At 39.9% G+C, this 72089-nt stretch overlaps 1 protein-coding gene across 1 annotated transcript; it reads right to left on the bottom strand.

Annotated features, from left to right (window-relative positions):
* Positions 1-26978: 26978 nt before the first annotated feature.
* On the bottom strand, positions 26979-63563 carry GCM1 (glial cells missing transcription factor 1). The gene is made up of 5 exons (XM_020993936.2): positions 63363-63563; positions 38514-38766; positions 33693-33805; positions 30723-30860; positions 26979-28332 (listed from the first exon to the last, which is right to left on the bottom strand). Exons 1-5 carry the CDS (start codon positions 63441-63443, stop codon positions 27589-27591), a joined length of 1329 nt encoding a protein of 442 aa, XP_020849595.1. The 5' UTR covers positions 63444-63563; the 3' UTR covers positions 26979-27588.
* Positions 63564-72089: the final 8526 nt, after the last annotated feature.

Here is a 72089-nt window from a genome sequence, read left to right as displayed (position 1 = left end):
ATATGTATAGAGAAACAAAAGAAATTCCTACGTTAGCCCAGTCAAAAGAAAGAAAGAAGGGAGGGAAAATAGTCTTTAATCAGTACCCTAAGTCCATTAGCTCTCTGTCTGGAGATATAGAATGGTTCGTCATGAGTCCTTTAGAACTGTGGTTGGTTATTGTATTGATCAGTTTCTAAGTCTTTCAGAGTTGATTTTAAACTTTATTTAGTAGGATAGAAAAGCCACTGAAGATTTTGTATGTGTAGGTTTTGGTTTTGGTTTTTTTCCCCCCAGAAGGAAGTGATATAATCAGAGCAGTGCATTAGGAAACTGTCTGCTGGTATATAAGATGAATTTGAGGAGTGAGAAACTGGAAGCAGTAGATGCTTGATAAATCCTTGTTGAGTTATTGATTGATTGATTGATGGTGGTGTGATCAGTAAGGATGGTTAAGGAATAGGTGGGGATCTCAGGCTCTCTAAGTTTTATAGAAACAGGCTAGAAGGCAAGGCTGTAGTGGAAAGAACACTGGAATGAGCCAGAAAACCTGGCTTCAAGTCCAGAGTCTGATACTTAAAGTCTAGGTAACCTTGGTCAACTCTTGTAACTTCTGAATCTCAACTTCCTCATCTCTGAATTGGTGATGATAATATATACTCTTCCTATCTTACTCAGCTGTCATGAATGAAGTGTTCTAAGCAGAACGGAAGTGACAATGGTAGCTAGCACTTACTTAGGCTTTAAGGCTTACAAAGTTTGAACTCCTTACCGTTCATTCTTCCAGTCCATTCCCAAGTCAAGATATCACACTTGTGATGTCATTGGTCCTCTTTGAGAATGAAGGATGAATAATAATTCTGTAATCTAGGCTAGAAATAATGAGGTCTTGACCTTGCCTGTGCTTTTTTAAAAAATTAATTTATTTTGATTTATTAACAATCACTTCCATAAACTTTTGAGTTTTAAATTTTTCTTGCCCTCCCTCCCCACCTCTCTCCTGAAGATGGCATGCAATCTGATATAGGCTATACATATACATTCCTGTTAAACATATTTTCACATTAGTGATGTTCTAAGTAAGAGTTAGAACCAATAGGAGGAACTACCAGAAAGAGGAAACAAAACACAACAGAAGAAAAAAAAATAGCAAATAGTATGCTTCAATCTGTATTCAAACTCCATAGTTCTTTCTTTGGATAAGCATAGCATTTTCTATCATGAGGCCTTTGGAGATGTCTTAGATTCTTGCATTGCTGAGAAGGGCTAAATCTATCAATATTAGTCATTGCACAACATGGCTATTACTGTGTACAACATTCTCCTGGTTCTGCTCACTTCACTCAGCATCAGACCGTACAAGTCTTTCCAGATTTTTCTAAAGTCTTCCTGCTCATCATTTCTTATAGCACAATAGTATTCCATTACATTTATATACCACAGCTTGTTCATCCATTCCCCAGTTGATGGGCATGCTCTCAATTTCCAATTCTTTGCCACCACAGAAAGAGCTGCTATCAATATTTTTTGTACATGTGGATCTTTTTCCCATTTGTAAGATCTCTTTGGGATATAGCCCTAGAAGCGCTATTGCTGGGTTAAAGGGTATGCACGTTTTTATAGCCCTTTGGGCATACATAGTTCCAAAGTGCTCTCCAAAATGGTTGGATCATTTCACAACTCCATCAACAATGCATTAGCGTTCCAACTTTCCCACATCTTCTTCAACATTTACCATTTTCCTGTTTTGTCATGTTGGCCAATCTGATAGGTGTGATGTGGTACCTCAGAGTTGTTTTGCTTTGCATTTTTCTAATCAATAGTGATTTAGAGCATTTTTTCATATGACTATAGATGGCTTTAATTTCTTCATCTGAGAACTGCCTGTTCATATCCTTTGACCATTTATCAATTGGAGAATGACGTATTCTTATAAATTTGACTTAATTCTCTATATATTTTAGAAATGAGGCCCTTATCAGAAACACTGGTTTAAAAATTCTTTCCCAATTTTCTACTTTCCTTCTGATCTTGGTTGCATTGGCTTTGTTGCTGCAAAAACTTTTCAATTTAATGTAATCAAAGTTATGCATTTTGCATTTCATAATGTTCTCTATCTCCTGTTTGGTCATGAATTCTTCTGTTCTCCATAGATCTGATAGGTAAACTATTCCTTTCTCTCCCAGTTTGCATACAGTATCAGCCTTTATATCTAAATCATGAACCCATTTTGACTTTATTTTGGTATATGGTGTGAGATTTTGGTCTGTGCCTAGTTTCTGCCATACTCTTTTCCAGTTTTCCCAGTTGTTTTTGTCAAATAGTAAGTTCTTATCCCAGAAGCTGAGGTCTTTGGGTTCATCAAGTAGTAGGTTACTGTAGTCATGGACTACTGTGTCTTGCATACTTAACTTATTCCACTGATCCACCACTCTGTTTCTTAGCCAGCACCAAGCAGTTTTGATGATTGCTGCTTTATAATACAATTTAAGATCCGGAATGGCTAAGCCACCTTCCCCTGCATTTCTTTTTATTAGTTCCCTTGATATTCTGGACCTTTTGTTCTTCCAAATGAATCTTGTTATTATTTTTTCCAACTCTATAAAATAATTTTTGGTAGTTTGATTGGTATGGCACTGAATAAGTAAATTAGCTTAGGTAGAATTGTCATTTTTATTATATTAGCTCAGCCTACCATGAGCAACTGATGTTTTTCCAATTATTTAGATCTGACTTTAGTTGTGTGAAAAGTGTTTTGTAATTGTGTTCATAGAGTTCCTGGGTTTGTTTCAGTAGGTAGACTGCTAAATATTTTATAATGTCTACAGTAACTTTAAATGGAATTTCTCTTTCTATCTCTTGCTATTGGGCTTTACTGGTAACATATAGAAATGCTAATGATTTATGTGGGTTTATTTTATAGCCTGCAATTTTGCTAAAGTTGTTTATTATTTCAACTAGTTTTTTACTTGATTCTCTAAGTATATCATCATGTCATCTGCAAAGAATGTTGCCTGTGCTTCTTACGGACAGTTTCATTTTTGTGTTTCTATCCCTCTGCCTAGCTCTGTGCTTGATAAATGTTTAAATAATTGATGGTAGTGTGGCCAATTGGCAGCTAGATGGCGCAGCAGATAGAGCACTGGGCTTGGAATCAGGAAGACTAATATTCCTGAGTTCAAATCCAGCCTTGTTGGTATTAGCTGTGTGACCCTGGGCAAGTCACTTCACTTTGCCTCAGTTCCTTGTCTATAAAATGAGCCAGAGCAGGAAATGGAAAACCCCTTTAGTACCTTTGACAAAACCCCAAATGAGGTCACAGAGTCAGACATGACTGAAATGACTGAATAACAACAAAAAGTGGGGCCAATAAGGATGGTTATGGAATAGCCCTTCTAGACCTCAATATGTAGGATTCACATTGATATCTTTTTTAGAAGTTCTATATGGTAGATATGATCACTGGAATCACTAGAGACTTTTTAGCAATGAGTATCATCACAGTATTAAAATTTAGATATCTCTAGAATTTCTCAGTTACTTTACAAAATTAATATTCTTTGCTTTGAAATGAAGTATAAGTAGGGAATGAGGAGTGGGGAATGTCCTCATTTCCAGGACAGGTAAGTCACATGATTTTTTTGTAATTTTTATCTTAGGTGCCTCCAGTTCTCCAGCTCATTTAGTCTTGTAACTAACAAAGAAACAACAACCTATTATTTGTTAAATTCTTTCAGGACTTCCAAATCACATCTTCCTTCCCTGGTTATTTGATAAACATGAGGGGCAGAATTTCAAAAGCAGAGGCCCCCTAGACCAACCCTAACCTGAAAAGCAATCCCATCTAAAACATGCTCAACAAATGGTCATCTAGACTTTGCTCAAAGAACTCCAATGGGGGGGGGGGGAATTCCCCCTACTATCTCCCCAGGCAGCCTATTTCCCTTTGAGATAGTTTTAATGTTTAGAAGAGGTAGAATGGTTTGATAGATAATAGTCCTAGTCTTGGAGTCAGGAAGACCTGAATTTAAATCCTGCTTCAGATACTTAGTCACTGTGTGACCCTGGGCAAATCTCTTTACCACTATCTGCCTCAGTTTCCTCCTCTGTAAAACTGGGATGATAATAGCACCTACCTCCCAGAGTTGTCTTAAGGATTGAATGAGATGATATTTGTAGAGCACTTTGCAAACTTTGAATCACTCTGTTAATGCTAGCTACTGTTATGGGAGACCCTAGGTAAGTCACTTAACTTAGTGGCCCAGACAATTCTCCAAGATCATCAGTTGTAGAGAAAGTGCAGATCTGAATTGGTAGAGGAAGTTTCCTCATTGGGAATTCTCTATATCAATGAAATCATGGACAAAATCTTGGGAAGTTTTTCTTTACCTCAAGGATTAAATTTATATTTCTGTGATTTCTCCTTATCACTCTGGGGTCAAGCAGAATGTATCTTCCTCTTGACAGCCCATGATCAATAAAGAACATTGATCCAGAATTGCAAAAAAACCAGAAGATGATACTACTGCAAACGTGCTGAGACATTGCTGTTGGGATGCTAGATAGAAGTCGGGCTTTTTCCCTGATGAGCTGGCTTTTCTGCACAGATTAACTTCTCCTTAGCGATGGAAATTTTAGCCAGCCATAGTTTGTTCAGGCTCAAGGGAGCAAGGAAGCTGAAAGTTGCCACATTTGGTACTTCACAATGCCTTGGAAGCAAATTTTATACAGATTAACTTAGAGTGAAGGTTAAGTACTGTTTTCTCTAGCTCTTTTCCCCTGGTCCTAATCACAGGGAAGAAAATGATTAAGGGGTACAGAAACAGGTGGAATGAAGTTTGGAATGTTTGCCTGTTGAACAGTAGATGATTTCTAAGAGAAATGGAAGAGGTTTTTTACCTTAACACACTCCTGTAGGGATGGATGGAGAAGGAAGGGAAGGTGTCCACGAAGTGGGGTTGGAGTATGTTGGTTTAAATCCTTGCTTTGCTGATTACTACCTGTGTACCTTGGATAACTCAGTTAATCTCCTGGGGCCTCAGTTTCCTCATTTGTAAAACAAAAGGATAGGATTAGCTAGCCACAACACTACTAAGGCCTTTTCCAGCTCTCAGATCTATGATCCTATGATTTCTCTTTCCAGCTCAAAATCCTATGATCCCATAAATGATTTCTTTTTTACCTTTTCCCTGCTTTTTTTTTTTAACAAATAAGTCATTTATTTTCCCTCCTACCCACTCCCCTCCTCAAAAAAAAAAAAAGGAAATTGAAAGAAGATCTTATAAATGATGATGTATTTTGCCAGCCCATCATGTTCTTACTAACTTCTTCCACACTTATCTGGGCCATATTGACGACACCAATGAGAACCAATAAATATCAACAACCCAAAGAATGTCATGTTGGTGCTGTGAGTCCATTTCTCCTCAAATTGAGCTCAGCTTGACTGATTTCTTTACGACCTGGCCAGTTTCACCAATGCCTGGGTGGGTAACCCCTGGCTATCTTGAACAGCTGTTATGTTCCTTGTCCTCCTTGCTCCTTGCTCTCCCTACCATCCCATGCCCCCGACCTCATTTTCAAAGTGCCAGGAAAAGATTACCCTCCTGATAACAACCAGCAGAGCGGTTAGCTTGCTGGACAAGTCAGGAAGACTTGGGTTCAAATTCTGACCTGGACACTAGCTGTGTGACCATGGACAAATCACCTAATCTTTCTGAACCTCAGGTTCCTACTCTGTGAAGTGGTGATAATAACACCTGTAGGACCTCCCTCTGTGGGTTGTGTAGAGGCTCAAATGAGATAATGGAAGCACTATATAGATGTCAATTATTATTTTAAAAAATTTCTTCTTCAAATTTTATTTGGAATTTGTGGTTCCATATTGGCATGGCTCCTTCAGATTTGTGATGGCCACTTGAGGAGGAACATCTTTCTTGGGACCCAAAGGCCACAGGGGAGAAGAGGGAAGGAAGGGAAAGGAAGGGAAGGAAGAAGAGAAAGGAAGGAAGAAAGGAAGGGAAGGAAGAAGGGATAGAAGAAGGAGAAGGGAATGAAGAAGGGAAGAGAAGAAGGGAAGGGAAGGAAGAAGGGAAAGGAAGGAAGAAGGGAAGGGAAGAGGAAGGGAAGGGAAAGGAAAGAAGAAGGGAAAGTAAGGAAGAAATGTAAGGGAAGGAAGAAGGGGAAGGAAGAAGGGAAGGGAAAGGATATGGAGGGAAGAGAAGAGACGGAAATCTTACTGTTTTAGGGCAGAGGGGTCAAATAGGCCAAAACAGTCCTGAGTACAACTTGAACCGGATTAAAATGTAACTGGGAAATATTTACCAAAATTAATAGAAATACGATAGAACATAGATAATGTTAATATGTGATTTCGTAAGACAATTTGCAGTGTGTGGGGGCCTTTGGTACAGTTTAGTGGCCCTTGTTTCTATTCGGGTTTTACACCGCTGCTCTAAAGATTCAAACTGGTTCAACATAAAGAGCTACCTAGTACAGTACTGTCAGGTGGAAGTGGATTGGATTACCCCAAAGAACATAGAAGGAAAGGGAGAGCTCAGAAAACAAGCTAGCACATGAGTCTTAGTCTCCTGCTGGTTACCTGGGAAGGACAGTCCCACAGAGATTCTATGTGGAGGATTACAGTAAGAGCCTAGAGATGCCATGAGAGTTACAAAACGCGTGGCATGCGTGGCATCGGATGTGAAGAGAAGAAAATGGTTCATATTTAAAAGTTAGAAGGACTCTGAGCTTAAATTAGTTCTCTCAAAATAACCACTGACACTTACATAGTACCCTCAAAGTTTATAAAAATGATTTCCCTGCAAAAAAACTTAGTGAGCTCAACCTGACTAATATGGAAATATGTTTTACATGATTGCACATGTATAATATATCAAATTGCTTACCATGTCAGGGAGGGGGAAGGTAAGGAAGGGAGGTAGAAACTTTGGAAAGAAATTTTTTTAAAAAAATGAATATTGGAAATTATCTTTACATGTAATTGAGAAAATAATAAAGTATTATTTTTATTTATTTGTTTATTTATTTGAAGGCAATTGGGGTTAAGTGACTTGCCCACGGTAACACAGCTAGTGAGTGTCTGGGGCCAGATTTGAACTCAGGTCCTCCTGAGTCTAAGGCTGGTGCTCTATCTACTATGCCACCTAGTTGCCCTAAAGTATTATTTTTAAAAAACCTTAGTGAGGTGGGTTGTAAAGCATTATTTTTTCATTTTATAGATGAGGGTTATAGAGACTGAAGTGACTTGCCCATAGAGATACAGCCAGAGCCAAATCTCAACCTCCAGATCCAGAGAGCTTTCCAACATACCATCCAGTCAGTTTAAATGGAGCTTCCTCTCCTGGGCAATGGCACGGTTAACATAGTCAAACAGAAACATTATGGGGGGGGCGCAGCTAGGTGGCACAGTGGACAGAGCACACTCCCTGAAGTCAGGAGGACCTGAGTTCAAATTCAGCCTCAGACCAAACACTTTACACTTACTAGCTGTGTGACCCTGGGCAAGTCACTTAACCCCAATTGCCTAAAAAAAAAAAAAAGGAAGAAGAAGCAATATGGGATAGGGAATGTAGTGTTAGAAATAAAGTAACGATCAATCAACAAACATTTATTATGTCCCAGGCCCTGCCCTAAAAGCTGAGGATACAAAGACAAAAATGAAACAGTCTCTGCCCTCCAATTACTTACATTCTATGACCTGAGTTCAAATTCAGCCTCTGATTATTATTAGCTAGGTGACCATGGACAAGTAATTTAATTTCTCTGGGTCTTAGTTTCTTTAGGTATAAAATATAATATTACCTGTAACAGCTACCTAGGGGCAGCTAGGTGGCACAGTGGATAGACTGCCAGGTCCAGAGTCAGGAAGACCTGAGTTCAAATCTGGCCTCGGACCCTTAGTAGCTGTGTGACCCTGGGCAAGTCACTTAACTCTGCCTCAGTTTCCTCATCTGTCAAATGAGCTGGAGAAAAACATGGCAAACCACTCCAGTATTTTTGCCAAGAAAAAAACAAATCGGGTCATGAAAGTTGGACGTGACTGAAACAACCAAAGAACAACACCAACCTACCCAGGGTTGTTGTAATTCTCCGAAATGCAATAATACACGTAAGGTGCTTTGCAAACCTAAACACTATACCAACACATTCATTATTAAGGAACTGGCTGAATATCCCTAAATGTGTATGCACATGTGTGTATATTTTATATTAGAGGAAAGAGTGCAAAATATCCCTAGATCTAATACGATAAATTCCTCTTGTGCATCTCATGGCTTTGACCTTGATGACTTGCCTGAAAAGGCTTCAGATTCTGGGGAATTTGGTCTAGAGGCAAAATGCAAGAATATCTTGATTCTTCCTTAATGACAGAGGACAGAAGGTAATCTTTCTAGAAGGTCCGTGGAAGCTATAAATAGCACATCTCTCACCTTTCACCTCTCACCTCACCTCCCACCTCTCTCTTCAGCTGTCTCACTCCCATTCCTCACTCCCCACGTTAGCCGTACAAGAATTAGAGACATCCACATCAGCAGCAAGATGGGTCCTTTCTGCCTCCTGTTAAGGAAAGAAAAATCCCCGGAGAACCTGAAGAACAGGTGGAACCACAAAAAGCAGAAGATTTTGCATTGGGAAGGAATCTACTCAGGAACAGGTTTTTCTTCTTCCTTCTCTCAGACAGGCTTTTAGGAGGCAGTCGGATCAACCACCAGAGTGCATTTTACTTACACTTTGGTCCTTTCTGTCAAACAGGGATAGCAATCCTTGCGCTTCCCTTGTTCATAGGGGTGTCCTGAGGAGAGCCCTTCATGAACCTTAAAACCCTCCCAACAGTGGGTGTTGTTGGAATTTTTGCCTTCTCTTGCCTTCATTGCTAGGGTATATTTCTTTAATCCCTTTCTCTGGCCCAGCTATCCTCTTTGGACCCGGGATTCTTCTTCTGGTCCTGGATTTACGAGCAGCTTTTCATTCTTCAATTCTCTTGAATTGTCCTAACACATCTAAAATCATTGCTGAGGAGTAATGTGGAATCATGACTAGAGAGTCTGGTCCAGGGTTCCTGGATCATAGGATGGTAACCCTACCTAGAGCAGGAAGGGACCTTAGAGGTCAGCTGGCCCAGCACCCTCATTTACAAATGAGAAAATGAGCCCAGAGAGATGAAATGAAATTTTGTGCTCATGGTCATGTAGGTAGAAAATGGCAAAGCTCAGATTCAAACCTTGATTGTCTGACTCTAAACCCAGCACACTCTTTCCACTACATCCCACTGCTGGCACCTTCTGGTCTCTTTTTTGTATCTGTTCCCCATGAGAATAACCTTAACATATCTCAGGGTCCTGGCTTTCTTCATTCCCTTTTGCTGAATTTTGCTGAGGGTGTGGAACATCATTAGATGGCAGTCATTGTCCAGGATGGAGAGGCAGAGAGATAGTGTGCTAGTGGTGGGAGGTGCAGAATGCACAGAAGATTGGACTGGCCAGTCAGTCAGTCAATAAGCATGTATTAAGCACCAACTATGAGTCAGTTACTTTGCTAAGTGTTGAGGATACAAAGAAAGGTAAAAGATGCTCTACTCTCAAGAAGCTCACAGTCTAATTAATGAGAGAATGCAATAACATGAGGGACAGCTAGGTGGACCAGTGGATAGAGGACCAGTCCTGGAGTCAGGAGGACTTGGGTTCAAATTTGGCCTCAGACCCTTGATATTAGCTGTGTGACCCTGGGCAAGTCACTTAACCCTATTTCCTAGTCCCCCCACCAAAAAATGACCTGGAGAAGGAAATGGCAAACCACTCTGGTGTCTTTTCCTAGAAAACCCCAAATGGGGTCAATAAAGAGTTAAACACAAACTGAAAAACAACTGAACAAATAATACCATGCAAACAACTATGTACAAATAATTAGAGTAGCTAATATTTATATAGCACTTACTATGCGCCAGGCAGTTTTCTAAGCCTTTTACAATTATCTCATTTGATCCTTGCAACAACCCTGGGAGAGAGGTGCTATTATTATCCCTAGTTTACAAATGAGGAAACTGAGGCAAATATGGGTTAAGTGACATGCCCAGGGTCCCCCAGCTAGTGTCTGAACCCAATTTGAACTCGAATCATCCTGACTCTAGGCTGAGGGCTCTATCTACTGTACCACCTCACAGTGGAAATAATCAATAGAGGCTAGGCACTAACATTAAGGGGGGATCAGGAAAGCCTTCCCATATAGGTGGGATTTTAGCTAGGACCTGAAGGAAGCCAGGGAAGCTTGGAGGTGGACATGAGGAGGGAGAATAGTCTACAGATGAGGAAATGAGGCAAACAAGGGTAAAGTGACTTGTCCAGGGTCACATAGCTAGTAAGTGTCTGAGGCCAGATTTGAACTCAGGAAGGTAAGTCTTACTAATTCCAAGCCCAGTGCCTTATCCCCTGTGCCACCTAGCTGCCATCAGGGATCACACAGGAGTCCAATTAGACTGGGCCTAAGAGTGGTTCTGGTATGTCTTGATGACCTTAAAAGAATGGAAAGAGAAGGGAAGAGGATTTTGGGAAAAGGTTACAAAAAATGATTTTACATAGAGTGTGTAAGTAGACATTTACACAAATAAAGAGAAGGGAAATGGGGAGGGTAGTGGATAACACTTAAACCTCACTTTTACCTGAACTGGTCAAAAGAAGGCAAAACACACACACACACACACACACACACACACACACACACACACAAACAGACAAACATACACACAAGGTTAGGTCCAGAAATACATTTTACTCAAGAGAGAAATAGAAGGAAAAGGGGAAAAGAGACAAGGGGAGAAAGAATTAGAGAAAGAGTAGATTAAGGGAGGGAATAATCCTATTCAAAATAAACTCTAAAGATGTACAAAACCAGAATTCTTTTTGAATGGCAAAGAATGGGGAATCTGAGGGGATACCTATCAATTTGGCAATGGGTGAACAAGTTATGGCAGATAATTGTGATGGAATATGATTGTGCTGAAAGCTCATCAGAATACTGACCAACCAGGATTCCCAAGGACTAATGATGAAACATGCTACCCATCTTCTGATAGAAGGGTAAAGGACCCAATGCAGAATGAGGCAAATTTTTATTTGAATATGGCCATTGTGGAAAGTTGCTTTGTTTAATTATATATGTTTGTAATAGGTTTAGTTTTTCTTGTATTCTCAACTAGGGTAGGGAGGGTAAGAAGGCAGATAGATTTTGGCTGATTAAAACAAATAAAAAGTGTTTTTTAAAATCAGCAAATGCTATAAATTAGAGCCTGATTTATTGTTTTGTTTATTATCTAGACTTAAGAAAGTGATAGAGAAAATGTTAATAATTCATATTTAACTTCAAAATGTGTTATGCATCAATTTTTTTTTTCTCCTTAGAGAACTAGCTGTTAAACATTTGCCAGCATACTTCTGGTATCATCTCTAGTAGCAAAGGAACTCAGAGAGACATGTCTCAGTGAGTGCTACTATTTAGAACTTCATGTTCTGCTGTGCATGGGGCAATGCTTTTTTCTCTTATTTTGTATTTAAGTTTTAATATTTAACCTTATAACATGTATCTTTTTCCTTTCTTATTGTATATTTAAATTTTTGCATTTAAGTTTAAAATAAATTAATTTTTAAAATGAAAAAAAAAGAACTTTACCTGGATCTGCCCATTCCATAACATTCCCTCTGCCCCAAGCCCCTTTCCTCTCCTTAACCTCCCACTGACACTTTCTCTTCAACAGGACTGTTCTAAGCATTTGTCCATAATGCTGGCCTCTTGAGAAATCCAGGATCAGCTCCATTCTTCTGTCTTCCTCTACCTACCACCCTTAAGTGACCTGGAAAAAATTTTCTCTCTTTACCTTTTGATCTCTTCCTTTGCCTCATTTCCACAAATAGGAAGAAGCTAGATATTTAGACCATGAAGTAAGACTGCGTAGCTTTTAGGATACGTTGGCTGTCATGGGTCCTCAAGATCTATCCTCTATTCCCCTAGGAGATGGGAAGCCTCCACCCTAGATAGGTGACCATTGTTAGCTCCAGGGCTGGTATTAAGTATAAAGAATGAATTTCTAATAGTGGAATTCTAGTCATTAGCAAGCTAATGGGAGAAGTTTTTTGGGGGGATTGGAGGCAGGAGCATTCTTGGTTTCCTGAAATCTCAAACAACCTAATTTATTTGTTCCTAAAGGTGTCCCTGATTATGCTAATTATGTCAAAGTGAGGAGTAACTCCATTTAGGGCTGGTTTCTCCTTTATTCCATGGCTCTAACCTGATCTCCTAAACCTAGTTGGCTACCTTGCAATAATTAGGGAGACTTAGTAGTTGTTTTTGAGTATCTGTGTAGGTTTTTGTATCTTGCACTTTTGACTACTGCAATTCCAGTAGCCCTGACTACTGCCACCATTCAGCTCTGTCAATGAGACTTCTGACGGAACCTCTGTATCTTTCTAACTCACAAGATGCTACCTGAAAATATCTACCTTAAGGTTGTTGCCTGGTCACCTACTGAGGGGGTGCAAACACAAAAGAGTCGGAGACGGTCATGTGCTCATGGCCACAGTTGGCTGAGTGGGAGACAGGGCAGCCATTTCCTCCACCCCGCCCCCCTCCCCACCTGGCTCTTTGGGAGGCAGGTCAAAGCAGGCTTCAAATTCAAGAGAGTAGAATGGAGAAAGTAGGGGTATGGGGTGGGAGAGACAGACAGAGAGAGATACAGAGAAAGACAGAGACAAAAAGAAAGACAGACACACAGAGAGACATAGAGGCACAGAGAGAGAGGCACAGAGATAGAGACAGAGAGACACAGAGAGATAGAGATGGAGAGAGACAGAAAGAAGAGAGACAGAGAGAGAAACACAGAGAGACATAGACAGAATCCCAGAAGAAGACAGAGGCCCAGAGATAGAGACAGAGACAGAAAGACAGATACAGAGTGATAGAGAGACAGAGAGACAAAGAGACAGAGACAGACAGACAGAGACAGATAAGCAGATCACCACCTTTGTATACACACTGAGTTTAAGCTTAGTAACTGCTGAGTCGTTAGTTGGGGCTCTCCATGTTTCCACGTTGTCATTTGTTTCAAGGGCTGGTTCTCATTGACCAGTCCACCCCTACTGAATTGTGACGAAGTGAAATGTGCCTCTCAGAGAGGTGATGGATCTCTTCTCACTTAAGGACTTCAAGCCAAGCCAGAATAGGTTGGGTAGGGGGAGGACAAGGCAGGAATTCTTGTTCGGGGGTAGGTTGAGCTAGACAGTGTCTAATGTCCCTTCTGATCTTGAGATTCTTTGATTCTGCCTTTGGTGACTCTTATTGGATCAATCAAAACCCACTCATTGTCTTCCTCATACTGGTGGAAGGTATTCCCATCTTCATACATTGGAAAAGCAAACCCTGTTTATCTATCATGTTGGTATAGAAGATGGAGCAATGGACCTGAGTTCAGTCTTGCCTCCAAAGGTTTACTTAGCTATGTGATCATGGGCAAGTCACTTAACCTCATTTTCCTTGTGTATAAAATGGGGTTAATTATGGCACCTACCTTATAGGGTTGTTATGAGGATCAGATGATATCATGTATGTAAAATGCTTTGTAAACCTTAATGAGTTATAAATAAACCCATTATCATAATTTCCACCAAGGTACATACCTAACTGTGTTATGTGCAGTGATCTCTGTAAGTGAAAGAATGTATCAGTATCACAGGGAGGCCTAGAAATGCTCTAGGGTTTCCTGCTAATTGAAAAATTAGCATTCAGTTAATTGTAATTATGGTCCTTGAAGGTATTTTGGAAAGAAACACTTTTCACTGGAGCACTTCCTTGTAAAAAGCTGGTCGAGGCAGGCAAGAAATATCCTATGTGTGGGTGGTTAACCGAGATCTAATCTTGAATTAGCCCCAATGGCTTGTTTAATGTGAGTCCTATCACATTTCACCTCCTGGGAATTTAAAATCAAAGAAATTAAGTAAGTAGTCCACTGTATTCAATTTTATATTTTTTTATTCTAAACTAAACACCAAAGAAAATAAATGTTTCTATCTACAAATTAGAATGAAAAAAAAAAAACCAAACAAACCACAATTATATAAGAAACTTCAAATCTCTCACTCTCACTCTCTCTCTTTTTTTTTTAAAGGCAATTGGGGTTAAGTGACTTGCCCAGGGTCACACAGCTGGAACTTCAAATCTCTTACTATGTACAGCTTTCTTCTCCTTTTAAGTAGATAATGAATTCAACATGAAACTTTCAAAGCTGTCCTGACTGTCTGAAACTAGTCCAGTGTATGGACAAAGATATAGGCCTAATTAAATGGGAGGGTCCTGAACTGTGCCTTTTCTTTTTTCTTTTTAATGTTACACTGATGCTTTGCAGATGAATTTAGTTTTTGTTTGTTTTTGCTTAACTACTATTTCCCAATATTTCCCTCTTTTGAAAGAAAGAATCTCTTACAAAATATCAGATAAGATATTTAGCTTTCTACACCTGCAGCACCACCTTTCTAGTGAGAGAAGATTCTGTTTTTCCCAACAGAATTTAGAAGAGGCTACTTACTTTTCAATTTTTTTTCCTAAACCTAAATGCATTCTATTTCTTCAAAAGTAAACACATTTGTAGAAAGCAGTTTCATGCTGTTGTAAAACGTTTTTGCTGGGCTCAGATTATTCACATAATAATTATAACCGACAATTATGTTTTACTTTAACTTTTGCACATTTCAGACACTATCAGCTCATTTGCTCCAAAGAATGACCATAGGTATTATCTTCACTTTAGAGATGAAGAAAGTGAGGCACTGAAAAGTTACTTGACTTACCTGTGATCATATATCTACTAGGTGTCAAAAGTGGGATTAGCACTCAGGTCTTTCTGAACATTAGAGCTAGAAAGCACATTATATATAGGCAATTTAGGCCAAACTCCTGATTTTGCAGGTAAGGAGGCTGGGGCCTAGATTTGTCCAAAGTTGTATACCACTAATTAGCAACAGTCAGAACTCAAACCCTGGTCTTTTGACTCACAGTCCTTTGATCTTTCTACTGTACCACAGAACGGCCGTTGCCATTTGAAATGTTCTGATATCAAAATATCAAAAGCAAAAAATATCAAAGCTATATTTTTCAAATGCTTCACTTTGTTGCTAAGCTAAAATGGGACTTGTCATTCCTGTCTTTATTGATGCAACTTTTGGCATGAAACAGTTGCCACTGGCATAGTTTCTCACTGAAAAGCCTTCTAGTTTGCACACATATACATCAGAGAATGCACTACGCACACATACATATACACTCTGGGTGTTGTGCTTAATTGGTATGCTTGTTTGAATCTGAAGCCTATTTAGTGAGAGAGAGGTAGCCAGGCATAGTCTTGGAGGTGAGAAGAAAAACTTGGATTCAAATACTTGTGTCTGATGGTGTTCAGTCATGTCCAACACTTCATGACCCCATTTAGGGTTTTCTTTTAATAACTTTTTTTTTAGGCAATTGGGGTTAAGTGACTTGCCCAGGGTCACACAGCTAGTAAGTGTCAAGTGTCTGATCTGAGGCCGAATTTGAACTCAGGTCCTCCTGACTTCAGGGCCGGTGCTCTATCCACTGCGCCACCTCTCTGCCCCATTTAGGGTTTTCTTGACGAAGATGCTGGAGTGGTTTGCCATTTCCTTCTCCAGCTCGTTTTACAGATAAGAAAACTGAGGAGAACAGGGTAAAGTGACTTGCCCAAGGTTATACAACTATAGTGTCTGAGGCCGGGTTTGAACTCAGATCTTTCTGACTTCAGATCTGGTGGTCTATTCACTGTGTCACGTAGCTGCCTTGTCTCTGACATACACTAGTTGTATAACCACAGGAAATACACTTAACCTTTCAGTACCCCGGTGTCCTCATGTAGTTTGAAGTTTGGGTTTCTAAGATTCAGTAAAAGGAAGGACAGAGAACCGCAGGACAGGAGACTGAAGTTAGCAGAGAGAAAGTGAGGCAAGCCAGCTTTATCAGGAAATATTCCCACCAAATGGGCAGTCTAGTGAAGTCTTAATCCTCAGTATTTTAGACATTGAAGACTATCAGTTAATAAGAGTTCACTGATGAGCATAGATAGAGGCAGTTACCACATGGGGATCTCCCTATATAATGAAATCATAAGACCAGACCAAAGGTAATCAATCAATTGATTGAATAAACTGAATAAACAAACTGATGAACGAATAAGTAAGTGAATGAAAACTCAAGGCTACTTAATGTATTGACAAACAAGTAGGACAAATAGTCAGTTCTATAGTCTTGGTTTAGAGTATGTAGTGAGTGTCTGAAGTAGGCACTCAGAAACTTTGTAAGAGATTCCATTTGGGCTGCCTTGATTTTTCTAAGAGGTATCCTTGGTGGGATGAATTTATTAAGCTTTTACTATGTACCATGTGGAATGGCTAGGTGGTGCAGTGGCTAGAGTGCTGGGGCTGGAGTCAGGAAGACTCACCTTTTCTGAGCTCAAATCCAGCCTTAGACACTTACTAGCTCTATGAACCCTGGGCAAGTCACTTCACCCTGTTTGCCTCATTTTCCCCATCTATAAAATGAGCTGGAGAAGGAAATGGCAAACACTCTACTATCTCTGTCAAGAAAACCCCAAATGGGGTCACAGAGTCAGGCACAAGTGAAACACCTGAACAACAACAATTTTTATTAACTATGTTAACAATAGCGCTATGTTAATAGTATATAGGCTTGGGGAGGTAAGAAAGAAGGGCCCTGTATCCTCTCTCTCTTGGCACAAGAGATTTCATCTTAAAATTATCCTCTATTGGACCTGAGTTCGAATGCAGCCTCTGACCAAACACTTGACACTTACTAGCTGTGTGACCCTGGGCAAGTCACTTAACCCCAAATGCCTTAAAAAACAAACAAAAAACCTATCCTCTAATTCAATGTAAAATGAGTGGTCACATCCACCTCTCCATGGTTATATGTACTGCTCTTCCCTTGTACCAGTCACTGAACAAAACAGAGTGGCCTTGCTCTTCTCTCTCTGAATAATAATAATAACTAACATCTATATAGTACTTCCTATGTGCCAGGTACTGTTCCAAGCACTTTACAATTTCTATCTCATTTGGTCCTCACAACACGCCTGGGAGGTAGCTGCTATTATTATCTCCATTTTACAGAGGAGGAAACTGAGGTAAACAGAGGCTAAGTGACTTGCCCAGGGTTCATACAGCTAGTAAGTGTCTGAGGCTGGATTTGAACTCGGGACTTCCTGGCTTCAGGCGCCCTGCCCTACCTCCAAACTGACAGCTTCATACACTTCACGTATCGTATTCAGAGCTCTCTTTGTGGACAGAGGAAAGCCCTCTCCCTGTCACGGTTTGTAATAGCAATAAAGCTTCTTTATCTGATCTGTACCCCAAATTTGTGGGCCATGACAGGTTTAAAGTTCTCTCATTTGGCCTTCACAGTCACCCCCTGAGGGAAGCATGATGATCATATATTCACAGACCGTCAGACCTGGAAGGGACCTTGGTGATCACCTAGGCCAACCCTCTCATCTTCCAGTTAGAGTCAATGAGGCTCAGAGGAATCAGGTGATTCTGTAAGTCAGTGTGCTCCCTCAGGGCAGGGGTGTCCTTCCATCCTCCATCCTGGGCTCCTTCCACTCCATGACTTTGCCAGCCTGCTGACATCTACTCCTCCAGCAGGCTACTGACCACCAGCACCAATTGCTCAATTCTCAACCCTTGCTCTAGCAAGGCCTGACCTTGCCTCTCGACATCACTTAGTTGACGAGATTGGGGCTAGAGATATTGAGCTTCATTAATATAGCCTCCGGCAAAGTTACGTAATCATTTGCTGGGAATATTTTTCTTTCCAGAAAAAAAAAAAGACAAAACCCAAACTTTTAGTTACATATCTCAACTTTGCCAGAGTGATCAGACAGACCAGGGAAACCCAAGGCCAGGGTGAGCAGTAGGTTCAAAGGGTTGTTTTGCTTACGATGCAATTACCCAGTGATGCAAACAACACCAGGCTTTGATGTGGGGGTAACTGGTTTTTGAGAGATGTGAAGAATTTGTAAGGAAGCTAACATTTACAGGTGCCCTTCTGACCTTTCATGATACAAACCTGCTTCCTCAGCCAGATTTAAGAGAAAGGATGTGCTGGTAGCATGGATTCAGTTCTCTTCTCTGCCCCTACACTGTGACCCGGGGCAAGTTACAACCTCCCTGGGACTCAGTTTCCTTATCTCTGAAATCAAGAGACTGGATCAGAATGGGCTCTGAGGTACCTTCTGCTTCAAAAATCTATGATCTAAGAGTTCTTTGTTATTGTTGTTTAGGAACTTTTCATGACCCCATGGAACCATATCTTGATAAAAAAAACTGGAATGGTTTGCCATTTCCCTCTTCAGTGGATTAAGGCAAAGAGATGAAGTGACTTGCCCAGGGTCACACAACTAGGCAGTGTCTGAATTCACATTTGAACTCAGGTCTTCCTGACTCCAATTTTAACACTCTATCCACTGAGCCACTCAGCTGAAGTAAAGAGTACTTTATTTCAATCCAATTTGTTACATGCTTTGTTACATGGCAGAGAAAGTATGGGGAATCTATAAAGAGTGCTAAATTCAGAGTTAGAAACCCAAGGTTCAAGGCCTGGCTGTGGTATTTAGTGTGTTGATAAGCCACTTAAACTCTGTGAAGCTCACTTATCTCATCTATATAATAGGGATAATAATATTTGGGCACTGGTGGTGAATTATGTGGACCTCTTAGGAATGGCAAACCTGTGAGCCCTCATTCAGATGGCTGTGGGTCAAAGAGAGGAGACCAGACTGAAGGGAAAGGCTGATTAGCATGCTAAGCAAATCTGATCTTGCTAAAGACAAATTCACATTCCTGAGGTACAAATTTGGTTTTTATAACCTCACAGGCCTGCTGTAAGTACACAGCCAGTCAGTAGCATTCTGTAGCAATTTAGGATGGATAAGTAAAACATTTCATAGGAGAGGGAACGGGAAAGAGACAGAGATAGGGACACACACAGAGACAGAAAGAAACAGAGACAGAAGGTAGATAAAGAGAGAGATTGAGAGAAAAGGAGAGACAGAGACCGCAAGAGAAGGAAAGACAAAGACAGAAATAGAGACAGAAAGAGAGGAGGGAAAGATGGAGACAGATAAAAACAGAAAGAGAAAAAGGCAGGCAGAGACAGAGAGATTGAAAGTGAGGAAAAGACAGAGACAGAGAAAGAAACAGAGAGAGGCAGAGAAAGATAGAGATAGAAACAGAGAGACAGAAATGGGGGCAGGCAGAGAGAGAGAGAGAATCAGGGGACAGAAAGACAGAGACAGAGAGACAAACAGAGAGACAGAGACAGAGAGACACAGAGAGATAAGCCAGGGGAGAAAACAGGAATACCTGGAATAGAAGTGATAGAATTTATTATCAGAATAAGAAAACATTCTCCCTTCATGGGCAGCAGACAAGAGGAAGAGGCCAAACTCTTTTACAATTGTAGAAGCAGGTTATTTTTAGACAGAACTGCAGGGTCTCTTTATCCAAGAAGAGTGAAAATAACAGTGAATGAGGCCATCTGCTTTTTCCCATGACTTTCTCCTATTGGGCATCAAGTGTTGTGTGGAGGGTGTGGGGATTTCTATATTATCAGTCCATCAAGATGTAGTGAAATGCTTGGGGTTCCTATTCTGTCTTCTTCCCCTCAATTCCCACATGCAGGATAAAAGAGCAACAGGATTTGGAATCAAGAGAATGGGTCCAAATCCCGAGACCTTTAACAACTCATTTAACTTTTCTTGACCTTTCTCTGGTCCTCACCTATAAAATGAGGAAGCTGGAGCAGTTGACCTCTAAGGTCCTTTCCAGCTCCACATACAGTCATCCTATCTTGCAAGGTTGTTGAGAGGAAAGCACTTTGGGGACCCAAAAAGGTCTCTATCAATATGAGCTATTATCCAATGGTAGAGAAATTCTTCTTGGGGCCTTTCATAGTCCTTGATTTCTCCAGCAGAAACTAGCTAAGGTAAACATGGCTCTAACAATATTACCTTATAGCTAGGAAACAGATACTTCTCCTTTTCCCTCCCAAAGAAGTACAGCTATCCCTTCTACGTCACAGGCATTAGGGGTGTGGTGCACTTGTGATCTGGAAAATCCACATAAAATTTTCTTTTGGCCTTCCTTTTGCACCAGAAGTCTGAATTATTATGGTATTAAAAGATAAAATATGTTGGTAATATACGATACTACACATGTATTTTATATATTCCTGAGTTTCTAAACTTTTTCTGTGTTGTCTGCTGGCCTTCTGATGCCATCTGAGGCTTCTGCAAAACTCTCCCCCAAATTCCCATTTAATTTCTTATGCTAACCTGCTATATATTGAAACTATGATGGGGGAAGTCGTGATGTGGAAGTGATAACTGTATAGTTGAGAAGCAAAGTGGTTTGTGTGTTTCGGAGTTAGGCTGGAGTCTTGTAGCAGGTTTAGTCGTAGTATGATAAGCTTATGACTGGAAGAGACCTCAAAAGACACCAAATTCAACCCTATCATTTTAGGGTCAAAGCGGTTAAATGACTTGCCCAAAGTCATACAGCTGCCACATATAAAAGTACTTGTTTGGAGAAGGGCAGGATCCTCTATGTGTCAGAGATGGTGCAGCGGCTGAAACCTAAGCCTAAGACCCACGGTGCCCTCATTTGCTCAGAGCTTCATGGCTGATTTACTGTGTGACTGTGAGCAAGTCTCTGTGCCTTAAATTTTCCTCCAAAGAGATTGTAGACAATATTTACATTTGGAGCTCATTTTTCTTAATAGAAGTATTTCCAAAAAGTTGAAAGAATAAGAAGGATCAGGGGCAGCAAGATGGCACAGTAGATAGAGCACCAGTCCTGGATTCAGGAAGATCTGAGTTCAAATCTGGCCTCAGACATTTGACTCGTGTGTCCCTGGGCAAGTCCCTTCACCCCATTGCCTCACAAAAAGAATGTAGATCACTCGATCTGGTGACCTAATCCCATTTTGTTCTCACCATTATTTACAGACTAGGTTGTCCATTTTCCACTTCTATGCATTTGTACTGGTTATCTCCTATGCCTAGAATGTCCTCTTTTGACCTCTACCCCATAGAATCCTTGCTTTCTTTAAAACTCAGCTTTATTCAACTCAAACTCACTTTTTAATTAAGCTTTTCCTGGTTCCCCAGTGCCCTCTCTCCTCCACCTCACCCCACTCAAATAACCTTGAGTTTATTTCTTCTATTTTTAAAATTAGTTCTTTTGTTATATTTTAAGTTCTGAACTATCTCCTTCCCTCCCTCCCCCCCCCCCACTGCTCGCTAGAGAAGGCCCTCATTTGACACCAATTTATAAATATATGTAAAACCATACTATGCATACTTCTATTCATCAGTTCTTTCTCTGGAGATGGATAGCATCTTCCTTCATAGGTCCTTTGTAGTTGATTTGAGTATTTATAATACTAAAAATAACTTCATTGTTCACAATTTGTCTTCAAACAATATTGCTGTTACTGTATACAATGTTCTCTTGGTTCTGCTCCTTTCACTTTTCATTAGTTCATGCAAGTCTTTCCATGTTTTCCTAAAATCAATCTGCTCGTTATTTCTTACAGCAGAAACTTAAGTTTATTTTGTCTCTTTCTCTCTCTATATATATGTATGTATGTATGCATGTATGTATGTATATACGTATGTATATATGTATGTATATATGTATGTGTTTTCTCCCTTGAAAGAATGTAAGCTCCTTGAGAGTAGAGACTGTTTCGTATTTGTCTTTGTATACTAGTGCCTGGCCCTTAGTAATAAAGATTTGTTGATTGATTGATTGATGGTTATAATCTTAAAATCTTGGTGGAATGCTACAGAATGATAAATACCCATTAGTTTTTTAATGTTTAATATTTTTTATTTAATTTTTTAGTTTTTTAATATTTAAGGATCAATGATTTTTCTCAGTGTGGGCATGATGTACCCCCTCAAAGAGCTTACAGTCTAGTCTGGGAAATAAGATGTGTACAAATAACTTGAATACAAATTAGAGTATAATAGACTAGCGTAAGAGACTTGATGAACTTCTAGTTAAAAAGATTAGAGAAGGCTTTTTATGGGACCCTCCGTAAAGAATAAGGATAGAGAATCTTTTCAAGGAGCAAAAAGAGTAAATGCCTTGAGGTAGGTGATGGGGCAGCTAGATGGCACAGTGGACAGAGCATTGGGCTTGGAATCAGGAAGACCTATCTTTATGGGTTTGAATCCAGCCTCAGACACTTACTAGCTGTATGACCCTGGGCAAGTCACTTCCTCCTGTTTGCCTCAGTTTCCTCATCTACAAAATGAACTGGAAAAGGAGATGGCAAACCACTCCAGTATCTTTACTGAGAAAACTCAAATGGGATCAGAAAGAGTTGGACACAACTGAAATGACTCAACAACAACAAAGTGCTTTGTGTATAGTAAGTGCTTAATAAATACTTGTTAAATTGAATTTCTATATATGTGTCATAAGGTTGATACTAGCCGTGTATATACAGTCATAGATACAGAGCTAGAAGGGATGTTTGTAGAGTTCGTCTAATCTAACCCCCTCATTTAACTAAGTCTCATACTAAGTGACTTACCCAAGGTCATACAGGGTGGCTAAGTGACTAGGCTAGAATTTGAACCTAGGTTCTCTAGAACTTTGCCACTGTATCATCTATCTACCTATTTATACATGTATATATAATATTGGTACTCTTTTAATGGCTACTGTTTGATGTTTAAATTTCTCTTTAGATTTAAACTCCTTGGAATTTGGTACTGTGTCTTCTACCTCTCTATGGTACCTAATAAAGTACCCTGGATGCAGTGATGCCCAGTATTTAGTGTTTAAAAAAAAGATTTCGTATTCTAGTAATTTCCTCTTTGATTACTTCTCTGATAGACTAGAAGCTTCTTGACGGCAGAGACTTTTTCCTTTTTTTGTCTTTGTAACACCAACTCCTAGCCAAGCGTCTGGGGTATGTCGTTTAGTTGTTTCAGTCATGTCCAACTCTTACTGACCCCATTTGGGGTTTTCTCAGTAAAGATACTGGAACGGTTTGCCATTTCCTTCTCTGGATCAATTTATAGATGAGGAAACTGAGGCAAACAGAGGTTAAATGACTTGCCCAGGGTCATACAGCTATACTAAGTGTCTGAGGGCAGGTCCTGACTCCAGGCTTGGCACTCTACTGAGCCATCTAGCTGCCCTGTCAGGAGTATAGTAGGTGTTTAACAAATACTTATTCAATTGAATTTATATTACATTTATGCAATGCTTATATTATATTTATATGTTGTTTTTAATATAGTTTACGTGTATATTTTGTTTTGAAATAGATAGAATGACTACAACAAACTCTGAGATCTAGATACTACTCCTAACCACTTGTGTTCGTTACCCATCCAAATCTCCTTGGAAATGATGACGAAGGGGAAAAAAAATTACATCCAACTAACTCCAACTTTTCACTATCTTCGTGTCATAATTTTCCTTGCAGTCACCATTTGGGGCCTTTGCCTCTAATTTGTGTTTTGCTAAAACAAAATGTATTTATTTCTAAAATTCATAACTTCCATTGGACTGAGAAATCTCAAAGGAGCTTGGATGCAGGGCCTATCCAAGCTTTCTCTCCACTTGTCAAGTCTCTCCTTTCCCCAATTTTCTAGGCTGAGGACCTAGCTTCATAATTCAATAAAAAAAACCACCACCAGAAAAAATCTCATATCATTCAGACAATTTACCCCATTATCTCCTCCTTAACTCCTATGTCAAATGAAGAGGTGGTCCTTTTCCTTATCAAAGCCAACCCTTCTTTTCCTTCTTTTTTTTTTTTTTTTTGCTTTTTGATGAAGCAATTGGGGATAACTGACTTGCCCAGGGTCACACAGCTACTAAGTTTCAAGTGTCTGAGGGCAGATTTGAACTCAGGTCCTCTTGACTCCAAGACTGAGCGCTATCTACTGTGCCATCTAGCTGCCCCTAGAGCCAACCCTTCTATCACACTTCCTTGATCCTATCCTCTCCCATCTCCAGTGGACTGCCTCCATTATCTTATCATTCTCTCTCTCTCTCTCTCTCTCTCTCTCTCTTCTCTCTCTCTCTCTCTCTCTCTCTTCTCTCTCTCTCTTTCTCTCTCTCTCTCTCTCTCCTCCATATCTACTTGCTCCTTTCTTGCTGCCTACAATCATTCCCAAGTTGTTCCCTTCATCTTAAAAAAACTCTCATTTGATCTAACCATATCATATGACTGTCAACTTATCATTTCTTCCCTTGTCATTTACACTACTCAAGAAAGCCATCTATACTAGGTGCTTGTACTTTTTCGTCCCTCACTCAATCTAAAACCTTCTGAATCTGGCTTCTGACCTCATTATTCAACTGAAATTTCTTTCTCCACTGTTACCAATGATCTTTTAATTGCTAAATCTCATAGTCTTTTCTCAGTGCTCATCCTTCGTGACCTTTATGAAGCATTTGACACTGGTGCTCACCTTCTCTAGATTTTTGTGATATTATTCTCCCCTGGTTCACTTCCTACTTAGCTGTACACCCCTTCCCAGTTTCCTTGTCTGGATCTTTATCCATGATGTGAGTGTCCCCCAACACTTTGTCTTGACACCTCTTCTCTTCTCCTCTAGTCCACCTTACTTGTTGATTTCATCAGCTCTCATGGATTCAATTATCATTTTTAATATATCCAAGCCTAGTTTCATTCCTGAGCGTCAGTTCTGAATCACTAGCTGCCTTGCGAACATCCAGAACTGATGCTCCACAGGAACCACAAACTCAACATACCGAAAACAGAACTCATTATTTTTATACCCCCCCAACCTTCCCTCTTCTGAACTTTCCTGTTATTGTCTAGAGTATCATCATCCATCCTTTCAATCACCCAGACTTTCAAATTCAATGTCATCCTCACCTCCCCACTATCACTCCACAAATCAGTTTTCTTGCCAAATTTTGTTTTTTCTATCTTCACAGCATCTCTTCCATATATTCCCTTTACTCTACTCATGTAGCCACCACCCTAGTTCAGAATCTCATCAACCCTTACCTGTACTATTGCAATAATTGCCTTCTAATTACTCTCTCGTCTTCACATCATCCTCCATTCATTGCCAAATGATTTTCTTAAAGCATGGGTCTGACCATCTCACTGCTACTGCCCAGTGAGGTCTGGTAGCTCCCTCTTACCTTCAAGATCAACGAAATGGTCCAATATTTGTCATTTAAAACTCTCCACAATCTGTCCCCTCTCTTCCTTTCCAATCTTCTTATACTTTTACTACTTTCCGTACACTTTGTGCCCCAACATCCAACAAAAAGTAGCCTACCTGCTGTTCTTACATCACACGTCACACTCCATTTACCTCCCCCTAGCCTTATTGTCCGCCATGCCTAGAATGCCCTACCCCTCACCTCCATCTCTTGGTTTTCCCTGGCATCCTTTCAGACAGCTCAAATCCCTCCTTCTGCAGGAGGCCTATCCCATTGAGGTTACCTATTATCTACTCTGTATGTATCTTGTGTTTCTGTAAATATCTTGGATCTTCTGCCAATCTGCAATCTGGGCTCCTCCACCATGTCCCATTCTGGATACCTTCATTTTTCATGCCTCCCTCCCTTTTCATTTGTCACCCCCTCCATGCTTTTCTTCCACGTGTCTTCTTCCCCAATTAGGATTGTTAAACTCCTTGAGGGCACGCACTGCCTTTCCTTTTGCTTGTATTTATATTTATAACTTGTATTGTGTTTAGCACAATGCCTGGCACACAGTAAGCTATTAATAAATATTTGTTGATTAGCTGACATACATGTATTTTCATGTTTGTTTCCCTTTTTAGAATGTAAGCTCCCTGATGCCAGGACTGCTTTCGCCTTTCTTTGTATAGCCACCAGTCAACTAAGTGCCTGGCAGATAGAAAGTGCTCAATCAATATTTGTTGATTGTCTTGGTATAGCCGGGCAGAAAAGAGGAGAAATGTTTCTGTGTCTAGTGTAAGAAGAGGAGAACCCATATCACTCTATTCATTATAAAAAGTGGTGGTACAGTATGAAAGAAGAGTTGACTGAGGATACAAGAAAATGAGAATAAAATTGGTACTTCTGTAATGATTTGCAAAAAGTGCTTTACATATATTATTTCATCTGATTCTCATGATGTTGTTGTAAGATAGTATAGGTGTAATGTAAATTCCTTGAGATCAGAAGCTGGGGTTTTTTTGGGGGGTTGGACTTTTTATATCCAATACTCAGGGCCTAACACATGCCCAACACATGACAAGCCTTTGAAAAAGTCCTAACTGTGCTGTTTTAACCAAAGTATTATTGTTTTATTATTATGTTATATAACTATGACAATGTATTATTGTATTAATATATCAATATATAATTTTATATAATTATAATATTACAATATGGTTTATAATTGTAGTTATAATTTTTTAAAATTTATGGTAAAAAAATAACCTGCTGACACTCACGTGGCTTCCAGATTTACAAAACAAAAACCACTCACGTACTTGGCAGGAAGTTATTTGAGCCTTATTGAATTGAACAGAATTTAATTCCTACAGCTATTAGCTATGTTCTATATTAGTGGGGAAACCAAGGCTGGGAAGATGGAGGAGTTGCCCAGGTCCACATAATTAGTAAGTGTTGAGGCAGGAGTCAAAGCCAAATTTTCTTGATTCCAAGTATAAGTACTCTCTCCTCTACACCATATATATAGGTATACGTCAATATGTAGGAAAGTGAGGTTCAAAATATGGCAAGTTGAGTGTGACCACAATGATAAACTAGGAATTCGACTTCATCAGGCTATGTATTCTTTGATCCTCTGTTTCCACCAATGAGTTGGAATCTAGTTTCTTTGTTTAATACTTTATTTTTGAGGCTATTTATTATTATTATTTTTCAGTTCAGTGTGAAACAAAATTCTGTCCAACAAATCTCTGGGACAAGCTAGGACAAACAACAATATTTTATTATCCAAATGTAGGGTAAGATACTATTTTAAAAGCTTTGGATAATATAATCTCTACTCCTTCCCCCATCTGTTCCTTCATTCTCTTCCCCACGCCTCTTTCAAGCAGCCATTGATAGAAACACTGAGTAATGGTGTTGGATCTGAAGTATTAGATGTGTCAAGGACAATGCGGAAGTAACCAGATATGAGGAGCTAACAGTGGATGTTACAAGTCTTGATGGACAAAAAACCCCAAAAAACCCAAAAACGAAAACAACAAACAGAGGGCATTTAACTCCTGGAGCTGGGCTTGGTCCAGCCCAGTAGATTCTATACCCCACTGGGGATAAGGGATGTGCCTAAATCATTAGTGGAGAGAAGTAAGAACTGCCTATAAGTCCCTTTCACAGTACAGATTATCTGTAGTTACTTCTGTTCCCTGGAAACATCTGTGTCAAAGTTTCCCAAAGCAAGTTTTTGTTTGGTTATATATTTTGGTGGGAGGTTTGGGGATAGAAGGGAGATGAGTGGGGTCAGTCTCCAGTATCATCGTAAAGGATAGATGTTTAGAAATGTTTCACTGTTGTCATGATCCAAAGTCATACATTTCACTTCTTCATCCAAGTCCCATTTGCTCCCCTTGTCTGGAAGTGAGTACTGGTGGTGAGGGGTGTAGCTAAGGAGAAAAGGGTCTTCCTGAGGGAAGTGGTACCTAGCAGAGGGGAAATAGCCATTCAAATCCATGTGCAGCTTCTCTTCATACAGGTCATTCCCAGATAGGGCCGAGGTAGGCCTGAATGGGTGGTAGTTAGCTTTGACAACTGAAGTCTCACTGGGCAGCTGCTGGTTGCCTGCTTCCATACAGCTCAGAGCAGGGGAGAGCTCACAAGGCCAACTGGCCAAAGAAAAAGGATAGCCAGGATAGCAATTGTCATGATCGGGAGGTCCTCCCAGGCCTGTATTCCTGTTCCATTTCTGAAGATCTCCATAATCTGAGTAGACCCTCGGGAGAGACGGCTGAAGCAATTCTCCACTGGTGCTAATCCGACCAGCAGTCAGTTTGCATTTTTCATAGAATTTAGTGGGCCCCGAGTCCACCAAGGGCTCTGCAAGCTGAGGGGTCCTTCCAAAATAATAATTCTTGGTAAGTGAAAGGCAATTATTCAGTGACTTCTTTGGGGGCATGTTATCGATTAAATGCCCATTAAAATTACAGGGCAATTGGAAGCCTTCCTGGTAAGACCAAGTTAAAGGTAAACTCTCTTGACTTTGGGTTTCACCTGGTAGGGACTAAAATGGAAAAGAAACAGCCATGTTAATAAGTTAAACAGATTTGCATAACCCACCCCAAACAATGAGGAGTTACTCTGTACCAATAAGCAAACCAGTTTGGGATTATTTCTGATTGTTCCCATTCCTTGCATGCTTAGGTCATGAGCCGTGCAAAAAAAAAAAAAGCCAATGATATGCCTGGTCAAGGTGTAGAAGCAGAGGTCTGGGATATTTCCATTTCAATATGAAACTGTCCTGGTTCAGAACCAGCCAGCTTCATAGATCGTTAGAGTTAGAAGGAAATGTTGAGTGGTATCAGGGATGTGGTAAAGGGAACTTTGGATCTGGCTTTGAAGGCCCTGAGTTTAATAATAATAACAATAGTAATAATAATAGCTGGCACTTATATAGTGCTTTAAGGTTTGATCATCATCATATTAATAACTAACATTTATATAATGCTTACTATGTGCCAGGCTCTGTGCTTAGCCCTTTACAAATATTTTCTCATTTGATCCTCACAACAATCATGGTAGGTAGGTGCTATAGGAGGTTTATGAAGAGCTTCACATATTATCTCCTTTGATCATCTCCCAGCTCCAACCTTTTTTTTTTTTTGTGAAGCAATTGGGGTTAAGTGACTTGTGCAGGGTCACACAGCTAGTAAGTGTCACGTCTCTGAAGCTGCATTTGAACTCAGGTCCTCCTGTCTCCAAGGCCATAGCTTATCCACTGCGCCGCCTAGCTGGCCCCTTCCATTGTTACTCGCTGTCTGACCTTGGACAAATCCCTTAGCTTCCCGGGGCCTCGGTTTATTCATCTATTAAATGAGAGAGTTGGCCTGGATGACCACTATGGTCACCTGCAACATTAAATCTATGACCCTATGATCTTAGAAAATGATCTTCAATCTCCTCTATTTTATAGATTGAACTAATCAGCCAGTCCTAAGTGCAGGGACTCCAAGGAAAGGTAAAAGACAGTCCCTGCCCTTGAAATGCTCACAATTTAATATATTAGATTGTTACAACTAACCTTTATTAAATGCTCTATGCACAAAACAAAATGTGCTAAGTCACGGAGGACAGATAGGCAAAAAAAGAGACAGTTTGGTCTATCCCCTAGAAAAGGGAAATGACCTGGCCAAGGTCACATAGCTGGTAAGCCAGCACTCTGACCCATCCAGTACTCTTTCCAAATCGTAGGATAATAGATTAAAACTGGAAGGAGCTTTAGAGACCATCTAGTGACTAGATTCTAGTCCAAGCCACTGAGGCCCTGTTAAATAATAAATTTGCTCAAGATTACAGAGGGATTTAATAGCAGAGGTAGGTTTTGAACCCAAGTCCTTCCGAGTTCACCTTTCCCTTTGATGTAGCTTATGCTATAAAACAAGGGAGCTGGACTAGATGACCTCTGAGGTGCCTTCCAGCTGTAGATCTATGAAACTTCTATGGCTCTGTGACTCTGTGTTCTTCTAGAGAAACCTGGATGAATAGACTAGCTCTGGACTTGGAATCAGGAAGACCTGAGTTCAAATATGACGTTACACTTACTAACTCTGTGACCTGGCACAGTTGCTTAACTTTTATCTGACTCAGTTTCCTCAACTGTAAAATGGGGATAATAATAGCACCTACCATGAGGATTAAAGGAGGTAAAGCATTTTCCAAACATTAAAGCAGTTTATTTTTCTCCTCTAATCTTGACCTTAACCTCTTGATGAATCATCTGAGAAAAAGTAAATTAGATCTCCAGAAATTCTCATTAAGTTTAGGACAACTATCAGGGTTCTTTCTGTTTCTTTGTTGCTACCCTGTCTGTGGGAGTTCCCAAGGTTTTATTTTTACTGGCACATTGAAAAAAAAGAATTATTCCTTTGTTGGCTAGAGTGTGTGTGTGTGTGTGTGTGTGTGTGTGTGTGTGTGTGTGTGTGTGTGTAGAGAGAGATAAAATAGAGAGATGTAAAATGAAGGGGTTGTAGTGGATAATCTCCCCGGTCCCTTCCAGTCTTTTGCCCAAGGTCACTCTAGGAGAGCTAGAGCTAATATTTGGATCCAGGACTCCTGACTCTTAAACCAGCTCTTATGTCACTATACCCAGCGAGCTCAGGGCCACAGAGCCAGGGGAAGGGGGATCATTGTACAGAGCCCCTCAGTTTTCTTTAGTAGGTGACATAGAAAGGGTCCTGAAGAATATGCTTATGGTTTTCCTAATTCAAGAACAAGTTTCAGAAAATTTACAGGACTCTATAGTGGCAAGCATGTATTGCTAGTACTACTCAGATAAAACATCAGAGGAATATTTCTGTGTATGGAAAGATGGAGGTTTGGGGCAAAGGGTTATGGTAAAGGGAGCCCAGGTTGCTAATAGTTTTTTAACATATATGGGGGGAGGGAAGAAGTTACCTTTGTCCCTGAGTTCTTCTTCAGCTTTGGAGAAGCAATAGAGGAAGAACAAGATGTCATGTTGGATTTCTGCATTGACCGTCTCGCTTCTGCCTCGAGTTTTGTTTCTGGCCTTGGGTGGTCATGTGCCCCTTTTGACTTAAAAAAAAAAAAGGTAAAGTCTGAGGGAAGGACCTTGGGTGTCCATGTTATGTGAAAATCAGTTGAAGGAATGGGGGGATATTTGGTCTGGGGAGGAGAAGACTCAAGGGAGATATGATAATTGTCTTGAAGTGCTGTCATGTGGATGGAGGAGGGATTAGATTTTTTCTATTTGGTCCCATGGAACAGAACTGAGAATAATAATTAGAAACTACAAACGCACAAATTTAGTCTTTTTTTTTTTTTGGCTAGGCAATGGGGTTAAGTGACTTGCCCAGGGTCACACAGCTAGGAAGTGTTATGTGTCTGAGGCCAGATTTGAACTCAGGTCCTGCTCTATGCACTGTGCCACCTAGCTGTCCCTACAGATTTAGTCTTGATGTCAGGAAAGACTTCCTAACAATTAGAGTTGTTCAAAAGCAGGGTGGGCTGGTGGGTGTTCCTTGCTTGCAGATGTCCAAGCAGAGGCTGGGTGGCCGGTTGTCAGGTACGTGATGGTGGATTGGAATACTTGGCCGCTGAAGTGCGTTCCCACTCTGAAATTCTGTGATTCCGTGATTCTGTGATTCTGTGATAATGATAGGAATGATTGGCTTCCGGACAAGGGGATGTTAAACCTTACATGCACAGTCTCTCCATCAAGAGACCACAGTCTGGTTATCAGTTGGCCTTGAGATTGGGAATGGATAGAATCAGCACCAGACTAGGGTAAATACGCATCATGGAGTTGGGGTGAGGGGGTTCAGAAGACCAAACAAACTGCTCTTTGCCCACACAATGCATGAAGCTTTCAGCTGCTCAGAGTTTCTAATTCATGTAACCTGCCTATATGACTGGTTGGCACACCAAGACAGAAGGCTATGTGATTGCAGAATTTTAGATATTTTCTTCTTTCATACATTATCCTTACAAGCCAGAATTTGCATGTAATTCTTTATGGAATGAAAAAAATTCATCAATTCAGCTGCTGAGAGGCAGTGTGGTATAGTGGTTAAAGCCCTGGACTTGGCATCAGGAAGTCCAGAGTTAAAATCCTACCTACAACACTTGTTAGCAATGTGTTTGAGACTCAGTTTCCTCATTTATAAAACAAAGAGCAATGAGATAATATATCAAAAAACCCTTTGAAGAGTGTTACACAGGGTAGGCAAGTGGCACAGTGGATACAGCACCAGCCCTAAAGTCAGGAGGACCTGAGTTCAAATCCAGCCTCAGACACATAACACTCACTAGCTGTTGACTCTAGGCAAGTCACTTAACCCCAATTGCCCCCCCCCCCAAAAAAAGTGCTACATAAAATGGCTGCTGTTTAGTCATGTCTGACTTTACATGACCTCATTTTGGAGTTTTCTTGGCAAAGATACTGGAGTGGTTTGCCATTTCCTTCTCCTGTTCATTTAACAGATGAGGAAACTGGGGCAAACAGGATGAAGTCACTTGCCCAGGGTCACACAGCTAGTAAGTGTCTAAGGCCACATTTGAACTCAGGTCTTCCTGACTCCAGGACTGGTACTCTATCCACTGCATCACCTAGCTGCCCTACATAAATGTTAGATATGATTATCTACCAATCCCAAGACATAAACTGATCGAGCTTCCTTTTTACTCCATGAGAAGAAGGCATCCAATAGTTTTCTATTGGTTCTCCTGAATTATTTCAGTAAGCTCCCTTCTAAATCTAATTACTGCTTAGTCATTTCAAAGTTGATTGCACTCTTCACCAGCAGGTTGTCCTAGAGGTATATTACCGACCCAAGAATTTTTTCTTCCTCGGTCCTAACCTAAAATTTCATCTCCTGGTATGGAAACAACCCGTCCTGATGCTGATTGGCATGCAGTTTTAGGTCTTAGAGACTTTCCTGGGGCATAAAAAGGCACTCAGCCAATATATATCACAGAGAAGATTTGGCCTAGTGGGGAACCTGCAGCCTGGAGGCCACGTGAGGCCACAGGCTCCCCACACCTGGCCTAGGACCTCCTGCAGAGTTGGGGGATGGAGGACAGCAGTATGAACCCCTTCAGATTTCTTTAGCAGGTCACATGACAAAGGGTCTGAGGAATGCGCTTCTGCTTTTTCCTAACCATCTCACAAGGCTGTTGTCAGAAGCAAGTTTTGGAAATCTTATAGAGGTAAACTTGTATTACTATGCAGATTAAACATCAGAGGACTATATCTGTATGGTCCAGCCTAAGCTGATTTGCTGTCTCCTAAACACTACTACCTCTCACCACAAGAATAATGTCTTATATTGATAGAGCCCTTTACATTTTTATAAATCTTTTTATAATATCTTTTTCTTTTTTTGCCTATGCAACAATGTGTGAGGCTAAAAAGGAAGGGATTATTATGTCCACTTGACAGACTAGAAAACTGAGGAGATCCAGAGAATTAAGTAGCCTAGAGGTAGCTAGGTGGCGCAGTGGCTAGAGCTCCAGCCTTGGAGTCAGGAGGACCTGAGTTCAAATTCGACCTCAGACACATGACACTTACTAGCTGTGTGACCCTGGGCAAGTCACTTGACCCCAAATGCCTCACAAAAAAAGGCAAAAAAAAAAAAAAAGAATTAAGTGGCCTGCCAAGATCATTGCATTAGGAAATGATGAAACTTGGGCACTTGAAAACCCAAGTTTTATGGTGCCAAGCTGGCTTATGTTCCATTATCCCACACTGCCTGTTGACTTTATAACATCCTTTTGCTTGATTGTCATCCTGATACAACCTTAACTGTGTTTATTTAACAATCTAATTAAAACACCCTCCTTTTTTTTTTTAATATGTATTAAATTCCCTGGCCTGGCTGTGGTTGTTGTGGTTATTTTTAACCTAACCTGAAAAAAGATGAAACGTCCATCGTGCCTCCAGAAGTTGGTGACTGGGAAGCCCCCATGGCCACGGCAAGGAATGAGTTTCAAAGGCCCATTACAATTAGGACATCGTTTTCCTGCAAAAAAGAAAAGTGAGGTGACTAAGCAGGGTAAAGCCAACCTTACCTGAGTCAGGTTTGTGCCCCTCCCTGTATTGCACTTTTCTACTCCAAAAGGCTGGAAATGTTTCAAAATGTTTTTAGATATCTGAAACCTCTACCCCTCAGGGTTGGTGATCCCTCGCTCATATTTTATTGATGTTACAGCCACGTAGGAGTTTAGATTTAGAGGTAGAAGGGCTTGACTCAGAGGTCAACTGGTTTTCCCCTCACTTCATTTTGCAGTTGTGGAAACTGAGACTCAGAGAGATTTAAGTGACTTGCCCAAGGTCACACAGGTGGTAAGTAAAAGGGCTGGCTGTTGAACCTAGGTCCTCTGAGTCCCAATTCATTGCCTCTCATGAGTGAGATTCAAATTATATGTAATAGTTACCTACCTGGTATAATTTCAGAGGATACCTAAGCATTCCCAAATGCTTTCCTCATTGCTCCCCAATCTCTGAAATTCTCTTAACAGAGAACAAATCCTTTCATTCCACGACTAAAGATATGTCTTACAACTCTGATGAACTTAGGATGAAAATTGTTATCCAGCCCCAGAAAAAGAACTGATGGTGTCTGAATACAGATTGAAGCATATGTTTTTTACTTTCTTTATTTTTCTTGAGGGTTTTTTTTTTGGTCTATGTTTTCTTTCACAACATGACTATTATGGAAATGTTTTGCAAGATGACAAATGTATAACCTATATTGAATTGCTTGCCTTTGCAATGAGGGGATAGATGGGGAGGGAGGAAGGGAGAGAATTTGGAACTCAAAGTTTTAAAAACGAATGTTAAAAATTGTTATTACATGTAACTGGGAAAAATAAAATCCTAAAGAATTACAAAATGAAGATGTGTCTTAGAATGCAAATACCCCTAAAAAAGTAATACAAAGACTAAAAGTCACAGTGAGATATAAGTGTTCTCAGGCCCTTTCTTGAGAGCAGGTTTTAATAGGTATCAGGCATGAATTTAGGAGGACAGTGCATGACAGGGGTTGGATGGAGCTAGGAAAAGGGAGTCTCAGGGCTTCAACTTCCCTTTCTTCATAGTTTTGTCTAGTAGGATAGGCCTTGGCTGTCAATACCCATGGCCAGTCAGTGAAGTTATTGGAGAGGTTTAATGCAGCACAGCTGCCCTTAGCAAGTAGACATAAATAGAAGTACAAAAACTTCTCTAACCACGAGGGGCTAGAATCATAGAATGTGAGAGCTAAAAGATATCATTTTGGACATTGTTTAGTCCAAGGGTTCTTCACCTTGTTTGTGTCTGGTGAAGCCTGTTCACCCCTTCTCAGAATAAATTTTCTAAAATTTCTAATGAAGGAAATGCTAAATTTTAATTAGAGGTTAGTAAAAATAAAGATATATGTGTATATATATATATGTATATATATATATATATACACACATATATATATATATTCCTATCCAAATTCATGTACCCCATTAAATCTATCATGGGGCCTGTGAATGTTAGGTTAAGAATTCCTTATTTTACAAATCTATAAGAACACAAGCCATTCCCCAACTGATAAATGGTCAAAGGATATGAACAGTTCTCAGATGAAAAAATTAAAACCATCTATAGTCATATGAAAAAATGCTCTAAATTGTTATTGATTAGAGAAATGCAAATCAAAACAACTCTGAGATACCACATCACACCTATCAGATTGGCCAACATGACAAAACAGGGAAATGATAAACGTTAGAGAGGATGTGGGAAAATTGGAACACTAATACATTGCTCGTGGAGTTGTGAAATGATCCAACCATTTTGGAGAACAATTTGGAACTATGCCCAAAGGGCTACAAAAATGTGCATACCCTTTGATCCAGCAATAGCACTTCTAGGGTTATATCCCAAAGAGATCAAACAAATGGGAAAGGACCCACATGTACAAAAATATTCATAGCAGCTTTTTCTGTGGTGGTAAAGAATTGGAAACTGAGAGGATGCCCATCAATTGGGGAATGGCTGAGCAAGCTGTGGTATATGAATGTAATGGAATACTATTGTTCTATAAGAAATGATGAACAGGCTGACTTCAGAAAAACCTGGAAAGACTTATATGATCTGATGCTGAGTGAAGTGAGCAGAACCAAGAGGACTTTGTACACAATAGCAGCCAAGTTATGCAATGACTAAGATTGTTAAACTGAACCCTTCTTAGCATTACGAGGATCTAAGACATCTCCAGAGGCCTCAGGATGGAAAATGCTGTCCACATCCAAAGAAAGAACTGCAGAAGTTGAATCGCTATCACTTATTTTTACCCTCTGTTGAGTTTTGTTTCATCTTTCTGATGGTTCCTCCTATTGGTTTTAATTTTTACTTACAACTTCACTAATGTGAAAACATGTTTAATGGGTATGTAAATGTAAAGCCTATATCAGATTGTGTGCTGTCTTGTGGAGGGTGGGGGGGAGGAAGGGGGAGAAAAATTTTCAACTCAAAAGCATATGGAAGTGATTGTTGATAAATCAAAATAAATTAATAAAATTTTAAAAAAAGAAAAAAAAGAATTCCTTATTTAGTCTAACCTCCACATTTTACAGGTAATAGAACTAAGGACCAGAGACTTTGCCAAAGGTGGGATAAGAACCCAGGTTTTGACTCTCAGTTCAATGTTTGTCCCACTACACCTTAGTCAAGATATATCGTCCAGTGGAAAGAGTAATAAATAGATTTAGGGCAAGAAGAACTGAAGTTCAAATCGCAGCTGTTACTCATTACCTTTTTGACTTCTAAGGGCCTTAGTTCCTCATCTATAAAATGGGCAGGGTTGGACTCGACCTCTGAAGGTCCCTCTGCCTCTAAGGATATATGTGGGTATTTCAGGATCTTATAGGAGCAGGTATATTGTTGGGTGAGCAACCAAGAAAGGTCCTTAGTTTGTCCTGAATATACCACTGAACGTCACCAATGTGGGAGTAATGAGAGGCTGAGCATTTCTTGCAGAGGGGTTTCATCTCTGTAGCTTTCTACTTTGCCAAGGCTTGGTCCAGCCAGGCCATGAGTCTTTGCGTTTTGTATCTTAGGACTTTTGATTTTATTGGCGTAGGGAACTTCCTGCAAGGGACAGCTCTCTGTCAATGTAGATAAGCCACAGCTCTGCAATTCATAGTCTAAGAGAAGAGCCTGGGACACGAGAGGTTAAGTGACTTTTCTACAGTCACACTAGTACATATCAGAAGCTGCTCTTGAAACTAGGTCTTCCTGACTCTAAGGCCAGCTATCTATGCATGCCTCTCTCTTTTTTAAGATTATGTGAAGCATTTTAACTGGATATTTTATGGTGCAGGCTTGTTTAGTAACTAAACTTTAAAGCTGAAAACACTGTTTTCTGGCTTTATCATGACTCCGAATATTGGGGATTTCAACCAAATAGAAACTTTGGTTGAGACTTGTCCCTTTTCGTATCAGAATTTATCTGTCAAATAGCTCTTTTTTTAGTGGCAAAGGCTTGGAAACTAAGGTGTCCATCCATTGGGAAATGGCCAAATGGCATTTGAATGTAATGAAACACTGATGTGTCATAAAACATGAGGATAGGGGCAGCTAGGTGGCTCAGTGGATAAAGCACTGGCCCTGAAGTCAGGAGTGCCTGAGTTCAAATCCAGTCTCTGACCAAACACTTGACACTTACTAGCTGTATGACACTGGGCAAGTCACTTAACCCCAATTGCCTCAAAAAAAAAAAAACACCTAGCATGAATAGGGGCAGCTAGGTGGCTCAGCCAATAGAGATCTGGCCTTGGAGTCAGAAGGACCTGAATTCAAACCCAGCCTCAGACACTTAGCACTTACTAGTTCTGTGACTCTGGGCAAGTCACTTAACCCCAATTGCCTCACCAAAAAGAAAAAAAAACATGAGGAAAGGGAAACTTTCAGAGAAACCTGGGGAGACTTGTATGAACTGATACAGAATGAAGTGAGCAGAACCAAGAGAACAATTTGTACAAGAAACAATAACAACAGTGTAAAGACAAACAAAAAAACTCATATCAAAGCAATGACCAGTTATGATTCCAGAGGAAAGATGATAAAACATGATACAGATCTCCCGACAAAAAAGTTGTTGACTAAAGATATAGAATGAGATATACATTTTTGAACATGGTCCATCCTGGGATTCATTTTTGCTTGACTATTCAAATTTGTTACAAAGGATTTTTTCCCCTTCCAATTAGGAATAGATGAGACAGAAAGAAAATAAATTTTTGTTAATTGAAAAAAATTTTTCCTAAAAAACAAATTTACCATCTAATAAACTATTATGCTAATATATTAATGAATGATATCTTCCAGGTAAAATACTTGACTTTTTAATAGAGACCTTCTGGAGATAATTTCTCAACCCAAAGAAGTGACTCTAATGGAGCAAACTGGGTGGGGACTTTCTTCAAATGTAAAATAAGGAATTTAGACTAGATGAGGTTCCTATCAGCTCAGAATCTATGTTTTTATGTTTTTGGACAGGGAGGGCCTTTCAGTAACCCACCAATCTCACCATGTAATTCTCTTATAGAGGAAAGGCCCTGTTTGGATATCAGAAAACGTTTGGTGGTGAAGGCCCCAAACATGGCATTACTGCAGGGCTCCAAAATGGGACAAGAGCAGCAGTATTTGAACCAATGCCAGCTCGGGTGTGAGCACGGGCAGGCCTCCGGACTCACTCTGCTGCTTCTGCCGGGCTTTGTCACAGATGGCTGGTCTCAGATAGATCTTCCTTCCCTGCTCGGCAGAACAGTCGTGGCTGCAAACGACCACTCCCAGGCAGGACTTCTTCAAGATGCGGGAGTTGTGATTATTGGTGTTGCGCATGGCCCAGCTGCTCAGGTGCCTCTGCGCGTTCCTGTCCTCTGAACTGTAGATGTGCTTCACGTAGGAATCTGGCCATTCCTGAAACCAGTCAGTTGTTTTCACATCCTGATAAGAACTCCAAGAATGTTAATTTAAGTGAAAGAAAACAACACACACACACATATACAAACTAGAAGATAGAAATCATCCATCACAGAAGGGACAATGAGTCTGAAGCTTATGTTGTTTTAATCAGGAATGTAGGGGGGAAGGAGGGGGAGACCTTTGGACCAAGGTCTTACTTTAACTACAGAGATTATGTGAATCAAGGGCCATGTACCTGTTTTAGAATCTAAAGGAATATTTCTTTCCTTCCCTCCTCTCTTTCTCTTCTTCTCTTCCTTCCTTCCCTACCTCCTTCCTTTCCCTCTTTCTTTCTCTCCCTTTCCTTCCTTCCCTCTTTCTTTCTGTCCTTCCTTCTCTCCCTCTTTCCTTTCCTTCTTCCTTCCCTCCCTCTTTCCTTCCCTCCTTCCTTTCCCCTTTCTTTCCCTCCTTCTTTTTCTTCTTCCTTCCTTCCTTCCTTCCTTCCTTCCTTCCTTCCTTCCTTCCTTCCTTCCTTCCTTCCTTCCTTCCTTCCTTCCTTCCTTCCTTCCTTCCTTCCTTCCTTCCTTCCTCCCTTCCTCCCTTCCTTCCTTTCTTCCTTCCTTCCTCTCCTTCCCTTCCTTCCTTTCTTCCTTCCTTCCTTCCTTCCTTCCCCCCTCCCTTCCTTCTTGCTTTCCTTCCTATCTGCCTTCCTCCCATGATTCTGTTATGGAATTTAAAGGAATCCTTTCCTTCAATCAATCAATGATCAACAAACATTTATCGAGCACCTAAAATAATGACAGGCATGGTGCTAATCACTATTAACAAAAGAAACATGGAAATAGTCCCTTCCCTTGAGCTCACTCTCTTTTGGGGGAGACACCTGTGACTGTATCTAAACCTGTTAAGTACATGTAGAATAAATACAAAGTAGTTTGGGGAAGGGGAGGGCTAGCAGTTGGAAGGATGAGGAAAAGTTTCATATAGAAGGTAGAACTAAAGAGTCTTTTTTTCTTTTCTTTTCTTTTTTTTTTAAGAGGAATCTCAAAGAAAGGAATTTGACCAGTTCCTTGAGGAAATGGACTAACTTATTTTGCTTTTTCTTTTTTGGTTGTTTTACTTTTTGTCTTGTATCCCCAGTGTCCTCATTGCTTAGCACAGTACCTAGCACATGGTAGAAATTTAATCAGTGTTTGTTGACTTGATTGAACAATGAGGCAAAAGGAGGAGTCTATTCCAGGGACAGAGAAAACCTGTGCAAAATAACAGAGATAGGAGATTAGGAAATGTGTGTGAGGGGCAGCTTGGCTGGATTGTTGTCGCTGTTCAGTCATGCCTGGTTCTCCACGACCCCTCTTTGGGGCAAAGGTACTGGAGTGATGTTTCAATTCCTTCTCCATCCATTTTACGATGAGGAAACTGAGGCAAACAGGGTTGAGTGACTTGCCCGGGGTCACATAGCTAACAAGTGTCTGAGGCCAGATTTGAACTCAGGAAGATGAGTTTTCCTGACTCCAAGTCCAGCACTCTGTCCATTGTACCACTGGCTTGAAGAGCATAGCAAAGGAAGGAACGTATAGAACAAGGCTGGGAAGGTAGGTTCTTCTTAAGGCTGAGGAGAGGAGATTAAACTTCCTCCTTAATTTTAGGGTCTTTCCTCAGAGAGTATCTCCAATTTATCTGATACATATCTTGTTTGTACATAGTTATCTGAATGTTATCTCCCTTCTCAGCCCGATCTCTAGCCCTTGGCGTAATGCCTCACACAGAGCAGGTGCTTAATAATCATGCTAATTAGAACGGATGTATCTTCAAAGCAATCAGGACCCTATTCCTTGTGACACTCCCATTTTGGTGATGTGAACTGGAATAACTGCTAGTGCAAGATGACACTCACAAAATCTCAGAGTTGGGGGGCACCTCAGAGTTCGCCTCGTCTAACTTCTCCCTGGATAGGACCCTCTCCCCACCCGCCCCCACGTCCCTGACAAGTGAAGAGGCTGCCTCTGGTGGGAGCCCATTAGGTTGCTCTGATTGTGTGGAAGTTTTTCTTTCAATGGGGATGGAATTTGCTTTCACACTTTGTTCTCGGTTCTGCCCTCTGAGGCCACGCAGAACAAGTATTATGGCTCTTCCACGGGACAGCCCTTCAATTATCTGAAGACAGCTCTCATGCCATGAACTGTCTTTCTTCTATTTCTTTCCTGTAAATAATCCTCATGTTCAAATGATCCTCATGTACAGCGGCCGCCCATCCCCTCACCCTTCTGGTGACTCCCCTCTCTTCTCGGTACTGACACCTGGGCCTTCATAAGGGAGGCAAAAACATGGTGAATTTCCCAAGAGGGGCCTCTTAGGGGCCTGAGCTCCATTCCATTCTTCTGAAGACAACTTCTTTCTTTCCTCCTGCCCTGCCGATATCACAGCACTCCAAAATAACAGAGATGAAAGGAGAAACTAAGACACAATTTATGAAAAATCAAGGCATAATGTAAAGGGGTTAGGACTTGGATTCAAAAGACCTAATTTTGGGGTTCTGGCTCTGCCACCCTCACTAGTTGTGTGACTTCATCTTTCTCATCTGTAAAATGAAAGTGTGGACTTGATGATCTCCAAAGGTCCGTTCAGTTCTAACATTTTAGTGATTCTGTGTAAGGTGCTAGACTGATTTTGCCTGTAAATAGCTATTTACACAAGGTTGGCACCATTTCTTTGACAATCAACAGCTATTTTTCTGGTGGTGTTGCCTTTGAAAGTCCAGTGGGAATGGGTCATTTAACCCTTCCTCTCCCACTCTCATTCTAATCCCCCCTCTCTCCTGCTTAGGCCTTTTCCCAGCATCCTCTTTGGTAGGGATATGCATTCATGATTGGTGCATATTCATTTCCGTATTACCTTGCACAGTGCTTCACACATAGTAGGACCTTAATAAATGTTTGCTGAATTTCACAGGTGTTGAACTGAGACAATCTGGCCCATTCTGCATAGTGAGAAGCTGAACAGGCAATCTTAGGCTGTGCCTATACTATACCAAGTATCTGAATGTTTGGCAATGTGTAGACAAAACACACAGATGGTTGACTAGAGTTCTCAGTTTTTTCATGGAAAAAAAAAAGCAAGAATGAAGAAAGTCTTACTCAAGAAATTTACTTTTTCACAAGACAAACTTGACCTCTATTTGATCATCTCCCTAGGTCTGAGCACGAGAAGCATGAGACTGAGTAAAAATCAACCCTCTAAAGCCCCTGAGATGCACTAGAGGAGAGAGAGACCAATATCTTCCCTAGTAGTCCAAGCTGTGGGTGGAGGGGATGTAAAAGAGAGAGAAAATGCAGCATCCAGAAACCAGTATGGTCTACTACTACTAAAAAGGGCTTGATGGTGGGAAGAAAAGAGTCAGAGTCAAAGGAGGATAGGGTGGCAAAAAAACTTTCTAGGTTTATGCTTATCTCTAGCTCTGATTAGAATTCATTCCACTGTTTAGAGTGGAGATGTCAGATCACCTTTTGCATTAAAAGCCCTTACTTATCTGGTTGCCACCATTCATTATTAGACAGGAAATAATTAAGGCCAAAGCACCAGCACCAGATGAGGAATTTCAGAATCTCAGAGCTAAACAGGATTTCACTGACCATCTCTTTAGACTCATATTTCAACAAGTCAAAAGTCTTGGTACTAATGGGATGCCGGGTGTTGAGGGGACCAAATGTAGCTGTGAGGGGGGAAAATGCTGAGCTGAAAGTGGGAACTGAAGGAAGGTTCCTAAATGTGTGAGCTACAGCTGGGGCAAGCAGGCAGGAGGATGATGGGAAATGAATTGGTAGGATGTCACCAAAAAATCAAAACAAAACACAACTTGGAGCTTTTGGAGAGCCTGTATCATCAGAAAGAAAGGAGACCCCAGGTGAAGCTGATAAAAATGAGATTCTTGGGATCTGAAGAAGTGGTCATTGTCTGAGGAATGTCCATTACCATCTGATGTTTTGTTTTGTCTCATTTTTTTTTCAATTCACAGCAAGAATGAAAATTTCCACTTCGTAAGCCAGGACAATGGAGAAAAGGAGTAAAGAAATTTCTGTGAGCTGAGTCCAGAGGATTACATCTGAGTTGGAGTTCAGTGGGCAAGAAAGGAGTTTTAACTTGCAGCTGAGTGATTGGACCTGACAGGCAGAGAAGGATGTTGAACTTAGCAAAATGAAAAAGGGAGTTGCTTATGTTTGGGGGTAGAAGCAGCAGTAGGGGAGTGAGGTGGCACAATGGCTAAAGTGCTGGGCCTGGAGTCAGGAAGGCTCATCTTCATGAGTTCAAATCTGGTCTCAGACACTTACTAGCTGTATAACCTTGGCCAAGTCACTCAACCCTGTTTGCCTCGGTTTCCTCATCTGACAGCTGGAGAAGAAAATGACAAACCACTCCAGTATCTTTACCAAGAAACCGCCAAATGGGGACAGGAAGAGTCAGACACAACTGAAAAATGACTGAACAAAGAAAGAGCAATGAACAGAGATGTAGTATGTAAAATGGCGGTTAGTTTGAATCCATGTTGTTATTTAATACCTATGTGACCTTGGACAAGCTACTTAACCTTTTGGGATTCAGTTTCCCCATCTATACAATGACAGGGTTTAAACTAGATGACTTCTGAAGTTCCCTTTGGCTCAAAATCAATGACAGGGAGGAAGGATAGCCTAATAGGAAGAGCATCAGATCTGGATTCAGAGGACATGGGTTTGAATCCCAGCTGTGACATTTACTTGATGTCTCAACTTGGGCTTGTCATTGAGGTCTCTTTGGAGCCTCAGTTTCCTCATTTGTAAAATAATGGGACTCTAAGGGTCCCTTCCAGCTTTACATATATGATCCTATCAAATTAAGATCGGAAAAGAGGCAGCTAACAAGAAGGAAGAGACTAGGAGAGACCATTAAAAGCTGTCAAGTTAATTGTGTGATGTCAGATTACATCTCTGTAATATACCTAAACTACATATAAGTATCCCATACTCTGAGATTATTTAGCACTACAATTAAAAATAAAAAAATAAACCCCCTTCGAACAGCTGCCTTTGCATTAGAATAGCAGACACAATGGAGAAGGGGTACTAAGGGGAAAGAGGAAGAGAAAAAGACCATGAATTAAAGGACCCAAATGTTTGGAAGAAAAATTCCCTCTATTCCCTCTGGGTGATAGCAATGGAAAGTTACCCAAGAGAGTGGCAGTAGAAACTGGGCTGAGGGAGTCTTCTGTGAGGAGAAGCTTCCTAACAGAAAGCTATCCAAAAGTAGAATGAGATGCCTCTGGAGGTAGTGAATTCCCTATTCCTGAAAGTTATCCAACAGAGGTTGCCTATTTTCTTGTTGGGGTGTTTTAAAGGGGAACTAGAACTTTCAGTAGAAGTTGGACTAGATGTCCAATGAAGTAAGTGTCTTCCAACTATAAGTCTGTGATTCAGGGATTGGAATGGCCCAACAGGCAGAGTGCCAGGCCTGAAGTTAGGAAGACCCATTTTCATGAATTCAAATCTGGCCTCAGACACTAGCTGTGTGACCCTGGGCGAGTTATTTAACCCTGTTTGTCACAGTTTCCTCCTCTGTCAAATGAGCTGGAGAAGGAAATGGCAAACCACTCCAGTACCTTTGCCAAGAAAACACCAAAAAGGGTCATGAAGAGTCAAACACAACTGAAAAACAACTGAACAAATTCAATTATAGACTTTCAACCAATTCATTATTGTTTAATAGCCTGTATTTCCTACCTTTGACCTATCTTGGCTGTGTGATCCTGGGTAAGTCACTTAATCTTTGAGGGCCCTAGGCAACTCTCTAAAACTATAAATTGCAAAGAACGTGCTGGCCTTCCTCATCTGGGAGTTTCCAGATCTGGGAGCTCTGTATATCATTGAAAGCACAGTCCCTGTCTATATGCACCCAAGCCGCTGGATAACAAATCCAATGCATGGGATAAGTATATCATGCAAGCACCATGAGATAGGAGAGAATGGGTTAACTCTACAGTCAAAGAATCTAGGTTAAAAATCTGCCTCTGATGCTTCCTTGGGTAAATCCCTTAACTTCTCTCAGGTTGAGTCTCCTCATTTATAAAAGCAGGGGGTTTGACTAGATGACTCCTGAGATCTCTTCCACAACATGTGGTGCACTGGAAAAAATACTAGGTTTTGAGTAAGAAGATTGGATTTGAAATCCACTTGTGTGACCTCAGGCACGTATCCTTGTTTCTTGGTCCCCTAGCACGCTCATTAGAAAATGAAGGGTTTGGACTCAGTTACCTCTAAATTTCCTTTCAGCTCTAAATCTGTGACACTACAATGAATCAAGGAAGAAATTGTTAATCCCATTCTCTTCCTTCCAAAGAGGAGCAAATTGCTTGGGAGTATACTCATGAGGCAGAGCCAAGATGGCAGAGAAAAGGAAGTGACACGCCTAACCCCTCTGAACAACTTTAAATGATGACTCAAAACAAATTCTAGTGTGGCAGAACCCACAAATGGACAGGGTGAAATAATTTTCCAGCCCAAGTTCAACTTAGAAGGTTGGCAGGACAGGTCTGTTCCACTGAGAAGTACATCCCATACTTTTCCTTTCCATCCTCCTTTATTCCCTTTCCTTTCAGTCTTTTCCCCTACCTAAAATCTAAACTAGATCTCAGTTTTCTCTGTGATAGAAATTGTAAGCCTTCATAAGGCAGATAAGAAACCTTCATTCACTCTGCTTTTAGAAATAACAACACAGATTGAAAATATAAAAGGAGATGGTTTTCCTCTAATCATTCGAATAAGATATTAAAAGTCACTAATTACATTAAAATTACGTAGGGAAAGATGGTTACCATACAGATATTAGGATGGGTAATTAAATACAGTTGAGTCAGAAAAGAGAAGCATAGAGAAAAGGTTAGAGAAAACAGGCTGGACCGAAGATTAGTGGATTGACACCTCTGTGGAGGAGGTCTCTAGCAGAGTGCCCAGAGACCTGTCCTTGTTCTTAATTTGTTCAACATGGCTATCAGAGACTTAGAGCAAAACACATGTATCAGATCTGTAGATTACACAAAGTTGGGAGAGAAAGCTAATACAGAATCAGAGATCCACAGATTCCTTAAGGATCATCTTTGTATCCCCAGTGCATAGGAGATTGCCTTGCTGGATGCTCCATAAATGTTTATTGGGGGGAAAAAAGAAATCATAACAAGTTAGGACAATATGCTGAATCTAAGAAGCTGAAATTTAATTTGAAGTAAAAGTAAAGTCCTGTACCTAAGTTTAAGAAATCATTTGCACAAGTAAAGGTTGGAAAAAAAGTGACTAGAGAGCGTTTAACGTGAGATAAAAAAAAAAAGACTGGGATTTTAGGGGACCGCAAACTAAATAGACATCAACAATATTATGAAGTGGTAAAAACATGTTAATGAAATATCTATCTCTATCACTGTCTCTGTGTGTCCCTGTCTGCCTCTGTTTCTCCTCTCTATGTGTCTCTGTTTCTATCTCTGTCTCTCTCATTTCTGTTTTTCTGTCTCTGTCTCTCTGTGTTTGTCTGTCTCTGTCTCTGTCTCTCTGTTTCCATCTATTTCTCTGCCTGTCTCTGTCTCTGACAGTCCGTCTGTCTGTCTGTCTCTGTCTTTGTCTAGACCTGGATTTTACCATAAAACAAAATCCTGGTGAGAAAACTCAGTAAGACCAGATGGTCATAGAAGTTCCTTCCGGCTCCTCAATTCTGTGATTCTGTGAAGCTTCCTCCACCGCTACAGATCTACAACTTATCGTCTTAGATGGGAGGAGGAAGACGGAGGGAATAGTATTCCCTACTACACTCCAGGCGTTGTACTAAGTGCTTTACGAATGTTATCTGTTCAATCCCTAGAGTCGGGGTTCTTAACCTGTGTTAAGTGTGTCAAGGACCCCTTTGGCAGTCTAATGAAGCATATGGATCCTTCTCAGAACAATATTTTTTAAAAAATAATTGAAGAAAATGCTAAATTTCAATTAGAGGCTAGTGGAAAATCTAGTAACTTTTCCCCCTATTCAAGTCCATAGACACTCTGAAATCTTTCCACAGCCCCTTTGATGAGGTAACCAAAAGGTTAAGAATCCCGTCTTAGATGGCACATGCTTGCAATCCTTGAGACCAGGAACGCCGAGCCTGGAGGGTCTCTTGAGCTCAGGAGTTCTGAACTTCGGTGAGCTACTCATGTGTCTACACTAAGTCCAGCATTGATATGGCGAATTCTTGGAAGTGGGGAGGATGGGATGCGCCACTGGGTTATCTAGAGGTAGTTAAGTGGTAGAGTGAATAGGGTGCTGGATCTGGAATCAGGAATATCTGAGTTCAAATCTAGACTCAGATACTTTAGCTATGTGATCCCAGGCAAGTTACTTAATTTCTGTCTGCTTCAGTTTCTTTGTCTCTGAAATGGAGATAATAATAGTACTTGCCTCTTTTTGGGAGGATAAAAAGAACTAATATTTGTATAACATTTCTCAAACTTTACTTTTATTTATTTATTTATTTATTTTTTAGGCAGTTAGGATTAAGTGATTTGCCCAGGGTCACACAGCTGGTAAGTGTCATGTGTTTGGTCTGAGGCCGGATTTGAACTCAGGTCCTCCTGACTTCAGGGCCGGTGCTCTATCCATTGCGCAACCTAGCTGCCCCACACTTTTTAACCTTTAAAGCACTATAAAACTCCTAAGTGTTTTTTTTTTAAATTTTCATTATTATTGCTTAAGGAGGGGCAAACCAGCCCAGGTCAGAGATGTAGCAAATCAAAGTCCCATGCTAAAAAGAGTAGGGTTAGGCCTGTGAATTCCCCCGTACTTCTAGCCTGGAGGCAAGAGAGAAAACCTGTCATTTAAAAAATTTTTTTAAAAGAATTCTTAGTTCATATCCTGGGGTCACTAAGAGGTTAAGTGACTTGCAGAGGGTCACACAGCCAGTATATGTCAGGGGTGGATTCTGAACTCAGTTCTTCCAGGCTCCAAAGATGTCTCTCTAGCCAATCATCATCATCATCATCTTCTTCTTCTTCTTCTCCTCCTCTTCCTCCTCCTCTTCCTCCTTCTCCTTCTTTTCCTCCTTCTCCTTCTTCTCCTCCTCCTCCTCTTCCTCCTCCTCTTCTCCTTCTCCAGCTCATTTTACAGATGAGGAAAGCAAGGCAAACAGGGTAAGGCAATTTGCCTTAGGTCACAAAGCTACTAAGTGTCTGAGGTCAAATTTGAACTCAGATCTTCCTGACTCCAGACTTGGTGCTCAATCTACTATGCCACCTAACTGTCCCTAGCCAATACTGTTCTATCTCTTTTGTGTTCCATTCATAGAATGTTAATGTCAAACATAATGTCCAGCAGGACTACAATAGCCCTGCTGTACTCCGACTTCGGTGGGGCCACATCCAGAATATTATATCTGGTTTTAGACCTTGCATTTTGGGCAGATCTTTGAAAAGCTGAGTTATATCTAGAAGAGGGTAACCAGGACAGTGAGAGGCCTGAAAGACCATGACATATGAAGAGAGATGAAAGAATATAGCCCAAATAAGAGAAAACTCAAGTGAGAAATAACTCATGCCACCAAATATTTGAAGGATTACCACTGAAAAGAGATATTAGATTTGTTCTGCTTGACCCCAATGGCTAACATGTGGCTAGTAGCATAGTCAATCAATTAATATTTATTAATATCCATTATGTTCCAGGTATTATGTTAAATAATGAGGACACAAAGAAAGACATAAAATATATAGGACAAATATGTAGAATTTGCAGAAAGGCCCAGTTAAGTTTGATGTGAAGAAATATTTCCTAATAATTAGATGTGTCCATGAACTGAGTGGTTTACACTATTACATTACATTATATTTCCCAGTATTAGAGATCCTCAGGGCTAGGCTCTGGCCTGATAACCTGTTATGAATGTTCAATAATTCAATTGAAATATCCATGAAGTACCTACTGTGTGCTAGTCACTAAAGGAGATAAGATGTTTTAGATAAAATACAGTCTCTGCCCTTATTAGTCTTCCAGACTGGTAGAAAATGTGATAAATATACAGACAACATTAAGTAATTTATAAGTGCATCAGAGAAGTACAAAACAGTGTTTTCATGAGGATTAGGGGGCAGGAAGGAAGTCATTACCAACTGAGGAGAGCACCAGTGAAAATTTTAGGAAGGAAGTGGCATTTAAAATAGGCTTTAAGAATAGCAGTGAGGCGATGAAGTGAATAGAGTTCTGGGCTTGAAGTCAGGAAGACTTGAGTTTAAATCTCATTTGACATTTATAAGCTATGTGACCCTGGGTAAGTCACTTAACCTCTATTTCCCTCAGTTTCCTCAATTGTTATTCAGTTGTTTTCAGTCATGTCTGATTCTTTGTGACCCCATTTGGGGTATTCTTGGCAAAAAGATTGGAGTGGTTTGCCATTTCCTTCTCCAGCTCATTTTACAGATGAGGCAACTGAGGCAAAAAGGATTAAATGACTTGTCCAGGGTCACATAGCTAGTAAGTATCCGAGGCTGGATTTGAATTCAGGGAGGTGAGTCTTGCTGATGCCAGACCCAGCACTCTATCCACTACACCACCTAGCTGCCCCCCTTAAAATAGGGATAATAATAGCATCTACTTCCCAAGGCTATTTTGAGGATCAAATGAGATGATACTTGTAAAGCGCTTGGCATACAGTTGTCATTTAATAAATGCTTATATCCTTTTCTTCCTTCCTTTAAAGGAGAAGCTGGCAGGAGAGTACAGGGCATGTTTGAGAATGAGAGAATATTCTAGTTTGGCTGAGATGTAATATATGTTGGGAGAAGAGTAAGAGTTAAGTCTGGAAATGTAAGGTGGCACCAGTTTGTGGAAGGCTATGAATGCCAGGCGAAGTAGTTTGAACTTTACCCAGTAGATAATACAGAAATCAGTAATTTCTGAGCCAAGGAGCTGACAGGTCTGCAGAGGTAAGTTAAGTTTAGCAGTGAAGGAAAGACAAATTTAAGTGGGTTAGGGTGGGGAGAGTTTTTTTTTTTAAAGTCTACCAGTCTCAACACAAAGGAGTCAGTGGAAAAAGACCAAGATGGGCAAAAAAAAAAAACTACGCAGTAGCACTTTTTCTTGTAGCAAAGCATGGGAAACAAAATGAGTACCCATCAATTGAGGAATAGCTGAAAAAATTGCAGTCTATCAACACAACAGACTAGAAGTAGTGTGGTATGGTGGAGTAAACCTTGGCTGTGGGAGTCTGAGGACCTAAGTTCAAATCCCACCTTTGATGCTTACTGGGTGACCTTAGGCAAGGCATTTACTCTCCCTGGGTCTCAGTTTCCTCAATTGTAAGATAAGAGAGTTGGACTGGATGAGCTGAGTTCTCCTTCAACTGGAGATCTGTGATCTGATGACTATTTTGCTACAAGAAATTATAAAAAGGTAGAGTTCAGAGAAATTTGGAAAATTTTATGTGAACTGATGCAGAATGAAAGGAGAAGAACCAGGAAAACAGTTTATACAATGGTATAATAATGTAAAGGAAAACAATTCTGGAAGACTACAGAATTCTGGTCAATTCAGTGGCCAATCATTACTTCAAAAGACGGATGATGAAGCATGCCTCCCACTCTTGGGCATGGAATAGATGCACAGAATTGTCATTGAGTCATTTCAGTCACATCCAACTTTCAGTGACCCCATTTGGGGTTTTCTGGCAAAGACACTGGCATGGTCTGCCATTTCCTCCTCCACAGATATACAGATGTACAGAATCCAATATACATTTTCAGATGTAGCCAATATGCTGATGGGGAGAGTGAGTTTTGTGGTGGTCAAAGAAATAAAGAAAAGGAACGGGCAACAATTCTTAAAGAATTGTCTGGGGAGGTTAAGTAATGTGACAAAGGTACCATAGCTAGCTCAAAAGTGAGTCTTGAACCCACTCTGACTGGGAAGGAAGCCAGCTCTCCATCGACTAAGCCAAACTCTATCTGCCTGCCTGTCTCTCCCCTTCAGTTCTCTTATGAATATTTCTCAGTTATTTGCAAAAAAGATGATATTGCTTCAAGTAGCCCAAGTTAATCAAAAGGAAGCATGAAGAGAAGAAATTATATTTTCATTTCTAGGCTAGATATGCTAGAGTTACACAAAAAATGCTGATTGGGTTAAACCGAAGATTTAAATCATTCAGGAATCAGATTACTTTGAGGTCACAGCTCTATAATTAACCCCCAGATGACTTTACTCATCTGATTATATATTGTTGAAAGTGAGTCAGATTTGAAGTTTGGAAACTCTTAGATTTTCTCTTTTAAACAATAAACTTCTTAACAGAGAAGAAAAACAAAGAGTTACCCATAACTCCAGTTAGGAATTAAAAGAAACAAAGAATTTTTTTTTAAAAATTACCTTATTTTATGAAGATTGACAGAACAAAGCAAGAGAATGAGTATTCTCTTTTTTTCCTTAACTGATATCTTATAGTGGGTTGTTGTTTTTTTTTTAACCAGACTGGTGATTTTATCAGGTGGCCAATAAGTATTTATTATGCACCTATTACATGCCAGGAACTGAATTAAGTTCTGGGGATACAAAGAAAGGCAACCCCCCCCCCCGAAAACTTCATTCTTGACCTCAAGGAGCTCAGTCTAATGAAGAGCTCACAGTCTAATAATTATAGTCTAATTAAAGAGAGTAGAGCATTAGAGCAGAGGAAACTCACTTGCTCTGCAGTTTATGGTCTTGAAGGAGGGAGATAATAATCTTTCAAAATAAACTATGTAAGTCCTATTTAAAACAAATCTGATATATAAAAATCTAGATTTTAATAATATAAAGCAATTAGAGTAACAAGACATTTTCTTGATTTATGGTAGGATCATTTGTAAGTTCTCACAATGCACTTCAAATATTCAATTAACGAAAATTCCCAATAGATTTTCAGGAACATTTTTATTCTATAAAGCAAGGTTTACTGGGACTGTACTAATGCATAGAACCCTATATTATTAGGTCACCTAGTCTGATGCCCTCCATTTAGAGATGAGGAAACTGGGGTCCAGAGAAATAAAGTGATTTGCCCTGGAAACACTGTTGTTTTGCAGGACCTCGCCAAAAGATTTTTTTTAAATGAAGTATAGAATTTCCTTTGGCCCACAACTGATTTTCACACTTTTTTTTGCTAAGGCCAAGAAAACAGCGGAACCATTTGTTTGGGGTTTTTTTTGGGGGGGTGTTTTTTTTTTAATTTCACCCTCAAACATCCAAGTAGGAGGACTGTGGCTCCAAATATATGATTCCCCCATATCACTTTAGGAGAGGTAGTGGTAGATGAACCCTGGAACTGCTGCATCCATGCAGGGCCTGGCACCCCCATAGGTAGTATGTACATAGAGGAGGGGTGGGGAGAAATAGGGAAGGAAGAAGAGGCTGGGAAAGCCTCTGATTTTGCTTAGTGAGAACCAATTAAAACAAAGACAGGCCACCTTCTATCCTCTCCCTATCACCTACCTCTTAACTTTCTTCACCCTACCTACCCCTGAGAAACAAGGAACCTTAAGTGGAATTTGGGAAGCAAGTGGAGATAAGGGCTTTTATAGTAGTACACCTTCCTTCACTTCCCTAACCCCACATGCACATCATACAAGTCATAGAGGCTTTTGATTGCAGATATAATCATGAGAGGGCCAAGAAAGGTCAAGTGACTTGCCTCTGGGAAACCCTACACAATCACATCATCATAACAATGCCTCAAATTGCTAAAGCTCTTAATGGTTTACCATGTGCTTTCCTCACAGTCACTCTGTGAGGTAAGCAGTGCATGCATCATTGTCCCCATTTTATAGATAGGCAAAATGAGGCAAAGAAAGTCAAGTGTCTTGCCCAGTATCTTATAACTACTCTAAGTATTGGATCTGTGATTCAGAGAGATCTGGACTTGGAGTTAGAAGATACAAGTTTGAATCCCCACTTGATATGTATATGATGGTGAGCCTATTCATCTATAAAATGGGGACAATATTTTTTTACTACTTTGTAGAGTTCCTGTGAGAAAAGCTTTGCAAAGGGCTATACAAATACGAATAGTTGTTAGGTTTGGGGGCTTTTTAATGTGATTTTTATTGTAGGGTACTCCCAATAAGAAAATTCCCTCTCCCAATATGGATCAGTATTTTCCCTACAGCTTGTGACCTTAGTAAGTTGCCTAGGTTACCGAGAAGTTAAGTGCCTTGCATACAGACACTATATTTTGGAGGTAAGACAAATTCAGATCTGTCATGACTTTGAGACTGACTAGCTATCCATTTCACCACATTGCCTGTCCAGTCATTATTATTTTTTGTTATCCTTTGACTCAAGGGGGCCTCCTTGGAATTTTCCATTTCCTTCTATGGTGGAAAAAAAAGAAAAACCTTCATCCATAGCCACCTGCTTTAAATAGAAATGCTGATGTTGACATTGGGCATCTACTCTCTCTTCCCACTCCCAGGGGAGTTATGGGCAAAGGGTGAAGAGCCATCAGGGCCTCAGTCATCAGGATGTAAACTTACCATTGCCTCTAAGTCACATAACCATTTACTGAATACCCAGAATATGGTTTTCACATGGGGGGCTAATTAGACCTCATTTTATTTTTACTGGCTTCTCTCACTCAAGAGGGGCTATGTCAATACTTTCACTATTTTGGCAATATTGCCTTCAGACATGGAATATAAGTGCCAAAATTATGACTAGGATATTATCCACTGGGGATGTTGTAGTGTAGATTAGATGGCCTTTGAAGTCCCTTCTAACTCTGAATTCCTTGATTGCGGGGTGGAGGGTTGGAGATGGGGGCAGATTCTGAGTGATGGAACTCTCTCTACCAATGTAGTCAATGAATGAATAGATAAGCCCTCTGGAGTAGGTCCAAACCTAGTGAGGTTAGGTAACTCACCTAGGATCACAAGACTAATAAACCTTAGAGATCAGATTTGAACCTACATTTTCCCAATCCAGGCCCAGTCTTCTCTTACATGACACTGCCTCTTATAGGTAATACAAGCATTATTTCCCCTATTTTGTAGGCTTTTCAGGTTTCAGTTTGGTCTTTCTCTGGAGATACTGAGTTCAAACTTAGCCAATCAATGTTACGAAGAACCTTCTTGGACCTTGAAATGCTGTGAGTTAATGGTTCTCTGTGTCTCTGTGGTCGGGGTTTAATTTGAAAACTGGCTAGTGATTAGGAACAAAATGTTTCAGGCTGTTGGTTATGAATATGTGTTCCCTGCTTTGTCACTGAAGTCCGCACAATGGCAACAGCCATCTTTCTGTTTAAAGCAGGTGGCTGTGGGTGTGGATGGTTTTTTTTTTAAACCTCTGCTGAAAAATACAAGGAAGAAGAAAGAAAGACAGGGAAAAGGAGAGGGGGAGAGAACTGAGAAGGAGGGAGAAAGACAGAAACAGAGTTAGAAACCCAGAGAAAGAGAAACAGAAGATAGAGACAGAGAAAGGGAGAGGAAGAGAAAAGGAGAGAGATATCAAGACAGAGATATAGAGAGGTAGGAAGAAACACAGAGAGACACAGAGAGAAGGAAAGAGACAAAAATAGAGATATTGAAACAGGTAGAAAGAGAGGAGAGAAAGAGGGAGGTAGGGAGAGGGAAAGAAAGAAAGGGAAAGAGGAAGAGTGAGAGGGAAAGGGTAGGGGGAGAGGGAAAAAGAAGGAGAGAGGTGAAAGGGAGGGAGAAAGGCAGAGAGAGATAAAGACAGAAACATAAAGAGAAGAGACAGACAAAGAGGATAGAGATAGAGATAGAGAGAGAGAAAGAGATAACGAGACAGAGATATAGAGAGGTAGGAAGAAACAGAGAGAAACACAGAAATAGAGAAAGACACAAAGAGAAGAAAAGAAAAGGAGAGACATAGAGATAGAGATGCTAAGACTAGCAGAAAGAGAGGAGAGAAAGAGGGAAGGAGAGAGAAAAAAGGAGAGAGGAAGAGTGAGAGGGAAAGAAAGGGAAAAGAAGAGAGAGGGGGAGGAGGGAGGATGAGGAGAAGAAAGGTTTTTCTTTCCAGTTTTTCACCTTGAGAATGAAATTTGGTCAGGGCTTCAAAGTCACTCCACCAAGTACCACACTCAAAATAATCTGCCTAATTGAAGGCCCGTTTGTAATATAGGTAAGGGAAAAACCAAACATGAGAGATTTGCTGCTTAAGGATGGGCAAACCATGAAGCAATTGCATTTGAACTTTGTACATGCAAAAGTATTTTAAAGAAACTAGAAATGGAACACAAAATAGACACATTAAATTGGTTTAGGGAATAGGAGGCATTTTGTACAAAATAGATTTGGAAAAGTAAGGAGACTGGGGCTTTGTGGGAGATCCCTGGAGGTAAGCAGTAGGGAACTAGTCTTCCAAAAGACCTTGGGAATTTAGACACTAGGTCAGAAGCTACTAGGCTCCTTTAGAGCTGGATGGAAGTTCAGATGTCACCTTATCAGTCCCCACATTTTGCAGGTGAGAAACCTGAGGGTTTCTTACCCACTACATATGTATAACCTATATCAAGTGACTTGCTTTATAAGATCACACAGGTAGTAATTAACAGAGAGCCAAACCCAAGAATCCTCTGGTCCTCTGACTCCAAACCCAGCACTCTTTTCACTGAACTTCATAGGATTTAATAGAAATATATAGCACGTAGCTGCTCGGGGGAGAAAAATAAATTATTAAATAAAACAAACTCAACTATAAGAGATGATGAGCTGGCTGCTCTCAGAAAGACCTGGAAAGACTTAAAAGAGCTGATGCAAAGTGCAATGTACTATGTACAAAGTAACAGCATTACTGTAAGATGATCAGCTGTGAATGACTTAGCTATTCTCAGCAATATGACAATCCAAGACAGCTCTGAAGGACTTATGATGAAAAATGCTGTCCATCCCCAGAGAAAGAACTGATGGTATCGGAATACAGACTGAAGCACATGTTTTTTACTTTATTTTTCTTAAGTTTTTTTTTGTCTATGTTTTCTTTTATAACATGACTATTATGGATATGTTTTGCATGACTACATATGTATAACCTATATCAAACTGCTTGCCTTCTCAATTGTGGGGGAATGATTGGAAGGGGGAAAGGGAGAGAATTTGGAACTCAACATTTTGAAAATGAATGCTAAAAATTATTTTTACACGTAACTGGTGCAAAAATGTTTTAAATAAATAAATGATTAAAAAAATAAACAAACCCAAACTCATCTTTTTTGTACCTCCAGAACCTAGCATGGCATTGGGAACATAGTAGGCACTTAATAAATGCTTATATTGGTAGACCATTAATTTTGCATAACTGAAGCAGATCAACGCCACAAATTTAACATGAGTAGGTAAAGATGTTGAGGGTGCTAGGTGGTGCAGTGAATAGAATGCCAGGCCCCCGGAGAAAGGAAGACTCATCTTCATGAGTTCAAATCTGGCCTCAGACGCTAGCTGTGTGATCCTGGGTAAGTCACTTAACTCTGCCTTGGTTTCCTCATCTGCAAAATGAGCTGGAGAAGGAAATGGCAAACCACTCCAGGATCTTTGCCAGGAAAACCCCAAATGGGATCACCAAGGGTCTGTATGAATGAAAAAACTAAGCTACAAGATACTCTATTTTCAAGAAAGTAACCCTGATATGGGTAACATCTAAGATCATGATGGCAGTAATCCTTCTTTTATACCCTCCCTGCACTAGTAAGACACACTGATTTATTGAGTCTAGGTTGAATTTCTTTCTTTCTTTCTTTTTTTGTGAGGCAATTGGGGTTAAGTGACTTGCTCAAAGTCAAACAGCTAGTGAGTGTTATGTGTCTGAGGCCAGATTTGAACTCAGGTCCTCCTGACTTCCAGGCCAGTGCTCTATCCACTGCACCACCTAGCTGCCCCTTCTAGTTTGAATTTCAAGAGAAATACCAAGCATATAAAAAAATTATAAAATAAAATTCATGTGGACAAGTTAACATTGGGATATCAGTAATCCCTCCATATTTAGAGATCCTTTTCCAGGTGGAACATAGAATTCTCAAGGCAGATGTCAAAACTCATGAGGAAAAACAGCTAGGGGAATAAATACATATGGCAGCTAAGTGACCCAGTGGAGACAGTACCCAGCCTGGAGTCAGGAAGACTCATCTTCCTGAGTTCAAATTTGGCATCAGACACTTAATAGCTGTGTGACCCTGGCCAAGTCACTTCTTTCAGTTTAATCTCAGTTTGTCATCTATAAAATGAGCTGGAGAAAGAAATGGCAAACCACTCTGGTATCTTTACCAAGAAAATCCCAAATGGGATCACAAAGAGTCAGACACGACTAAAACAACTGAACAACAAAGAATGCACATGCTTATAAACCATAAAAATTCTACAGGGCTGTGTCACATCTTATTAATTTGTGCCTGGCCTCGTTGATAGATCTAGTGCAGCACCCAACCTAAACATGTTCGAGGGATGTTATCATCCCTCTCTCTGCTTTGGAAGGTCACATTTCTTACTTATACTCACTGCTCTGATAAACTAGAAAGCATTTAGCTCCTGTTTGGAATTTTAGCACCTTCCCTATAAACAGCAAATTGTTTGTTTTGAAAACTCAAATTTTATTTTGGAAGGAAATTTAAAAATTCTGCAAATTTATGTATTTGAGAAAACTTTCAGGTTTTGTATACTCTTGTTGGTACATGAATTCAAGTGGTTTTATTTTTTGAACACTGAATGGTATTCTAGAGGGTGAATCTCACATTTGATCACTCCGGTCATATTTTATGTGTTTCATCCTTCAGATCTCTCTGTCTCTCTGTCTCTGTTTCTTTGCTTCTCTCTCTGCTGTTTGGGACAACAAATTGACCTGAGTCCTTGAGCCAGTTATATGAAGGCAGGGACCATCTGATCTCTCCCAGCATTCAGCCCCACAATCTGCACCCAACAGTTGCCTACTAAACATTTGTTGAATTGAATTGAGTTGTGTGTAAATGAAACACCAACAGCTGTAATAATCACCCTGCTAACTACATAAAAAGGTAAATGCAAATTTCACAAACATAGAGAGTTTACTGTCTTTGCTGGGTGAAAACTGAGCTGAGGTTTTGTTGAATAGACTTCAACTATATGAAACTGCCACATGAAAAGAGATGATCTTTTCTTCTCCATTACTGCTAAGGCATCAATAAGACAGCAGAATGAGATTAAATTACATTTAATTACAATTAAATGACAGCAGAAGAGATTCAGACTGTATGTGAAGGTTAAAGAATGGCAGCACAGTATAGAATAGTGGATAGAGAGGTGGTCCCAGAGTGAGGAAGACCTTGGCTCAAGTTCTGTCTCTGACAAATACTGACTATATGATCCTGGGAAAGCTCCTTAACCTGTAGCCTTCTAAGACTATGAACTCCTCCACAGCCCTAATCAGATTAAAATGTATTTGGTAATATTTAGTAAGATAAATAAAAATATAATACAAGACAATGCTAATTTGTGCATTTCTAAGCCCATAGGGATATATTTTTATATGTTTCTGAGTCTGACACCACCCCCTATACTACTGAAATCACATGTTTGGTCTATAAATGGCAGAAGATACTTATATTGTGACTTGTGCTATTATTATTGACCTTTAAAATTCCTTTTGGTCGGCTAGGTGGTGAGGTGGGTAGATCACACGGGCCTGGAGTCAGGAAGACTCATCTTCCTGAATCCAAATCTGGTCTCAGACACTTAGTAGCTGTGTGACTCTGGGCAAGTCATTTAACCCTGTTTGCCTCAGTTTCCTCTTTTGTAAAATGAGCTGGAGAAAAAAATGGCAACCCACTCTAGCATCTTTGCCAAGAAAATCCCAAATGAGGTCATGAAGAGTTGGATATGAATGAACAACAAAAATGTTCCTTCTGCATCTAAATCTATGATCTTATGATCCAGCAATAATTTACATTTCTATAGTATAATCTGTGGATCACTATCCCTACTTTATAGATAAGGAAAAGGAGACTCAGGGAGGTTACATGACTTCCCTAGATAAACTGAAATGGATTATGGAGGATCATAGTTCTCAAAGCTGTAAGAAACCTCAGAGACCATCCATCTAGTCCAACCTCTGCATTTTACAGATGAGGAAACTGAGGTCCTTGGGAGATAACTTGCATAAGGTCACACAGGTGGTGTCACAGACGGGATTTGAACTCAGGTCCTTGGACTCCAGAACAAGTATGCTTTGTACTCTACCACACAAAATCTTCCTTCAATTAAGAGTTATTCTTCTGTTCAGGCTATTCTCAGAGCAAGGCTTTTTTAACCTTTTTTGCATTATGGCAATCTAGTAAGAGCTATAGACCCCTTCTCAGAATTTTTAATGCATTTACATAATTTTTAATGCAAAAATCAATAGTTTTAAATTTACAAAATAAAACATACAATTACAAAGGAAACTAATTATGTTGAAATGCTGTTGTTCATTTGTTTCAGTCATGTCTGATTCTTCATGACCCCATTTGGGGGTTTTCTTGGCAAAGATACTGGAGGGGTTTGCCATTTCTTTCTCCGGCTCATTTTACAAATGAGGAACTGAGACAAACAGGGCTAAGTGACTTGCCCAGCGTCACACAACTAATGAGTGTTTAAGACCATGTTTAACTCAAGTCTTTCTGACTCCAGGCTGGGCACTCTATTCACTGTGCCCTTTGGCTACCCTATGTTGAAATATAGTTCTAAATTTTTTTAAAAGGTTAATAGCTCCCAGGTTAAAAATCTTCTCCCTAGATTAAGTCTTATCAGCCAGCAGATCAACTATATGACTTCTGATGTTTTTTTTCCATGACATTCTATGTCATAAGAATCTCATTTTTGTCCTCCTGGACAGACTTGTTCCCATTAAAACTATACTGAGTCCAAAAAAAAAAAAAGGCAGCAAGATGAATGTAATAGAGATTTACAGTTTCACTTATAATTCTCTTGTCCTGTTCTATTTTGTGTACCTTTTCATGTTGTTTATTAAATTCATAATTGAAAAAGAAAAGAAAAAGCTTCTTAGTCAAGGAGATTAGTAAAGTTATATATGTTTTCTACTGTGGAGTAGTAGAAATGGCCCTGAACCCCAGGTTCAAAGACTTAGATTAGAATCTTCCTCTTAGGTGTGAGCTTGAGAAGGTCAGGTCTTGTTAACCACCTTGAGCCTCAGTTTCTTCATCTCTAGTAAGTAACCCTTTCTGCTAACTACTGCACAGGGTTGTGTTGTGAGGAAAGAAAGCCCTTTACAAATTGTGAAACCTTCTGGGAATGTGGCTACACTGAAACCTCACATGAGGAAATATCACCACCTAACTGGACCCAACAAAAATGACTGGATCCTTACTTGAGGCCAAATCAAGAGTTAAAAAAGTGATTCTTCTAAAGTAAGAGGGAGATGGTGCAGTAGATAGAGCTCCTGCCTTGGAGTCAGGAGGGACCTGAGTTCAAATTTGGCCTCAGACATTTACTAGCTGTGTGACCCTGGGCAAGTCACTTAACCCCAGTTGCCTCACCCAAAAAAAATTTAAAAAAAAAGAGGGAGGTCAAAGTTACTCCACAGTGTTAAGAATACATAACGTGCTATATATTATGTGTAAAAATTCCAGAGATGTAGGGCCTCCTTTGCACACTAACTTAATGTATATTCACAAACATATTATGGATAGTGGAAGTCTAAACCTATCTATCTATATAGATATGTGCGTATATATATGTGTCTGTACATATAGATATATATATGTATGTATGTGTAAATATATATGTATATACATATATTAGGGTAGTCAGTTGGCACAGTGGATAGAACATAGGGGTTGGAATCAGGAATACTCATGAGCTCAAATCTGGCCTCAGACACTTACAGCTATGTGATCCTGGGCAAGTCACTTAACCCTGTTTGCCTCAGTTTCCTCATCTGTAAAATGAGCTGGAGAAAGAAATGGCAAACCACTCCAGTATCTCTGCCAAGAAAACCCCAAGTGGGGTCACAAAGAGTTGGACACAAAGATTGACAAAGAGTTAACAATAAATCCCTTCATGGAAATTAGCACAGTGTACATGGTAGGCACTCTGTAGATATTTATCCGTAGATAGTCAGACATGACTGAAATAACTGAACAGCAACAAAAAAAAATTATTTACAGTCTGCGCTGCTTTAATAAGCATTTGTTAAATTGAACTGAGTTGCGTTGTATGTAAATGAAACACTAACAACTGCTATCATGATCACTCCGAAAAGGTAAATGCAAATCCCACAAATACAGAAATTTTACTGTACTTGCGTGGAGAAAACTGAGCTGAGGATTCATTGAATAGAGTTCAACTACATGAAATTGTCACATGAAAAGAGGCAGTCTCTTGTTCTCTAATGGAGAATGTGTCAATAAGAAGACACAGTCTTAAATGATAGCTGAAGAGATTGAGGTTGGACATGAAGGTAAAATAATTGCCTTATAGCAAAAATAATCTATTTATCTACCTCTAATACATATACTGGAGAAGGAAATGGCAAACTACGCCAGTGTCTTTGCCAAGAAAATCCCAAATGGGGTTTTGTCCAATGAAAAGTTGGATATAACCGAAACAACTGAGCAATAAATATACACACATATATTATGTACATAATGTATATGTGTATACACACATAATACATGCATTATATGTGTATATTATAATATATATTACATATCTATGTATACATTATATGCGTATATTATGATATGTGTGTATTATCATATATGTGCATGTTATATTATTAAATACATACTATATGTGTGTATATGTATAATTTCATCAATACAGGGACTTTTCAATGAGGAATTTCCTCTACCTATGCAGACCAGCACCTATTCTTCAATGACTAGTCAAAGATGGTTGCCTGCCTGGGGCATTGGAAGGTGCCCAGAATTCCAGAGCCATCAGTATGTGTAAAGGTAGGACTTCAACCCACATAGCCCTAACTCTGAGGCTTTCTCACCACTGCCCCATGCTGCTTATTGCTAATTAATAAGAAAATAAAATATCAACTTACTTATTTGTGCAGTCATTCCTCATGGCTAGACCACAATATTAGAAGCTGCAAGTTGCTTAGAGGCCACAGAGTCCAGACCCTCATTTGAAAGATGAGGAAACAAAAACACCAAGAAAGACTTGGTGTTAGGAGTTTGGACCTGAACCCAGAGCTTCCTCACCTTAAGACCTGCTGTCTGCCAGCTGTACAATGCTGTCCTGCTCCTCCCACCCCCCACCCCACTCCCTGTCACAGGACATGCCATTTGACATATGTCCATGAAACTGTTACTTCCACTAATGTACAACTGTATAGTGCTTTCCCCCTTGTCCTGAATCATCTTACCTCCACATCCACAAATAGCTGATACTTGCACGGAGCTGCAAAGTTTATAAACATTTCATGTGATACTTAAAACCACCTACTGGAGAAGCAATGGCCTTAGCGTCAGGAAGACAGGGATTCAAATGCTGCTTTTGTTGCATCTTGGCTCTGTGGCCCTGGGCAAGTCACTTAATTTCTTTCAGTGCCCCAGGCAACTTTCTAAGGCTATAAATTGCAGAAGTGACCTCATCTCACAGGGGAAGGGAGGTGGGTAAGGACAGGAAATAACCCTTTAAGGCATAAACTACTGGGGAATACAATTACTGTCCCCATTTTACGGGCAAGGAAAGTGGAGTCTCAGAGTGATTGACACAAAGTGACTTCCCCACTGTCACACAGCTAGTATTCAAGGTGAGATTTAAACCCAGATCTCTACTGACTCATAAATCTTTCCACTATACTACAGTGACTTTCACTAGTCAGTCAGTCTAAACATTTATTAAGTGCCTCCTATGTGCCAGGAGGGCAGCGAGGTGGCTCAGTGGATAGAGTGCTGGATCTGGAGTCAGGAAGTTCTCATCTTCTTGAGTTCAAATCTAGCCTCAGACACTTATAGCTGTGTGATCCTGGACAAGTCACTTAACCTAGTTGCCTCAGTTTCCTCATCTGTAAAATGAGCTGGAAAAGGAAATGGCAAACCACTCCAGTATCTCTCCCAAGAAAACCCCAAATGGGGTCAAAGAGAGTCTGACATGACCGAAAAAACGACTTAAAAACAACAAAAATGGACCAGGCACTGTACTAAGAGCTGGGAATACAAAACAAGGCAAAAGACAATCCCTACCCTCAAGGAGCTTATAGTCTACTAGGAGAGATAACAGGCATACAAATATGTACAAACAAGTTACATACAGTATAAAAAAGAAATAATTAAAAGAGAGAAGGCACAAATACAATATTTATCTCTCTGACAAATTATCAGCAGGCACAATCCTAATTGACCATGTTATAGAAAGGAAATGCTGTCCTTTGCCTTCAGCCAAAGATTAATTTGGGAATCTGGCTGACCAGAATCTTAGGGTGAGTTGGGTACTTTCTCCTCTAAGCTTGGCTAAGGTCAGTTAAAGTATCCAAGACAAAAGCTAGGCTAGGACCCTTCCAGTTTTCTATCAGTTCTCACCAGGCTAGTGATCCAAATAAGAGAGTCAAGCTCTAAAAGTCCCTCCAAGGATCTCAGTTTCAAGCAGATTCTTAGAAACCAGCTTCCTAGAATATGGGCTCAGTACATACCTGCGGCAGTTTCATATCATTAATGTCCCAACTCACTGTTTCTCTATTCTGAGAAACAAAGTCTTCAGGCTCCATAGTCATTGTCCCCAACAACTTCCACACTGCTCAGATCTTTTCTGAAATACTGCGATGATTTCTCTGCCAGAGGCTTCTGATGAGGGGTAGCTGTCTCCACTCTCAAGCAGTTTGGACCAGGAGGCTATTTCCTGACACTGAAACAAACACACAAAAAAAAGATAGTGAGGCTAACCATTAAAGATAAAAATCAGTGTTCATCTGCCAGAAAAACTTGTTCCATCAAAAGTTTTGAAAGCTCTAACATACTCATGGCCAAAGCAATGGAAAATACTTAATGACCGAAAGTAATCTCACAGGGAGAAGGAAAAAAAAAACCAACAAAAAAACTTGATTGCCAATAGCTTAGCCATCCATTCTAGTACTCTGTTGGGTTTCAATTTAATTCTTGATTCTAGGGCTGGAGAGAGAGGGGAGTTCAGGAGGAACCACTGGCACCCGCTGCTTGCTACAAGCCAGATCTTTTACTTTGTACTTTGCATAGGGAGGTTCCCTAGATTAACTTGCTTTACAAAGAAGAATATAAACTCTTTGAAGGCAAGGCCTGTTTTACTCTCATTGTTGTTTTTGTGTTCTCAACACTAAACACTCTGCCTTCCACACTGAAGGTGCTCAATAAATTCTTGTGAATGAACTCAGACTGTGCCAAGCAGCTTGGTGGTGATGTGGATGGAGCACGGGGTTTAAAATCAGGAAGTCCTGAATTCAAATTTAGCCTTAGAAATTTATTAACTGTGGAATCCAGGACAAGTCACTTAACCTCTGTTTGCCCCCCAGTTTCCACAAATAATAATAACTGCACCTAACTTCAATATTTTTCCCCCAAATGAGATCACAAGAGTTGGACGTTGACTGAAATGATTGAATAACAACAACAACAGTAAATCTTGGATTGTTGTGAGGATCAAATAAGATAATATTTATAAAGTACTTACACATTGCCTGGCATTACAACAGTAAATCTTGGATTGTTGTGAGGATCAAATAAGATAATATTTATAAAGTACTTACACATTGCCTGGTGCTATGTAAATGCTTATTTCCTCCTTTCCTCCCAGCTCATGGGTAGGGTGAAACTGACCAAACTAAGTCATCAAGAAATACATATATTTTTCTCTCTCTCCTTTTTTATCTCTTTTATTATCATTTTCTCAAAAGCAAAAGAAGCTACTCAAAAAATAAAGACAGATATTCTCTGAATCTTACTTGTCTAATCTGATTTCAGATGGATTTTTAAAAAGACATTTGAAAGTTTTACACTGAAAGCAATCAAAGCTTTTTGAAAATAAAGAATACTGGGTGGGAAGGCATAAAGTGTGGTTATGTACAGGATTATAGATTCATAAAGAGTCAGAAGGGGTCTTAGAGGCCAATTAGACCCTCATTTTACATCATTAAGTCATACAGGTGCAGCCAGCAGTAGATCTTAGGTCCCCTGAAACCATATCCAGAATTCTTACTACTCTGCTAGACTGACTTCTGATTTCCTTAGTTCTGAGATGACAGGATTCAGGTAGAGGAACTTTTAGGCCTCTATCAGAAATAGTCATGCACTCAGCTGGGCAGTGAAAAAAACACTAGATTTGAAAAGGAAGTGGCAGAAAGCATTTATTAAGGACTTCACGTGTGTCAGGAGACCTGAGGTTCAATTTTCAGCTCTTTTTACTTTGTGACTTTGGGCTAGTTATTTCCCCAATGGAGGCTTCAGTTTTCCCATCTGTACAATAAGAGTATTGGACTAAATTACTTCTAAGGTCCCTTCTGGCTCTAAATCTACAATCCTAAAATATTTCTCAGTGGGATTTGAAGACAATTAAACATGTAAAGTGCTGAGATCCACTGATTAAAGATACGAAAGTGACTTAGATTCCAAGTTTGAAAACCTATTTCACATATGTAGAAAAGACCACTTGCTTTAACAAACAAATGAAGACTCGTGGGCTGTTAGAGAACATGCAAAACCCATTTAAAGCTAACAAACAACTCTAGTCAGGGCAGAAATAATGTACTAGAGCAAAGAAGGATTGTATCCTGTCTAAGACATTAATTGCTGCAAAATGGTAGCCACCTCTCCGCTATTGCTTAAGAAACCATCACTACCTTTTGGAAAGAAACAAGCCATTGGAGGGAGAATGGCTTGTAAAGAAACAACTTGGATACAGAGAAGTGAAATAAATAGCAATTGTAGAAGACACACATTGCCGATGTAGCCCCTTTGATAAACTCACCCCTTTAACTCCAACGCATCTGCAATTGATGAGACCAGCCTAAAATGTGAAGAGCAACAGTTGGTAGATGGTATTGAGTTGACTAAAACTTTTGCTTGAAGTAGAATAAAAAACCATTTCTGCAATTCACAGAAATGATGCCAGAGCAGCACAAACACAGATGTTTTAAGGAGAAGGAAGAAAGAATACAACATCCCATTCTGGAAAAGTCAAATGTTCTTTTCCTGATAGGGGAAGCAGCTTTAATTCTAAAACTTCCCAATACTTCTCTGAAACTAAGGATAAGTACAATAAAAAAGAATGGATTATATCATAGCATAGGAGAGAGAATAAAAAGTGAGCTGCCTAGTAACACATGGCAGTTCCAGGGATTACAATTCCTGGATTTTCAAAAGTTTCATTTTGCATTACCTGGGCTGTAAAAGTTTACTCAACTTTTAAACATCACTTCTGCAGAATAATCCAAAATAAAATATCACATATATTAGGTAACTATTTGAGTCCCTTATGTTGTTTTCCTTTGGATTTCTGACTGGTCTGGGCTGCCTTACCTTTTCGACTCCTCAGGTGGATACAGACAATAGTGTGTTATCAATCCAAAAAATTCATTTCTGGTTCAGGTCACAGCAAGCTTTGGCCACTTTCTAAGTAGTGGCTGTACTCTATTTCAGGTCAGGGTACAGTATGCTAATAAGATCTGGAATCTAGCCAATCAAAATCCAGATGCTCTGAGGCAGGCACAGGTAAGGAAAATTTGTGAGCTAATGTATGAACCCTCAATTCCTTTCCAGAATGGCAGCAACATGAAGGGAATTGTACTGCGTCACCCAATATTTATCTGATTCCTATTTTGAGCATGTTTCAATGAAAGTGAAGGTATGAAGGAGTCTTATGTGGACAGACTGACAAATGTTCTTGAAATTTAACAGGTCAGACACATAGTAGACTGACTGTTCAAAACATAGTCTAATTTTCATGTTATTTTCTTTCTTCCTTCCCTCACATCTCTCACCCTATCTTTTACCTCCTGCCTCTTCCTTTTGCCTTCTCTTTTCTGTCTCCTTTTTTCTCCATCTATGTTTCTCTGTGTGTCTCTATGTCTCTGCCTCTACGCTTCTCTCAGTTTCTCTTCCTGTTTCTGTCTCTTTCTTTGTTTCTTTTGCATGTCTCTCTCTTTATCTCTCCCCTCTCTGAATCAGGGAGCACCAACATCATTACTTCTTTGCTCTTTACAGTGATCTTACATCTGTGTTTTATGTTTAGAAACAATACAATTTTCCCCCTCAGAAGCTAAATCATTGAGAATACTTTTAGCCTTCTAAGGTAGTCTGTCTAGGTGGAGTTTTTTAACAGAGAACAACAGCAACGTTGAACAGGAATTCTCTCTCTGCTCTAGAACTTTAGCATGTACTATAGAATGCCCATAGCAACTGTTGTGTCTGCTAGGTCTTTTAGGACCCAGCAATGACTGTAAGATTCATTTTCAGTGCTGAAGGCAAGGCTTGGAGTCAATGGCCCTGGGCCATACTTATCTAGAATGGGCTTTCCCCATTCCCCAGTTTTCAGATCTATATTGTCTCCTTCCCATCTTCTTCCCTCCTCTCTCTCATTGAGAAAGCAGGGAAAAACAAAACCCCTTTTTACAAACACATGTAGTTAAACAAAACAATTCCCGCATTGACCGTGTCCAAAAAAAAAAGTCTCAATCTGTTCTATACTCTGCGGTCATCACCTTTCTATCAGAAGGCAGGTAGCATATTTGATCTTGATTCTTCTGGAAGTACAGTTGGTCATTGTGTTGATCAGCATTCCTAAGTAACTTCTGGACTTTACAATAGCCTGCAATAAGTATCCTTACCTCAACTCTCTCCCTATTTCAGTCCGTTCTCCACTCTGCTATCAAATTGGGTTTCCTAAAAGGCGGTCCTGACAATGTTATCTCTCTATAATTCCTGTGACTCCCTATTACTCTGGGATCAAATATAAAATCTTCTGTTTAGTCTTAAAGCCCTTCATGAACTGAGCTCTTCCTATCTTTCCAGTCTTCTTACACCTAAGGTCCTCCAATACCCTGCTATCCAGTGACACTGACCTTGCTGTCCTCTACTCAAGAGACTCCATCTCCTAACTGCATTTTCATTGGCTGGAATCCTGGAATCCCCTCTCTTCTCATCTCTTTCTCCTGGCTCCTCTGGCTTCCTTCAAGTCCCAGCTAACCTCCCACCTTCTATAAGAAGCCTCTCCAGATCCCCTTAATGCCAGTGTTTTCCCTTTGTGATTTACATCTTGCTTGTACATAATTTGCATGTTGTCACTTCCATGAGGGGCAGATAGGTGGTGCAGTGGATAGAGTGCAAGGCATGGAGTTAGGAAGATTCATCTTCCTGAGTTCAAATCTGGTCTCAGACACCTACTAGCTATGTGACCCTGGGCAACACTTAACCCTGTTTGCCTCAGTTTCTCATCTGTAAAATGAACTGGAGAAGGAAATGGCAAACCACTCCAGTATCTTTGCCAAGAAAACCCCAATGGGGTCACAAAGAGTTGGACACAACTGAAAAGACTGAACAACAACAATCTTCCATTAGACGGGGAGCTCCTTGAGAGTAGGGGCTGTTTTTTGCCTTTCTTTGTATCTTTAGTGCTTAACATAGTACCTGGAATATGTTGCTCAGTCTCAACTCTTCAGGACCCCTTTTGGGTTTTTCTTAGCAAAGATACTGGAGTGGCTTGCCATGCCTACTCCAATGGATTGAGACAAACACAGAATTTACATGAATTGCCCAGGTCACACAGCTAATGAGTGTCTGAGGCCAGATCTGAATTCAAATTTTTTCACTCCAAGGCCAGCACTCTATCCACTGAATCACCTAGCTGCCTCCACCTGGACGTATCTGGAACATAGTAGGCACTTAATAAATGTTTGTTGATTTGACTTTATCCAATCCACTTTGGAGTTTTAGTTATGGCATTTCCACAGAGTAGACAAAATTTCACAATATGAGGAAGAATACCTACAGAGCTCAGGGTGAAAGCTTAACAGTTTGATTCATCAAACAGAACAATAGTCACTTAACTTTCTACACGTCCTTAAAGAATCATTTTTCTAAAGCCATTCAATCTGTCTTTGATTACTGCTTTTTTGTTTGTTTGTTAATATGGTATTTTATTTTTTAAAATTCATTTATTTTGAATTATTAACAATCACTTCCATAAGCTTTTGAGTTTTAAATTTTTCTCCCCCTCCCTCCCCACCTCACTTCCCAAGACTGCACACAATCTGATATAGTCTATATATATACATTCCTATTAAACACATTTTCACATTAGTGATGTTGAAGTAAGAATTAGAACCAATAGGAGGAACCACCAAAAAGAGGAAACAAAACACAACAGAAGAAAAAAAATAGCAAATAGTATGCTTCAATCTGCGTTCAAACTCCATAGTTCTTTCTTCTTTATGGATAGCATTTTCCATCATGAGGCCTTTGGAGATGTCTTAGATCCTTGTATTGCTGAGAAGAGTTAAGTCTATCAATATTAATCATTGCATAATGTGGCTGTTACTGTGTACAACATTCTCCTGGTTCTGCTCACTTCACTCAGCATCAGACCATACAAGTCTTTCCAGGTTTTTCTGATGTCAGCCTGTTCATCATTTCTTATAGCACAATAGTATTCCATTACATTTGTATACCATAACTTGCTCAGTCATTCCCCAATTGATGGGCATCCCCTCAATTTCCAATTCTTTGCCACCACAAAAAAAAAACTGCTATAAATATTTTTGTACATGTGGGTCCTTTTCCCATTTGTTTGATCTCTTTGGGATACAGCCCTAGAAGTGCTATTGCTGGGTCACAGGGTACGCACTTTTTATAGCCCTTTGGGCATACATAGTTCCAAATTGTTCTCCAAAAAGGTTGGATCATTTCACAACTCCATCAACAATGCATTAGTGTTCCAATTTTCCCACATCTTCTCCAACATTTATCATTTTCCTGTTTTGTCATGTTGGTCATTCTGATAGGCGTGATGTGGTACCTCAGAGTTGTTTTACTTTGCATTTCTCTAATCAATAGTGATTTAGAGCATTTTTTCATATGACTATAGATGGCTTTAATTTCTTCATCTGAGAACTGCCTGTTCATATCCTTTGACCACTTATCAATTGGGGAATGAATTGTATTCTTATAAATTTGACTTCATTCTCCAGATATTTTAGAAATGAGGCTCTTATCAGAGAGACTGGTTGTAAAAATTCTTTCCCAATTTTCTACTTTCCTTGATTACTGCTTTTAAGGGTTCTCTATTCCAGCTGGTCAATACAATCCTAATTTCCATTAAATGAAGTAATCAAATCAAATCTTCTTCCTCTTCAGTGGATCTTTTCCCTCGTCTCTTCAGGGTATGAGGAAAGAAGCTATTACCATTAGGTGGATGATTTAAAGGACCCATGACCTCCTCCAGCCATTGCCCTCATTCTAATGAAGGTGGCCACATGCAAGCTCCTTCCTGGGCTGTTTGAAGAAAAGGGACCAGGCACAGTGTTGCTTCAGAATTGATTATTGAAGAAAGACTGATAAGATTTCTTTTTCCAAATGGTCCTAAGGGCTTCAGAATAGTATTATTTTTAAATGCTTTCTTCATAGTCCAAGATGGAGTCAGTCACTCAACAAATACTTATTAAGTGGTTACTATGTTCCAAGCACATAGGGAGTTTTGTCTGTTTCTTTTCTTTTGAAATCCATGTTCCCATGAACTTATGATTCTGTACCAGATAGAAAAAATAGCCTATAAATCCTCCATTGCTCTGGTAGTAGTTGAAATATTAATAATAATTAACATTTACATAGCTTTTTAAAGCTTGCAGGGTGGTGTAGTGGAAAGCCAGACCTCAGAGTGAGGAAGACCTGAGCTCAAATTCTTTTTCTTACTTAGATTGACTGTGTGACCAGAGGTAAAACTGTTTTCTTAATCTCTCAGTGTGCTTAGGCAAATTCTTTTTAAAACTAATCTGCAGATCAGATTCTAATCTGTATTGGTAGAGGAAGTATTCTTGTGGAGGAATTCCCAATGCCAATGAAATCAAAGATCTGGACCCAAAAAAAAAAGTAAATTTGCAAAATATTTTACACACATACTCTCTTTTGAGCCAACATTCCAGTGAGGTAGGTACTACAGCTATTACCATTCCATTTTACAGATGACAAAACTGAGTCATATCCATGGTCACAAAGTCAGAATTAGGACCCAGGTCTTCCTGATTCCAAGTCCAGAGCTCTATTCACTTCATACCTTCTTTTATTTTGGATTAGTGGCCTAAGATATTTACTTGACACATGGTTACCACAAACCTACAATTTGTTAAAAAAAAATGCAATATCTAAGGTGAAGAGCAATAAAATTAGGTATGCCTATGGTTATCAATTTATTGGCATATAGTTAGGCAAAATAGTTTCAGATAAAGTTCCCCATTTCTTCTTCATTTGGTGTGTCTAGTCCTATTTATTACAGAAAAATAGTGAATGAAAGCTCTACCACAATTATAAAACCTTGTGTGCCATCATCTACTAGGACTAGTATCCCAACCCTGATATCTAGGCCTGATGGGACTGTTGTCAAGGGTGGCAATAGTCACCAAAATGAACCTGTAGGACACATTTTACCCAGTCTGGATATGAAGGGGCAAAGACTAGAAGACCTGGTAAAGTATATATGAAAATCTGTAATATTTTATTTATATTTTTTTTGTCAGTGTTTCAGAGATTTATGCATTCAAAGTTCCAAGAGCTGTTTGTTCATGGGGTAATTGTTCATCTCAGTCATAATCTTCCTCATCTATTCCTGGGATTCTACCTAGCATACTAAATTAATGCAAGTTGTCTTCTGGAGCCAATGACAGCATTAGCTATCTGCCAAGTTAGAGAGATGCCAATTTGATAAGGAAGAGAGAGAATTCTTAGGACACATAATAAGCCAACGTGGAGCTCATTTGGATTCATGTAAAATACAAGCTGTGTTGAAGTGGGAGACTCCTTGCCTCCATGAAAGACCCATAGAGATTCTTTTGAGGTATTAATACCACTTTATTCTCTATCTAACAGAACTTCTCATTAACTGATTGGAGTACCCTAACGCTTTCCAATGAGCACTAGAGAGGGAAGATGCATTTGTCAACTCCCAAAATTGGTTCTCCTCAACTCCTCTCTTACTGTACTGAAATCTTCATAGAACTAGAGGTCTATCATTATCAAATGTCACCCCTGGCCCACCATTAACATCTTTGAAGAGGTAATAATACCTAACATTTCACTGTGCTAAGCACTTTACAAACATCATCTCATTTGATCCTCACAACAACCCTGGAAGGTAGGTGCTATTATTAAACCTATTTTACAGATGAGGAAAGTGAGTCAAATGG

Source organism: Phascolarctos cinereus, unplaced genomic scaffold (assembly GCF_003287225.1).
Source record: "Phascolarctos cinereus isolate Bilbo 61053 unplaced genomic scaffold, phaCin_HiC Scaffold_5;HRSCAF=322, whole genome shotgun sequence".
Classification (NCBI taxonomy): Eukaryota; Metazoa; Chordata; class Mammalia; order Diprotodontia; family Phascolarctidae; genus Phascolarctos; species Phascolarctos cinereus.
Note: the sequence above shows the minus strand (reverse complement) of the source record. Positions and strands in the feature narration are given on the sequence as shown.

Coding starts and splice junctions, on each gene's coding strand:
- GCM1 (XM_020993936.2), bottom strand. CDS start 63,443: ATGACTATGGAGCCTGAAGACTTTGTTTCTCAGAATAGAGAAACAGTG. Junction 33,806..38,513: donor AGCCCGGCAGAAGCAGCAGA/GTGAGTCCGGAG, acceptor TCTTTTTTGCAG/GAAAACGATGTCCTAATTGT. Junction 30,861..33,692: donor GACGTTTCATCTTTTTTCAG/GTTAGGTTAAAA, acceptor TTTTTTTTTAAG/TCAAAAGGGGCACATGACCA.